At 34.5% G+C, this 72,089-nt stretch overlaps 1 protein-coding gene across 1 annotated transcript; it reads right to left on the reverse strand.

Moving 5' to 3' along the window:
• Window positions 1–5,209: 5,209 nt before the first annotated feature.
• Window positions 5,210–50,801, reverse strand: LOC143238249 (uncharacterized). The gene is made up of 13 exons (XM_076478322.1): window positions 50,681–50,801; window positions 48,701–48,803; window positions 32,656–32,684; window positions 27,675–27,720; window positions 22,438–22,527; window positions 17,687–17,913; window positions 16,329–16,451; window positions 14,363–14,506; window positions 11,719–12,079; window positions 8,994–9,095; window positions 8,362–8,527; window positions 6,333–6,409; window positions 5,210–5,697 (listed from the first exon to the last, which is right to left on the reverse strand). The coding sequence occupies exons 2-12, from the start codon at window positions 48,789–48,791 to the stop codon at window positions 6,391–6,393; spliced, it is 1,398 nt and encodes a 465-aa protein (XP_076334437.1). The 5' UTR covers window positions 48,792–48,803; window positions 50,681–50,801; the 3' UTR covers window positions 5,210–5,697; window positions 6,333–6,390.
• Between the last annotated feature and the right edge of the window lie 21,288 nt (window positions 50,802–72,089).

The following is a 72,089-nucleotide window of genomic DNA, read 5'->3' on the forward strand; positions in this document are numbered from 1 at the left end:
TTTTCCCTTCAAAGCTAAACCCTGTCTCCCACACAGCAATACAGTGTCAATAATAGGCATTAAATATTGCCGGTTGTCTTCAGTTTCTTGCTTGTAAGTTTCATCAAGTTGCAAGTGCACAGATGAACTTGTGTTTACGACCTGTAGAAAATTGTTAGCTTTTTCTTTACTGTCTTGGTGGTATTTTTTCCAATTCATGGCTTTGAAGTTTTCAACAGCCTTCTTCCAGTTTGCGTATGGAAATTTCACTAGTTGTTCCAATTTCTGGCTTCCAACACCAGCACCATCAGGAGCAAAAAAACAACACTACTTGCAGAAAGCACCCTTTGCATGTTGACTGTAGAGCAGCCATCTCTACTGTGAAAGCCAACGATGCTGAAAACGCAGCTTTCTGAGACCACACTGGGGGAAAACATGATCACTCCCTGGCTTCCAGGCATTCTCAAGGAGGCATTTTTTTGTTTTAGCGTTTATCTAAAAGAGACGGAAAGGCATAGTTCTAATTAAGTTATTTTGCACATAATAAAGTTTAGTACAGTAACCTCGAAGAGAAAGGCTGAGAGCTGTACTTCACAGAGCAGGCCTAACATTTTATGGCTGTAGGCCTACAATCATTAGCAGCAATGAATATTCAGTCTAAAACTCATAAGAGTGTTTGCATGATTTTTAACACAAAATTAATATAATGAGGAGTCGACTTGTCTGTTTACCAATGCTGACATCATCAGAAATGTAATTTCCAATGTCCCAGACTAGACCTGAGGTAGTAGTGGCAGCACGGTGATGACTCTGACAATTCAGTTGACAATTCTGATTCAACCTGATCAGCTGCAGCAGATTGATCTGGTTCAGCCTCATGAATGGGTTTAAAGAACCCATGCAGTGTCTCTTGCTTTTTCAGGCTTGACATAGTGAATGATTGTTTATCGCAACTTTTGTCTGTCAACATCACAATCATAGTACCAATGGCGCCATCTATAGTGAATAATTCACTATAGATGGCGCCAATGATACTAGGTTAGTACCGCTGTGCTGCCAGCCTGCCACTCACTGTTTATTTGTGAAGTTAATTCTTGAAATCCAGGGAATCTAAACATACACTGTTCATGATATTTAAATACAGATTATAGACACTATACATATATTTTCACTCTCCTGAGTGTTTGTTTTGTTTTGTTTTGGAATTTCGCACAAAGCTACTCGAGGGCTATCTGTGCTAGCCGTCCCTAATTTAGTAGTATAAGACTAGAGGGAAGGCAGCTAGTCATCACCACCACCCACCGCCAACTCTTGGGCTACTCTTTTACCAACGAATAGTGGGATTGACCGTGACATTATAACGCCCCCACGGCTGAAAGGGCGAGCATGTTTGGCGCGACAGGGATGCGAATCCGCGACTCTCAGATTACGAGTCGCACGCCTTAACACGCTTGGCCATGCCGGGCAACTCTCCTGAGTGACTCTATATTTTATATGTTGATGACAGGACTGCAGGCCTACTTTGCTGGGCTTGATAACTTTACGTTATATTTTATATATATATGCCTATATATTTATTTATAATTAAAAAATAAGACAAACACCTCAGTGTGCCATTCTGAAATTTGCCAAAAAGGTGGTCTCAGAATGCATAATTCAGGCTTTTCTTTTATGTTTTTATTTAAAAATTCCCGGGGGGAGCATGCCCCAGGACCCTCTAGCATAGCTTCGCACCTGCGGCGCTTGCATCAAGCACTCAAACCAAAAAAACAATGGTCATTTCTGCCTACGTCCCTGATTCAAAGCACCAGCAAGTTCGAAATGTCCTATCTATATACTTGGTTTAGGTAGGAAGTTAGCGTTGAAGAACAGAGCGAAAGCTGCAAAAGCGCTGTCAATCTACTGAAACCAAAATTATAAGTAAAAAGATTTAATAATTTGAACCTGGTGGAGCTTTGAATATTTTTACGTATTTATTACGCTCGTGAAGGTTATCCCATTATATATGTGCGTGTAGTTCGTATGCACGTTACATGAAAACATTTCAAACTGCTGACCATGGAATGTGTAAATTCTGAAGATTAAACATGCTGTTCTGTTTTTCTGTGGTCATTCGTTTTACGTCTGACGTATCTATTGGTGAGAATAATTTTTACTTAAGAATATTTCGGAAATGAGTCTTTTCGCTCATCACAAGTAATATGGAGTAAAACCGTTTAATTGTTTTTGTTGTTGTTGCTCTCTATACTGATAAACGGTAGAAAAACAAATTTTAACACTTTAATGCCAAAAGTTTAACGTTAACACTTCAAGGGTTGGCAGTAAAACTTCTTTTGGTTTCAAGCGCTTATGAAACGTCATATTAGTACGTTTAATTTTGGATGTCACACGATATTGGTTGATGACAGTCAAGCCCTATGACAGGACGTCGAGTACTAGCAACAAGCAACAGTATAAATATTGCTAGACAATTTACTAAAGTATGGGATCTATCATTGTACGAGGCCTACTTTGTTTATTAGCTTCGCTCTTCTAAGCAACAATAGTGAGCTCTGAATTCAACTAAACTAGTCTGCTACAACGGAAGTAACGATTCAATGAATGGATCATGTTACTTTTTCTTGACTAAAACTTGCCTTCTGACGATGAAAAGAAATTCACAAATAAATTCGTAGCAGTAGTTAATGTTACTGAAAAAGTAAAACCTAATTTTTCATTGCAATTTTCTCTACGCAACTGAATTCGGTTATCAAAATACACACAAATATCTCTACCTTTGATAATTGACTTTCGTAAAAATATTTTCGCGGTATACAACGGGCGCGTTAGGTTAAATTATATTACAAGTGCGTAATTGCTTTATGTTTATACTAGTTGCTATTGTTTTTTGTTTTTTTTTTTTGTAATTCTAGAGTACAAACCGAAAACCAAACAATTTGTTTCAAGATAACCAATAAGGTTTAGTAATCATCAGAACCAATTTAGCTTAGACAAGGAGAACCAATTTTTCAATATTTTATTTTCTAATTATAAGTTATTGAAAACAATGTGAGAAAATACTGAGTGTCTGTGTGTTTTTTTTTCTCATATGAAAGCCACATGGAGCTATTTTCTGAGTCCACCGACGGGAAGAGAAAATATTGAAAACTGAGAACGTATTGAAATGCTAAGGAATTTAAAACACTTTTCACAAGGTTTTTCCTTTAAATTTTTATTGTGAAATTATGTTTCGGGTTATATATTTGATTTCATAACCTAAATGTAATATTTCATCCTAAACAATTGTAAACATATTTAATGAATGTTTTAGAAATATTCAAAATTCAGCAAATCTGTGAAAATAACAAACTGAATAATTTTCGGTATAATTACTAAATTACTACGAAATGAATCAATTTATTCCTAAACTTTTGAAATTGGGTTTTGTTCACACGAAGAGCATTATGAACCTAAAATGATGTCATAAATACCTTAATATACAGTATTACTCAAATATTATAGAATTACCTGTGATAAACTGATTAGTTGCTACACAATTATCTTAAAGTTAGGAACTTCACGTAAAGAATTACAGATGCTAATTGGTGGAACGGGGTTTAGAAAAGTTGTATTACTTATATCAACGTATGTAAACAATGAAAACGAATTTAGTAAATTACAAAACTAAAATAAATGATATGTCTTACACTTAGTGTGATGTCGGTTTGTGTCCTTTTGCCGTTTTAAAGCACTGAGGTACACAGGAAACGGAAACTGAAGAAGTGAAATATTATTAGTTTCGAAGTCATTTTCGTTCTTACCTTTATGAATGATAATATTGAAAATAATGCACAAATCCTTTGATAAAACATAATAGCATATCTTACAAGAAATGAGAGTTAAACATGAAATACTTTGATTGTTTAGAACAAAGACTCAATGATTCAGATAAAACCTTTCCCTAATTTTGAATCGTGGACCAGAAAAAGAAAGCTATTTGACAGACACTGCTAACTGAAGTGTCTACTCTTAACCAGACACCAAGAATGACTGTCACTGGTATAAAACAGTTATAGTTAAAATTGCGATACATATTTGACAGCGCTATGTCTTCAACATGAGACCTTTGGATAGCTAGTCAGATAAATTAATCAATAGGACACGCTCAGACCAAGATAAAATAGAAAAAAAAATTTGTATTAGAAATACAGTTATAAAATTGAACATGAAGAAACATTGATGAATACCTTAATTTTTTAATATATTTCGCGCAAAACTACACGAGGGCTATCTGCCCTAGCCGTCCCTAACATAGGAGTAGAAAACTGGAGGGAAGACAGTTAGTCGTCACCACCCACCGGCAATTTTTAGGCTACTCTTTTACCAACAAATAGTGGCATTGACCGTTACATTATAACGCCCCCACGGCTGAATGGACGAGTACGTTTGGTGAGATAGATATTTGAACCCGCGACTCTCAGATTACGAGTGAACGCTCTACCCCACCTGGTCAGGCCCCAAATTCTTGGAAGCACAAGAAATTATTTACTAATGTTTTCAATCAAAAACATACATTTGGATTTCATTTTTGAGCAAAAAAAAACAAAAAAACACCAGACTGTTCTGACTTAAATGTGCACTCTCTTTTGTTACATTAAAATAATATTTTTTTACTTTTATTTGTTTTTAATAGTGTCAAAATAATGTATCAAATATAATTTTTTTTAAATAATGTAGTTTAAAGCTCGGTTTTCCATTAAATTAGATGTAAAGTCTTTAACGAATGTTATATATGTAAAAACGGCTCGTTTGGGTTGAGAAAATTTTTTATGTAAGTTCGCTCCTCTACATACAATTTTTACATACAGTATATATTTTCTCTACAAGTGTGTTTTCTCGTCATCACTGATTTTTAACGAACGCTTTAAAATATCAGAAACAAAATATATTTTGAAACTTCTCTTTATGAACTCCAGGAGTGTGGTGCTTAAAGAATTATATTGCTGTACATGTTAGATGACACTAACAGAGATATGAGATATGAGAAAGCTCTTTGCATCAACTGAACGTCTTGAAATGAAGAATGGCCAAGTTGTTGTTTATTTCTGATTAAAATAAGGCTACGCAATTAGCTAGATATCTGTGCTGTACCAACCATGAATGTCCAGACCGTTTTATTTTTTCACAGTTAAGTAATGTTATAATTAAATAAGCATTTGAATACAAAATATAAGTAATATCACGGAAAAAATTACTTGAGAATAAATTATAATTCTTTATTTTCTTTCTCTAGTACAATGAGGTTTTATTTTTCGTACACAGGCAAAATCTGTCGATGAATTTCACATACAGTAAAACAGGTTTAATATTTATGAGAAACTAATAGTATTGCAATGCAATTAGTATCAATTTAGTTTTTGAAATCTAACAAAATATATCTAATACTGTTGTACAAATGAGCAAAGCAGAGATATATGTATATGTGTGTGTGTATATATATATATATATATAAATGCGTGTGTGCCTTAACTGAATTATAGGTAAAGACATCACGTGGAAAGTGTCTGAGGTGGAAATGTAGTGCAGTGCTTAAACATGTAGATTATTTAGGAATTAATCTTGTCATCCAGTTTATAATTAGTATGGAAATAATACGTCAACACACCTATTGAATACGTTTGAGTATGAATTTTAATGTTTTCTTCTTTTTCTTCTGTTTCTGAGTTCAATGGGTCCATCCTGAAGAAATATTAAATGAGTTTATTAATATTTTTTATTTAGATGTGGTTGCAAAAATATATAAATTCACAATAACGTTTTTTTTTTATTATTATTTATAACTAACAATTTCTTGAGTTGAGCTGAAATACATTTACGTTTAACCAGTTATGTGTGTACATTAACATGGTATATTTGATATCATGAAAGCAAATTGTTTTTTCAATGAAAGTCTCTGTCTGGTTTTTCTTTTTTATGAACTAAATATGAGAGAAAGAGAAAAAAAGTTATAGAACCGTTTCCATGGTAACATAACTAATTTTATAAACAGTTGATCGTCTACTTTATTTCAAATTCTCTGCAGCGAAAAAAAGATTGTATATTATAACAACTTATGTGTGGTTGCACTTGAAAACATTAAAGCATATATGATTGTCTACATTATTAATGGTTGTTTAAACTTAAGAATGTTATGGAATCAAATACTAGCTTTATTATAACCTTATTTATCATGTACATAATTTACTTGCACAGACTTTATTGGCAAAAATAATTTAGATTTTCTTACATGCCTTATGAGAAGAAACACCAGTAGGTGTCTCTAACTTTCTTGTGGCTTTTCCTCAGTTAATTTCCATTAACACTTTGAAACTCACCTACTGATGATGTGCAACAGCTCTTTCCATGGAGTGGCCCTTGTTTAGGGTTGCTGCTTTACCTAATCCTGAGTTTCCTAAAATAAACGAAAGTAATAATTATTTTAATAAAAACGAAGCTAACAACCACTTTAATAAAGTGTGGATTCCAGTAGGACCATTTGTTGCTGTAAAATCCACTGAAGAATAAGATGTTTAGAAAGTTTTTGTTGGAAGTTAAGTACGAAGATGGGCTGTCTATGCTCTGCCTACAATAGGTATCAAAACCCACTTTCTAGAGATGAAAGTCTGCAGACATACTGCTGTGGCAATGAAGAGCTATTGAGAAAGAGGGCAGCATTTGGTACCTATGGTTGTCCCAGTACTACCCTATCTCTCAGAAAGTCTCTTTGTTTAGAATTTTGGCGGAAAGCTACACGATGGCTATTTGCTCTAGCCATCCCTACTTTAGCAGCGTCATACATACAAGCTGGAAGGCAGCTAATCATCACAACCCCCTGCAAACTCTTGGGCTACTCGTTTACCAACGAATAGTGGGATTGATCATCACTTATAACGCCTCCACAGCTGAAAGGGCGAGCATGTTTAGTGTGACGGGGATTCAAGCTCGCGACCCTCAGAGTATGAGTCAAGCGCCCTTAACACCTGGCAATGCCGGGCCCTCAGTAAGTCAATGTGAAGATTTACGAAATGTGTTTGTTAGTATGGGGCGACTGTCATTGGTATTGTAACAACTTCTTCTAAAACTCAGTCATTTACTCAAACACAAACTCGACTTTAATACTGAGCACAGTCACTACCACCATAATATTTGCACAATGGAACAAAGGGCACGTTGTATACAAAAATGAACATGGCGAGCATATGTGCTCAAAGCTTAAGGACAGTAAATAAGTCGTCAAACGCTGCGACTAAACTGTGTCATCTAATATTCATGCATGCTGTGGCACCACATATAATCTCTTATTCATAATATTGTGACATTCACAATCCATATTCCTTGTTTTTCAAGACTATACAACACACATGCCAGAATACGACACTCAAAGGATTTCGGGAAACCTTCTAGATTATCCACTAACGAAACAGTGTGGAGTCACTAGCAGCTATTCTCATGTCACTAATGACCTAGATACTGGTAACAGCATGACATCGACATTGTGGGTTTCAACATTTAACATTACACCCGTGCTTTATACTTGCTGCACTCGTGTTTTCTGCACAAGTTACATGATTTACAACTGTGATTTAATTTATTTTTCTTCCTCAGGTTATCTTTTAAAAATACACTATTAAAGTAAACAAAGCTGCTTTTCTAGTTGGCACATGTCAAGGTAACATGTGCGTTCTAGTAATCTATTGGGTTGAGGAATAATTCGTGAGCGTTTTTCAAAGTTAAAACAATATATTCATAAATGAAACGCTTTCGCAAAATATTTCATGTCATTTGGTAGATAATTTTTTGCTCTAATAGATGGTGTGTTTGATTTTCATATGTCTTTAATTTTTGCTTTCATTTTCAGCTCATTAAATGGAATGTCAAGTGGACAAAATCGAGCATTTTCGACACCATCTGCTTTTCGTATTTAATTTCTTGCAATTTCGTTTAAAACAATGCATACTATATACCTAGGTATTACATGAAATAAAGTATCATAATAAATGTTTTGGGTGTAATGTGTTCATGCATTGAAGTATTGTATAGTCTTGCATGTAATGCAACCGTGGGAATGTTATAATGTGACGGTTGATCCCACTATTCGTGAAAGAGTAGCCCAAGAGTTGGTAGTGTGTGGTGATGACTAGCTGCCTTCCTTCTAGTCTTACACTGCTAAATTACTAAATTAAAGTCGGCTAGTGTTGATAGTTCTAATGTAGCTTTCTGCGAAATTAAAAAACAAACAGTCTCCATATAGATATATATATTTAAATATCACACAAATCTCGAGCAGCATGAACAGAATAAAAATATTACATACACTTGATAAACTGCAATTTAGCTAAATTAATTTTTGAGGTAACCAGTTACCTGTGAACAGGGAACGATTTTTTGTTTTTTTCGATTGAGTTTTGCAGGTTTGCGGTATGTTTTGTCTCCATCTGTTGGTCATAGTTAGAGTTAGAGGATTTGTTGCTCATCCGTATCAAGTCTGGATATTCTCGCAAACTGTCGATCAGAGCAGTTGACATAATATCTGAATAAAGTGAAAAAAACAATATATATTACTTATGGTGAAAATCTGTTGTTTCACCATTCTAGATAACACAGCATTTAGAAATGCATATTTTCTAAGTGTTACTTTTGGATATATATTACTTATGGGCATGTACCACTTTGAAAACATGCATATCTCAGTGCTGTGGTAGCTCGGATGGTGAAACGACAGGTTTTCTCCATAAGTAATCAAAGAAAATGAAGGATATTACTTAAAAATTAAATACTAAGAAACGCATCTCGCTAGTAAACGGTTTACTTCTATCTACACAGTATTAGACAGTACGGGTTAATCATAGAGGTTTGAAACCTAATTCTGTGTATAATAAACTTCATAGAAAGTTTTCTGTAATTTACAATGCTAATTGCAGATCCTTACATTCCACATTACAATGTTTTGGTACTTCTATTCCTTATAAACATTACGAAATTCCATTATTCCTTACCAAGGACTGTCTGCTCCATCTCTCTGGATATCTTATTGGTTGCTACCTGAGTCTCAAGAAAGTTGCTGAACCTGGAGAGGGCATCTTCTGCTGAGGGGTTACCTAGAAACAAGATAATTAAAAAGAGAGAGACATTACTACGTTAGCAATGGGAAATGCAGAAGGTATAAATAACAAAATATTACAAGAAATTATTCATCAAAATACAGATCTATTTACCACTTGGTCATATAAACAGTGAGGTATTTGGTATCTTCAATACGAATGAAACCTCACATAGTCTAAGAGGGCAGGCGTAACAGATTTGTTGTTGTACATTTATTTAGTGCCTGCACTTGTTTCTGTGTACTTTTATATTTATGCATGTGACGTATATTGTTGATTGTGTATTGCGCAAGTCCCGCCTGTTCTCGAAATTTGTAAATTCTTGAGAGTAAGAATCAACAATACGTGATTTCCGAAAACACTAGTGTGTTTGATCATTGATGAAAGTTCTAGAAACTTGCGTTGATTGGCATATAAAAAATGACGCGCTGGAAGGGTGCTATTATAAGCCTAGGAAGTTATAATTGTGATTAACACCTACAGAATTGGACTAGGAACGTTTCTAGATTTCGAACATTAAAACCTTTCAACTTCAGTTAATTACTTTGGATTTTAGATTTTTTGTGAAAATATTAAATATCATTATCAGTAAAAGTCAGCTGTGTGAGTCCAATCAAGCTAGCTAGTTTAAACGAGATGTGATAATATCAACTCAAAATTAGTTTGCTCATCGTGGACCTGGATTGATGATAAAATTTTCAGTTCTAGACCGAGTAAAAGACTCAGTATTATCTCAGTTGTAAAACTGTTGTATATAACTCATTATTGGAAATGATGGTTATTATAAATTGTATCATTTTTTTGTTTGTATACTGAAACATATTTGTGTTAGAAAAGAAAATTGTGTGTATCAGTCTTGTTGGCAAATATCATAAATTTGATATATATTAAATTATAATATGTGACACAGGTCAGAGACCTTAAGGCTCATGCACAACTATTTGTAATTTATAAATGCTGACGAGGGTCATGGCATTGAGTAAACATCACCCATCGCTCACACAGCTGCTCTGAATCAAAGAGCAGGATTGACTGCCACCATTATAACACCCCCACAGTTAAATCTATTGGAGCTTTTAGTGTAATATAGCAGCTTGAACCTTGAACCATCCTATTCGCTAATCATTAGGCCAAGACAGGCACAAACAAACAATAAATTAGAAAGAAGAATTTTCGTTTGAAGACTGATAGGATGGCTTCAGTTTTGGGGCAGGGGAGGTTTAAAATATTGGCAAGCAGTTTTGGGATACTTTAACATTCAGAGTCATAATAAAGAGGATAAACGTTTAAAGAGATATAAACCTCCACAGGGGACAATCTTTTTAAAAGCCTTTTTTAATGAGTTAATATATATGTATATTTGTGTGTGTACGTGTGCACTAAAATCATTTGAAGACTTATAATGTTTAATTAGTACGAAATATTTATAATTTAGGTATACAAGTTAGTAATGTGACATTACGATACAAACTCGTTTGTTTAAAATTAAGTACAAAGCTACACAATAGGCTATCTGTGCTCTGCCCACTACAGTATCGAAACCCGGTTTCTAGTGGTGTGCGTCCACAGACATACCTCTGTGCCACTAGGGGTGTACAAAACAGAATTCTCTCTCAGATTTCTCTAAGGAAGTTAATTGAAATTAACAATTAATTCGCCAAAAAACTTATGTAAAATGCAAGAACAGCAACAAAATAGTAGAATATGGTAAATGACATGAGCAATAGTATTTTATTTCTGACAAGTGTGTGAGTGTTTTTCTTACACCAAAGCCACATCGGGCTATCTGCTCAGCCCACCGAGGGGAATCGAACCCCTGATCTTAGCGTTGTAATCCGGAGACATACCGCTGTATTAGCGGGGGGTTATTTCTGACAAAACTGTAGTGTAAAAAATTCGAAAGAAAGTTACTTTTGTTTTGTTGATTGCAAAGCTACACAACGAGGTATCTGCAATGTGTTAACTGTGGGTATCGAACACCCAATGGGGGACCAAGGGACAGAGTAAAAAAAATCTTTATATGTTTTATCTTCAGTTAAAGTTTTAGCCTAATTAACCAATATTTGTGTACATGAGAAAGCGGAAAATTATGTTACAAGAAGTAAGTATTTATTTATCATGGTTTCTCTCATAAAAGTTCCCCTCCTCACCTGGTAACTCAGTGGTAAGTATGAGGGCCTACAACACTAAATATTGAGTTTCGATACCTGTGATAAGTAGGACACAGATAATCAATCGTGTAGCTTTACGCTTAACAACAGACAAACTGAGCCTTTACACAAGAATGTTAAACTTCTTCAAATACGCGCAGTTACTGGAGAGCTGTCTGTAGTAACTATCCTAATTTTGAAGTGATAGACTATAGGGCAGGCAACTAGTCAACAACACCCACTGCCAACTATTGGGACACACTTTATCAATGAAAAGTGGGATTGATCAGAACATTATAATGCTCCCCACGGACGAAAAAAACTATCATGTTTAGTGGAATGGAAGGTTTGAACCTACGACCCTCATACTGCAAGACAAGTACCCTAAACACTAGGTCAAGACCGGCTACAAAGAAAAATAAGGAAAGGGAAATAGCACATAAAGAAATACTAAATCATACTTAGAATACCTCTGAGAATACTTTGCTCGAACATGTCCTTGGCTAATTGGTAGATTATTTCTTTGAGGGTATATTCTTCATAGAGGGATCCAGCAGCTCGTAACTTATCAATAATCATTGCCATGTCTACTTCTGGGTGTTGTTCCACAGGTTCATTAACTGTAAATTTCTGTCTCTCAGAAGGTGACCTAAGAACTGAAGTTTTGTAAACACCAAGAGGCTCCGAGTTGGGTTTAGCTCTGACAGCAGCTGTAGGAACGGCAATTTTTGATTCTTCTGTAGGTGTCGCTGTTGGAAACTTGTTACGAACGACTGTTTTTGGATGGTCATCTTTTTGCATGGATAAATCTTGTTGTTTAGGTTTACTGTACTGTAAGATAAGTTCAAAATATTTTTTAATGTAAAGAATATCATAATTTAACTAATTAACTATCTAAAAAGATAGCATATGTATTAGCCTTTTGAATTAAGATGTTTTCAATTTACTGGTTAGGGTAGAAACATTATGTGATAAATATAAGTTCTTCACATAAAATTTAAAAAGATAATTATACAGTGAATTCTTAATAATGCAAAAACAAAACCATTTTCACTGTACGATTAAGAAATGTCATAAATGACTAGTATTATTTGTCATTATCGAGAAAATATTATGTTTTCCAACAACCTCAGATATTTGAATTTTTCTATAAAATTGTACGTTTTCTCCAAGAGATCATTCATTTAAAAACTTATTCAAGGGTGAGAACTGCTGTATGTTAAGTGTGTTTCAGACTATAACTATAAGAAACAAGTGTATAATTAAATATAAACATATCCTATTTTAAACAGTGAAATAGAAATCGTTAAACGTGTGTAGAGTTGCATTTGTATACATTTATGTCTGTTCACAGAACATGAAGTTTATACCAGAACAGTCTTAATGAAAAAAACACAATATTCAAATTATTATTTTGATTTTTTTTCCAAATTGTTCAAAATACTAATCAGTGATGTCGAGAAAACCCACTTGTGGAGAAAAATATGTATGTAAAAACGTTGTTCGCTCCTCTACGTAAAAACATTTCTCAACCCAAACGAGCCTTTTTTACATATATATTGTTCAAAATACTATTTCACAATAAATAAGCTTTTTTATTCTTACAAAAGTTATGAGAATTATAACTTTAAAACAGTAAGTGTAAGCATACTGAATTTTGTGATGTTATTGCTAGATCAGTACACTACCTTTTAGGTTACTCGTAACTAAGGGTTGGTGATTCAATAGAATAGAAGAAAACCTTCATGTAATGAAGATTTTCAGAACTGCCAAAGGGTAACCACAAAATCTTCGAATGGTTACAATAAAAGAGTGGAATCATGTAAACCTAATTTTTCATCCAAAATAAAAATAAACAAACATGATTCGCAAAATGATCAGTCTAGAAAAAAAAATTACAAAAAATAATTTCTTTCTTAATCAAAATAAATTATTAGAAGAGTGAATGAGTAATAACATTAAAAATCTAGTTTTCACTGTAGTTAATTATTCTTAGAAAATACTTGATTTTGTTTACTAAAAAAACTATATCTGCCTGAGACATATCAGTTGTACAAAGGTTTGATTTTGAGCACGTTATATTAAAAAGATTCTGAATATGCAAATTATTAGTAAGACCCGTGCTAGGATAAAGTCAGAATGTATCATAATGAAATGCTTACAACACTAGATGTTACTCAGATAGTGTGATGTGTTGCCAAAATTTATTTGTTGTGAAAGAGTTTGTAACAGTCCTTTTTGGCACAAAATATCCATTGAATCAGTTCATAACAATATGTTCAGATTGGGGAATTCCAATTTTCAAAATGGGGATATCTTTGGTACTTTGAAAAACAAATGATCATGGATCAACTGGGGGCACCTGGACCGTCCAGAGAGAGACTGTGGTAAGCAGAGTGTAACGTGTTATAAGAGGTAAAAATGAACATAAAAGCAAGTGACTTTCGTGTCTCACTCAACATAATCCATTAATGAACACAAGTCACTTGTAAGCAAACTACTTCCATGACATCACCATTAAACCATCGCATACCTCTTGTACTAGAAAATGAAATATTTGTTTATGTTACTTCTCAGGAAGATGTATCAGTAAAGTCTATGATTTCTGTTCGCCCAAATTGTTGGAGTGGAAGATGGACTATGGAAAGCCATCAGAAGAAGCGTGAGCTTGTGACAACTGACCTTATTGTGACAGAAACTGAGACGCAGAGTTATTGTTAAGATGCATAGTCTTCAGATAAAGCATGACTGGACGTGGTTAACATAGACTGTAACGATTTGGTGAGGCTTTCAAAATCATTTTATTATGGCGTACTTAACCTCTGTCATTAAACTAACAATTGGTCTGTGTGTCTTCAGGTAAAGCATGACTGGACGTGGTTAACATGGACTGTAACGATTTGGTGAGGTTTTTAAAATCATTTTATTATGGCGTACTTAACCTCTGTCATTAAACTATCTCTATAATTTAAAAATAAAACCACTTATTTCTTTTATTTCTCATCTTATCTATTTTTCATGCTCTGTTTATTTGTATAAAATATTACAGTATATTTATGACTTAGTATATTGCATGAATATTTTATTGTATTTGAATTCACAATAAATACTTGCTTGAACAGTTTCTTCTTGTCCTTTTTTCGTTTTAACTTCTCCATTTATCTCTTCCTGGTGATGTGCTTGTTCGTATTGTTTTCTCATATAAATCAATTCTGTCTTCACGTCTTGGAGGTAAGCAATTGCTTGTTCTCTTGTCATCTACAAATTACAACAATTTAATTATTTTTGATCTCATTGCGTATTAACAAATGATGTACAAGAGTGGAGTTTTAACTTAAATTTCATAATAAATTTTAACTATTCAAAGGTGATATAGATTTGTGAAAATAACTGTTGAGAAAATAGTTATTAAAATCGTCAGATAAGTCATGCTGTTAATCAAATAGCTAGATATATGTGTTATATTAAACAAAGTCATTATTTCTATGATTTATTGTGATACTTTTATTACTGAGATTGTTCTATATTGTTAACTTACTATGTGTATTCATGATCAACCTAAAATCCCAAGATAATCAAACCTAGTGAGGAATTATTGGGTTTACGGCCAAGAATATCGTTAACAGTGAAGGTGCCCGTCTGATAAAACAATATATTCCATTTTTTAAGCGAGATTATAAGAAAAGTATATTTAATTAAATAGATTCATTACCATGTTGAATTTTCCTATCGGCCCGGCATGGCCAAGTGTGTTAAGGCATTCGACTCGTAATCCGAGGGTCGCGGATTCGAATCCCGGTCGCACCAAACATGCTCGCCCTTTCAGCCGTGGGGGCGTTATAATGTTACGGTCAATCCCACTATTCGTTGGTAAAAAGAGTAGCCCAAAAGTTGGCGGTGGGTGGTGATGACTAGCTGCCTTCCCTCTTAGTCTTGCACTGCTAAATTAGGAACGGTTAGCGCAGATAGCCCTCGAGTAGCTTTGCGCGAAATTCAAAAAAACAAACAAACATTTTCCTATCATTCTAGATAGCTAGTTTACTCCAACCGGAAGTTAACTGTTTGTGTAAAGTTAAGCACAAACCTACACAATGGGTTATCTGTGCTCTACTCACTATAGATATCAAAACCCAATTTCTAAGGTTATAGATCTGCAGACATACCGCTGTGCAACTGGGGGCGACATTAATTATTGAGAAAACAATTATTCAAATAACAATATAAATAAATTCTAATGTGACAGATATTTATTATTTATAAGCCAAATATCAATCTGCAAAATAAACAGAAAAGATGTTTTTCTTTTCCGTTAAAATCGCATACTCTAAACTCTTTTATTTGAACAACGTCAAAAATACAATTAGAGATGTCAACTGAATCTTATGATTTATCCTGTTTATCACACTGTATTTAAGAGTTCACACCTTCGAGGTACTAGCTTAACAGAAACTATGAATTTGAATGTTTTGTTTCAGAAATTTTATTAACCTCTTGAGTTTAAAAACATATCGCGTTCAAAATCTGAATAGTTAAGGCATATATTTCTAGGTAATGCTAGAAAGCAGTGATTGTTAGTGTTCACGTCATACGCTTAAAGAAACATTTCCATATAAGAAATTTTGTCATAAACAATGTTTGTTTGTTTGTTTTGTTTTTTAATTTCGCACAAAGCTACTCGATGGCTATCTGTGCTAGCCGTCCCTAATTTAGCAGTGTAAGACTAGAAGGAAGGCTGCTAGTCATCACCACCCACCACCGCCAACTCTTGTGCTACTCTTTTACCAACGAATAGTGGGATTGACCGTCACATTATAACGCCCCCACGGCTGAAAGGGGCGAGCATGTTTGGCGCGACGGGGATGCGAACCCGCGACCCTCAGATTACGAGTCGCACGCCTTAACACGCTTGGCCATGCCGGGCCCCGGTCATAAACAAACCTCGTTTTTTTAAGATTTATAGTTTAAATGTTACCACGTGTTGTTACTAGAAACATACAAAAACAAGTTGCGTTAATAATGTCTAGTTTTGTTGACTTTAATGAGGCGAAGCAAACTTCTATCGATTACACACAGTACTCACCAATCCTTCTGTTAATAATTCATCAATTGCCATGGCTACTCCTTTCTCATCGTTCGTTCTCATAATGTAGTCAGCTAAGTCTGCAGGAGAATACTGAAGACCAGAATATTTGGTGTCAAAGTCCTAGAAAATGACAAAGTAAAATATTACACATTAAGCCAGTTACACGAGACTTTGTAGTCCTAATTTTCTGGGCTCCATCGAGTAGACACTGTTGTATAATTCTATCATGTTTGTGCAATTAACATGAAGTTGAACTTAAGTGTGCTAAATGCGTAAGATTTAAGGACTAGTTGTGCTTCATAAGAATGACATTATGGGTCTGATGTGACCTTTTAAGTCACTTCCCCACATTGTCTGTCTTGCTCATTGTGTTTAGCAGGATAGCTGCGATACACACAATCGTTACTGTGACATCTCATCAGGGGACTTGACAAGTATGTGTGATTCCGGTTTCCATGACCATCTTTTTTCAAGAAAACCGTCATTGATTTAGATGTGTGTATGGATACTTGTGGACTTTTTGCTTTATTTTCAATGCTGCCTTCTTAATGATACTTTGAGATATGTCCAGTTTAACTACAATTGTTATTGGGTCGAAAGGTTCTACTTCGTAGCTATGGCCTTCGCATTACGGACAGATGCGTTTCTCCGGATTAGGGATCTGGTTAGAGAGCCCGTATCTTTCTTAAAACAACAAAATCGTTCTTATGAAGTGTGATTAACCCTCTGTATTATGGTTCTTTTTTGCATAAAAAGGTCTTGTTTCATTATTAGTTGCACCTTATTTTGACAATATTTTATGATAATAAATCTATTTTAGTATCACAAAATAGTCTTCGCTTGGATTGTCAGTAGTCTTTTGAAAATGAATAACTAAAATTATATATGACTTTGTTACAGTACTAATAATGTAATGTTTTATGCACTTCTGTAAAAATAGAAAGATTTAAATCACTGAAAGCAACACAATGAACATTTCTTCACTTGTAATCAAATACCAATTACAAAAACATCTTCCTTTCGACCTCGCCAAACAAATATTAGTAATCTATGACAATGATTTTAAACAAAAGAAGAGAATCAATTATCTGCATTTAGTAAGAACATGACGTTAGGACGGTTGAAAATTAATAATGTTATGACACTGAATGAGTCCATCTATTTACTATAGATACATATATATTCGACACCAACATAAATATATGCAGGCACGTTACAAGATAAGAGCTTAACTAATTATTTCACTCAAAATGGCCACGTTGGATTTCATTTCGAGATGACGACCTTATAAGAGACTGAAAATGATTAAAAGCCACAAAGAAAATAAATTATTAAACTGTATCATTGAAACTTACCTCTGTTTTCTGTCTAGTTTCGGGTTCTTTCCATCCTAAAGTGTCCTTCTTCTGTTCACTATTTACTTTGTCAGAATCGTCACTACTCTCCACTTTCGTTTTGTGGATCGCTAACGAGGGAATGTCCACTTCAGTTTTGGTCGAAATGTGGGGTTTTCTTTCACCGGGTTCCTTACTTAGATCTTGGGTTTGTTTCCAATGAGTCAAGACTCGGTTGTTCTCTAAAGCTTTTATCGGAATAGGAAGATACATTTTTTTTCCCATAGCACTGATATTCTGTGTTCTTAAGCAAACATAACAAATGACTTATGGCTGTACTGTTCAATCACTGAGGATTTCACAATATAACATTTACACATTGAACTATCAACGTTTTTTCAATCGTATGGGTACGTATTTTGGTGTATTATAAGTATATTTATTATAGTGTATTATAAGCATATTTATTACAGTGCATTATAATTGTATGTATTACAGATAATTATAAATATATGTATTACAGTGTACGTGTGTGTTTTCTTACATCAAAACCACATTGGGCTATCTGCTGAGTCCACCGAGGGGAATCGAAACATATTACAGATAATCATAATTAACTATATTATAGTGCATTATAAGTAGTTATATTACAGTGTATTATAAATATACGTATTACAAAGAATTATAAGTTATGTACTACAGAGTATTATAACTACCAAGACACACAGTAGCTTGTCTCAAACAACCTGCAGGACACACTGTGTGTTGTTCATCGGAGTGATGTTTGTTTGTTTGTGATTAAACACAAAGCTACACAATAGACTCTCTGTGCTTTGCCTACCATTGGTATCGAAACCCGAATTCTAGCGTTGTAAGACTGCAGACATTCCGCTGTCACTGGGGGGAGAAGTACAAAGGAGTGATCATTTGTAATTTTCTACCTTCTGTAGCTTGAACTGTGGTGATCAAAACTGATACATATTATCGGTTGATGCGCTCTACGGACTCTTACGTCACGTACCAAGTTTCAACGCTAGTTTTGCCGAGTTTCTTCCTATTTTTTATTTGCAGCAAAAGCACGAAAACTTTATTCGATAGAAAAATGATCAAATTTGTTACATTGTCAAATTTTTACAATATACAATTAGAATTTTCATTTGCTGTAAATATAAACCACATGTGCAAAGCTATTAAACAAAAACTGCTCAAATTAAATTAATTTTTTATACACGCCTACGCAAAGGTCATGTGACCTATCGGTCTGACATTTTCACTACAGCTTCATCTAAGAGCAAAAGTGGGTTGTCACTAGTTTTTGTCATTCAGAATAAAGACGTCTGACTTATAGAAGCAAAAATATATGGTAAAATAAAGTGCAGATAGATGTGTTGGTCAGGCCAAGCAAGTTAGATTAACAGTTTCTAGCTCAAGTTTTCAAAATAATAATGTGAATGGACGCGTATTATTTATTATTTACATTCATATCCAACTTTTAAGCGTAGAGCTGCTAAAGTTTACGAAATTATCCTGACTAAAGAGAGTATAGCGTTACTCTCTTGAATGAAATCAAAGCTGTCGGTCAAACTGGTAGCTATACTTATAACATAGAAAATGATTTTATAGCAAATATTAATCCATTAGTCAGCTAGTCCGTATATTTTGGTTTAGCCACCTTCATGTCCCAAGTTGAACAAAACACGTGTCCTCACTAACTACTGAGTGGACATTTGTTAAGAAACAGATATTGCACAGTGTTATATATATTATAGGATAATGTAAATATACATGTTACATAGTATTAACGGTATATGTAATACACTGTACTATCAGTATATGTATTACACTATATTATTAGTATACGTATTACATAGTATTACACAGTATTATTAGTATTATATATAGATATATATTACACTGTATTAGCGGTATGTGTATTGCACATAATTATCAGTACATCTATTACACTGTATTATCAGTATGTGTATTACATTGTATTATCAGTATGTGTATTATACTGTATTATCAGTATATATATTAGATTGTATTATCGATATGTGTATTACACAATATTATCTGTAGATCTATTACACTGTATTATAAATTTATGTATTATGCAGTATTATTGATATACGTATTACACAGTATTATCGGTATATGTATTACACTATATTATCAGTATATGTATTACACTGTATTATTAGTATATATATCACACGGTATTGTCAGTGTATGTATTACACAGTATTGTCAGTGTATGTATTACATAGTATTATGAGTGTATCTATTACATTGTATTATCAGTATATGTATTACACTGCATTATCAAAATATGCATTACATTGTATTATCAGTACATGTATTAAATTGTATTATTAGTATATGTATTACACTGTATTATCAGTATATGTATTACGCTGTATTACCGGTATATGTAATACACAGTATTACCGGTATACGTATTACACAGTATTATCGGCATGTGTATTACACAGTACTAATATTACACTGTATTATCAGTATATATATTATACTGTATTTTACTGGACAATTCAGCTGATAAAAGTAGTAGTTACTGTTATTCAACCCGTGTTGTTCAGTTAAGTTTGACTGATTCAATTATAAGGGTTTGTCCAGTCAGATTCATTTCATATATAATTAGCTACAGAAGGTTTAAAAAACACAAACATTTTAATGAAAACATGTCTAGAAAATTGGAATATATTCAACGGAAAATGTGGGGGAGTGTGTTTTTCTTATCGCAAAGCCACAACGGGCCATAAGCTGTGTCCAACGAGGGGAATAGAGCCCCTGATCTTAGCGTTGTAAATCCGAAGACTTAGCGCTGCCCCAACGGGGGATAAGTGAGAAAGAATCTTTCCAGAAATCATATTAAAATGTTAATTAGAAACTTGACGACTTGGGTGTGAAATATATTACTTTTAACACCTAACACTGAACACATTTACTCTTTACATATTCATTATGAACACGTTATTTATTCGTGAGAAATATGCCGAACATACTTTGCGTAATTTATTCCCCAACATGCACTATATTACTAAACCTACTGAAACAGCAAAACATATAGAAGTGTATTGTGTTTCTTTTGCTACCCGGTCCCATTTTAATAATTAATGGATCAACCGTTAATCTTAATGAGGCAACCCCCCCAAAAAAAAAACACACACACACACACACAGACGAAAGAAACAGGAGCAGCTCCGAATTTAATAATATTTTAGTTTCAAAGCTTTCAGCAGCGACTCAAATTAATTCTGGTCAGGGCTTACAGTCTAGTGTAAGTCCTGGATGTTACACATGACGTGCAGAATGACATGATGCTAAAAGAGGAATGTTTCTTTCTTCTAGAATTCTATTAATTCAATTATTCCAAGCAGCGCATGAGATCCTAGAATGTCGCAGAAAAAGAAGGAAGCACTCGAGATGTCATTAACCATCACCAGAGGGTTAACTTCAAAGAAAAGCAAGCTCTCATGGTAATAATATCACCATCACCCTTCACTCTCCAGGTCGCTGTCAAGCCCAGATCTGCCCATTCAAAGTAAACAATGAGTGGCAGAATACACCGCTTCACACAATGGTTTTTCTTGGCTCTTAATCGCGACTGCAACGCTCAAGGCCACGTGAATGCTGACGTTTTTCATTCGCGGACATGACGAATGGCTTATGTGTTCCAGTCGGTTCGAGAAATTCAACTGAGCTTTATGTAAGATGCCTAATTTCGTTTTAGAACATATTTCAAAATCCTAAAACACGAGGAGCGTTAGGTTTGTTGCGGTAGAGCCGATGTTCCGTATTGGGTCGCCCGCTAGTTTTTCAATTTTACACCTCGTTGGCCAAGCTAGATTTATGGAATGAGTAGACACATTGAGATATCACAGATTTTCGTTTTTTTAACGAATATAATAATTACTCTTGCCTAAATGTTTATATTCAACGGCTTCTCTTCTTTTCTCTCTTGCCACAAACTATTCAAATGGAAATCAAATAGGTAGAGACCAACCAAAGTATATATTTTATTTTAGTTTGAACGCCTTTTTATAAGTCAGTGACGCATAATTGTAAATAATTCTACTTGTCACAAGAGATTACATTACTATCAACCCTATTATATAGTTAACGCAACATTTTGTATTCAGTCCCTCAAGATGTAGTGTGTAAAATAAAATATGTCAAACTACGCCATGTCTGTTCACTGCAGACGACGCGTTTTGTTTAACACAGAGTTCATCAGGCTGGTTGAGATAATAGAAATGCGGTAATGTTCAGAAATATTTAAAAACAAAGCTTTATTTAATTAAAATATATTAATTCAGTGTATATCTTGGAAATGTTTTATCAGCTCTACTCAGAGCTTCAAACAAGCTAATAAAAGTGAGAAAATGTTTTGTTATAAGTTGATTTTTGTTATTGTACCTAAACTACCACGATTTATGGAAGTATTCAGTGCTAGACAACTAGCTCGGCATGATCAGGTGGTTAGGGCGCTCGATTCGCAATCTGAGGATCGCAGGTTCGAATCCCCATTAAACCAAACATGCTCGCCTTTTCAGCGGTGGAGGTGTTATAAAGATAAGGTGAATCCCACTATTTTTTGGTAAGAGAGTAGCCCAAGAGTTGGCGGTGGGTGGTCTCACACTGCTAAGTTAGGGATGACCAGCACAGACAGATCTCGTGTAGCTTTGCGTGAAAATTCAAAAACAAACAAACAAAAAAATTAGACAAACCAAAAGATTGCTGGTTTAACTTACCCATGCTTTCCTTGGTCTTAGCAGCCTGTTGACGACCATTGATGTCTTTAGTATGATAATGTTCTGTCTCCACAAAGGCAACTTCTTCACCTGAAACGTAACATACGTTTTAATGTACTTCGTAAATTGTATTTAAAACATATTTCATAGACTAGCGAAATTCTAGTCACCTACTGACGTAATCTTTGTTTCAACCAATGTTTTTAGAGAGTCGTGTTTGGCTTTGCTGTCGTCTTTGAAACGCAAGCCTAACACCACTCAGCAAAATATACACAATAATCAGAAGAAATGCACACACGCGTTTAGTTATTAACGCCATTTCATCATGAAGCGTTTAGAGTATTCGACTCACACTATGCAAGTCGCGGGTCCAAATCCCCGCATCATCAAATATGCTTGCTCTTTCAGCTGCGGGTATGTTATAAAGTGATAGCCAATCCAACTATTCGTTGCCAACTAGTTGCCTTCCTTCTAGTCTTGCACTGCTAAATTAGGGACGGCTTGGCAGATAGCCCTCATGTAACTTTTTCCGAAATTCAAAACAAACCAAAAAGAAACCAATCTTCTGCAAATACTTCCTTCCCACTGATTATATGGATCTTTCAACAGTTCGTGGTTTGTTTGCGTTTTATAAGTTTGTGCGAAGCTGCACCAGGGCTATCTGTGCTAGCAGTAAAAGACTAGTAGGAATTCAGTAAGTTATCAACACCCACCGCCAACTCTTGGGTTACTCTTTTACCAACGAATAGTGGGATTGACCGTAACATTATAACACTGAAAGGGCGAGCACGTTTGGTGTGACGGAGATTCGAACCCGCGACCCTCAGATTACGAGTCGAGTGCCTTAATTATCTGGCCATGCTGGGCCCGTAATAGAGGAACCATTGTAGTTGGCTTTTTTTTTACTCATATCTCTTCACCTGTATATACATTTATCTAGCTATCTGACAAGCAATCTATCTATACCTATTTACAAATAATCGTAAATTTTATTATGCATTATTTCTTTCAATAAAACGGCCACATTGATTCGAAAAAGTACTAACAGAAGCTGTAACTTCTCTTGGATTTCATATTTACATATTAAGCGTTGAACATATGTTATAAGTAGCCAATCAGATTAGAACCAAGTAATTTTAAATTACAAATAACCAATCAGTTTAATGCCAAGTTCCTTTAAAAAAATCAGACCTTTTGCTCATTTGCTAATGATATTGTGTATCAATTTTTCCTTTGTTGTTTGATGTTAAATGATGTGTGTTTTGAATTTCGCGTAATACTACAAGAAAGTAAACCGTCCATAATATAACAATGAAAGACTAGCAGAAAGGTGACTGGTCAATACCACCCACTGCCAACTTTTGGGCTACTCTTTTACCAACAAATAGTGGATTTGACCGTACACTATAACTCAGATTTAACCCTCATATTGCGAGTCGAGCGCCCACGCCGCCTGGCCATGCTGAGCAGTAATATTAAAGAACTGATGTTTTATATCACGATCAATTTGACCTGTGGGTCTGATATACAATATATCCTTTTATGTCATACAATTTTAATTCAACTTAGAACTTTAACCCGAGGACTAAGTCCTTTTAATGAAACCATTTGGGAAAAATATTATCCCTTTATTGGGAAATTTAAGAAAATTCTGCTTAACTTAATCGAATGCTACAAAAATCTCGAACTTTTATGTCCAAACCGTCCTCTTATGCCCCATAAACCGAAATTTCTTTTGAACACAAAGTAATACATGATGGAAAGAAAAACACATTACGAACATATGTAATTTTACAAGACATGCAGTAAGTTGGTAAACGTTCACCTTTTCGTTCTAAATGCTGATATAATATCATAAAGTGTACAGTCGCCAACACTCGTTTCTAAGGTGACCGACAAATGGAATACTAGCCTAAGAATTCACGACTTTATATTTAAAGATATCAGTACACAGTAGCTGGAGTCTAGAATTATCTATTGTGCCCCATACGAGTCCTCTCATCTGTGAATTTAATACTGAGACATCAAAATGCTCGTGAATCCATCACCTAATAGCTTTAAGTTTTCTTATAACACGTGGGTCGTGTAAAGAATGTAAACAATAGTACCCTCAGTATTACAAATACCCTATCAGTAACCCGGAATTCTTCCGTATTTTACATAAAAAATAGTGATTTCAACTTAATTAAAACAACAGCAGTGGTATACACAAAATGCGAAGTCACGTTCCTTGAATGAAAGTGAGGCTGCGACCTGTTTATTGTAGACTTTTTGCACCATGTTAGGTCATAGCTGGCAGATAGTTGTTAACTGGAAAATTATCATGAAAAAGAAGAAATTCAAAAACTGGGGATTAAATATTAATGACAAATGCACTGAAGATGCTTCAGGAGTTACAGAGACAAAATGAACGTAGAAACTATTGTGTTGTTTTTTTGTTTAATTTCGCCAAAGCTACTCGAGGGTTATTTGTGCTAGCCGTCCCTAATTTAGCAGTGTAAGACTAGAGGAAAGGCAGCTAGCCATCACCACCAACTGCCAACTCTTGGGCTACTCTTTTACCAACGAATAGTGGGATTGACCGCACATTATAACGCCCCCACGGCTGAAAGGCCTAGCATGTTTGGTGCGATCGGGATTCGAACCCGCGACCCTCGGATTACGAGTCGAACGCCTCAACACACTTGGTCATGCCGGGCCCGCAGTAACTATACTTCTAGTAACGTAATATTTAAGGAAGTGCCAGAAAGATAATTTTGTAAAACTCTTTATGCTATATTTATTAGAATAAGAACAAAAATAAACATTCAGAATATACATAAGTCCACAAAATCTTAATGAAAATTTGAAAAAAGTGTCCAATTTCAATTGTTTCGTTTTTTTAATGGTTGAAAGAGAACGCCAATTTTACGGCCTTTTCATGAAGTTCATTTTCCCACTTCATAAAGCATACAATTTGACAGAATTAATATAACTTAACACTTGCGATGAAGGAGGAATTTCTATTTCCTCACTATCTTTCCCATTTTGTTCATTTTTTGAATCTCTCACACTGTTACCATCTTACGATTCTATTATAGATTTTAAATCAGTTTCATCAGTTTCTGTTAAAATATTCTAGTCAACGTTCACAAAACTTTCTGCGTTCACAGAATCATCTGCATCAGTCTTTTCAATCAGAGGTTGAATTTCACTAGAATCTTCATAACAAACAACTTCTCCACAACCTCAGCCATTATCAAGAATAAATCCACATTTTCGATTGCACTTTATTATGCATTCATCTTTTACACATTTGATTGAATGACATAAAAATGTAATTGCATCTAACATGTCAATTTTCATGGTCATTTCAGGTGCTCTCTTACAGTGGTCCATGTTTGTAATAATATGCTGAAGCATCAGTTTTCTGTATTTCAATTTTATACACTGTATAATTCCATTATCTAGTGGCTGTAGAACTGATGTTGTACATGGAGGTAGAAAGACTAAATCAACATTTGAAAGTTTAACTTTTGGGTGAACAATTGTATTATTTAGGTAAAGTAGAATATTCATATTTTCTTATTTCATTCTTCTGTTTATTTTAACTGCAAAAATAATGACGGCAGAAAAAAAGAACAGAATATATAATAACCAATACTTACTGTAACAAATCGTCCGAGTATTTATTAATATTTAAAGAAATTATTAATTAAACAAGAATTTATCAATACTTAAAGAAATTATTAATTAAATAAAAAAATAATATTTAATTTAAAACATTTCTTCTGCCTCACTCAGGTTGTAATCCGACTTGTTGATAGTTGAGGTCGGTGAAAGATCGTTTTCTGTCTGTGTGACTCAGGTTCCGCCATATAGAGGGCGTTTTATAAGAGGAATATTAAGATAATGCTGCAAAATGTTGATATTTCCAGTTTGTACAGGTTTCTGCCCTATAGCAGTTTCATTGAATTATCGTAGAATGTATGTGTGTGGTATTATTGCCCATTGCTGGTTTTTTTCACTTTTATTTCGACTCATAAAAATTTCGCAAATAATCCAAGAAGTAATTTTTTGTATTAATAGAATCAATATAACTGTGACAAAGATTCTTCAGCAATACATATTATTTGGGAAGGCACCTTTGTGAATGTAAACTGTATCTAGCACTATTTTCTTTGAACAGGTTTCCTTACATTTTATTTCATTATGTATAACGTTCAGTTTTGAAATTCTTTCAGGAACACTGACCGGTTATGTTAAGATCCTTTAGTATGTAGTGTTTGTTTGTTTGTTTTGGAATTTCGCACAAAGCTACTCGAGGGCTATCTGTGCTAGCCGTCCCTAATTTAGCAGTGTAAGACTAGAGGGAAGGCAGCTAGTCATCACCACCCACCGCCAACTCTTGGGCTACTCTTTTACCAACGAAAAGTGGGATTAACCGTCACATTATGACGCCCCCACGGCTGGGAGGGCGAGCATGTTTGGCGCGACTCGGGCGCGAACCCGCGACCCTCAGATTACGAAGCGCACGCCTTAACGCGCTAGGCCATGCCAGGCCCTAGTATGTAGTGAACTGACTATTATGCACAATGAGGTCCTTAGCATACAGTACACTGACCAACATGCATATTAAAGTCCATTAATACACAGCGCACCGACTATCATGCATAATAAGGTCTTTTAATACACAGTACACTGACTACCATTCATATTAAGACCCTTTACTACATGACACACTAAACATAATGCATAATAAGGCTCTATAATACACAGTACACTGACTGTCATACATGATAAAGTCTTTTAATACATAGTACAATGAATATTATATATGATAAGTCACCTTAACATACGATGTACTTTAATCGCATTAATACTCTTCACTTCAGTAACTTTTGTAAAACCAAGGACAATAAAAATACTGCGTATACAATTTTCTTTTCATTCGCTTTCTTTTTACGCAACCAAAGAAACATATTCAAATATAAAAAACAAACAACATATAGATCAACCACATAGAAATAATATCGAAGTAAAATATTAGTAAACTGCGCCGCAAAATGAAGTTTCGAATTTTTTGGTCACAACAGATAATTTTAAGTTAGATTAGTTTTTTTGGGTTTTTTTTACTTCTTCATCAACAGACGTTTTACCTCATTAGCTCTTCCTGTCTCTTATAATAAGTTATTTGCTGAAAGTATTTCTGGTGTTTTTGTTTCTACCTATTTTTCTATGCAGCATTGTTCACCTACCATGTGGACTCCGTAACTGTGCAAGTTGCTCCAACTCATTTGCCATCTGAAATATTAACAAAAAAACAAATCTTATATACATAACCGTACGTTTTAACATTATCGAAGAGTTTATAACAAAAAATCACTGATTTTGTAAATTTAACTTAGAAAAAGTTTGGTTTTTTTTTCGGACTCAAGAATCCAAGTCATATGTTACATTCTGAGGAATACATTATAGAGGAAATAAAAAACTAAATCTTTTGGTTTGATTTGAATTTCGCGCAAAGCTAATCGAGGGCCATCTGCGCTAGCCATCCCTAATTTACTAGTGTAAGACTAGAGGGAAGGCAGGTAGTCAACACCACGCACCGCCAACTTTCGGGCTACTCTTTTACCAATTGATCGTTACATTAAGACGCCCTCTCGGCTGAAAGGGGTGAGCATGTTTCGTGTGACGGGGATTCGAACCCGCGACCCCTGGATTACGAGTCGAGTGCCTTAACCACCTGGCCATGCCGGGCGAAAACCTAAGTGAAAAGCTGATTCAAATAAAGCGTTTATAGTCAAACTAATAGCTCTATATTGCGCCATAACTAAATATTATAATAAAAATTATTTTTGTATTATCATATTTGGCATGGTCTATGCTGTTATAAATTGAGGCAATTTATTTTATTTGCTTTAACTGAGTTAACCATTATAATTTCTTATTGCTATTTTTGGTTTTCGTCCAATAGGGTCATCTATGTTTAAAAGTTTCTTAGTGGATTTTGCTTCACCAACTAATTACAGATGTTGGATTCTGTTCCATTGTTAACCATTTGAGTTTAATGAATCTTTCTCCGTCATTATTCATGTTACATTTTATATTCACTTAGTTTTGCCCTTTCTTGTTGTAGTATTGTTACGACTCACGACAATGGCACGTTTGTCTCGGGTTTCTTCGGTTTGTCCTATTTTTGGCTGCGTTGATATCGATTGTCTCACCACAGATGGACATTTGTTGTATTTATGACTGGTATCTGGAAAAAAGTGTTACCTTTTGTACTTAGTTACCATTCCACATACGTGTAATAGCTGCAGCCATAAGTTGCACTCAAAACACATCTAAGTTATCAAACTCCGTTTGCATTTCTCTCAGATAACACTAATGGAACGATAAAGGATCGAATGGCGTTAGAATACGTACTGTGTTTGCGTAACTTCTACTCTCCTTACACAGTGTGGGCCGTATGTTATTTTATTCTATCCAGTACCAATTACACACACTTGAGGAAAGTCAACACGTGGCCTCAGTGTAATTCAAGTACCGTCTCTATGGCCAGGACTTAAAAGAAATGGTAAAGAGCACCCTTTGTATTATTTCGATGACCAGTGCAACGATATGTGCTTTATTACTCTTAAAGAAGAGCCAGTTCTGACGTTCTGGTTCAAAATTATATTAACTGTGTTTTCATTTTTTGCGCTCCGGCGTTTCCAGGTGGTTAAGGCACTCGACTCGTAATATGAGGGTCACGAGTTCGAATCTCCATTACACCAAACATGCTCGTTCTTTCAACGTGGGGGCGTTATAATGTGACGGTCAATCCCACTATTCGTTGGTGAAAGAGTAGCCTGCTAGTCTTACACTGCTAAATTAGAGAAAGCTAGCGCAGATAGCCCTCGTGTAGCTTTGCGCGAAATTCAAAAATAAAACAAACAGAAGTCGCTTGGAAATAAGTCTAATCTTTAATTTTCATTATAATAATCGAACAAACCAAAATATTCGAATTAAGTATTACAGAAATGAAAATATCCTCAGACTATTCGTTTTTATGGCACAAAAATGTTGATTTTTAACATTACCAAATATACGCGATTTTTTTGTTTCTTGTTCTACAAACCATAAAAAAAGTTTTATGGCCAGTTACCTAAATATTCGAGAAAAAAATACCCATTATGGAAACAAACAGAAAAATTAAGAACTTTCTACTATTAAGAGACGTTTGCAAATTAAAATACTTGTTGCAGTTTCAACACTACATATATTAACCCTTTTTTGTTCTCTCTTTAATCATAGCAATGAGACATTTTCAGCAAAACTGACTCATAGTTGCCGCTTAAAAATCTGTAGTCCTTACCTATTACTTTTCAAACTCGTTAGTTAGCGACTGTTTTTATTTCAAAGTTAAAATCAGTGATTTATTACATTTTCAGAAGATTTTTAAAATTAAATTTAAGATATACTTGTATGTGAAAATACTGATTTCACTAAATTACACTTCACACCGCTTTGCCCCTAGTGGCTCAGCGGTATATCTGCGGACTTACGACGCTAAAATCCGGGTTTCGATACCCGTTGTGGGCAGAGCACAGATAGCATATTGTGTAGCTTTGTGCTTAATTCAAAAACACCAACAATACACCGCTTTTTGAAATCCTATTCACATTTACACTTTCAACTAGCCAGTCAAATCAAGAAATACCGTCATGACAGATCTGTCTCATGAACACGACGCAGCTTAGGCTGTCATAGTACAAAGTTATCATAATGAGACAAATATGATCGTTTATGCCTATAGGCCAGAGGTGCAAATTTCATATTGTAAAGCGTTGTTGCATACAAATAATAACGTTTGGCTTCAAAGTTAAGTCTAAAATTTATATTTTTAACAGAAAAGTAAAAACTACAGTTCAGATAATTAGGTACTTTTGTAAATTTTATGATCTAATATCTATATGGATAAGAGTTAATTGTAGATCTGTAGGATTTTAATTTAAATACAAAAAATGTATCCAATATTTTTCTGCCTATAAATATTCGTAATGTTATGTTAGCGACAGTTTAATATGTACATGTTTCTATATACTTGTGTGAATCAAAAACTAATTGAAGCTAGATTTGGGAAGATGCGCCATGTTCGTCTTAATTGTATCATTAAACTAATCTCCAATAACAAGCCTGATGCAATCAAGCTAGCCTCGTTACCAGTATTTGTATAGCACTAAGGTTTAACCAGCAAAGTAATTAGGAAAGTTAGGTACTAATTGGATAGCTACTAACACGTGACAAAGTAGTGTAACAGGTTTGATGCACTGATGAGCTTGCTTGTCTTATTACATCTTTCTTGTGCTTTTACACGTCTCTGTCACATGGAAGTCTGTTCAAAATTTTTTGTCATCCAGGAAATTTGAGAAGAATTAGTAACTTAGAAAAAAACTCATATTGTAACGTGTTTTTGTTCATTAGTTAAGTGTAAGAAGTAACGAAACGTCTTTGATATTAAAATCAAAGCTGAGTTTGTCTCATAAAGGTACCATTTCACTGTCTCTCTCTTGCCAAGGGGTTAGTTTATTACTGGCCCTAGCCAGAGACTCTAAGTGGACAACATTACGTTACACTACAGAATAATTTACAACAGTTCTAGCATGCTTCAAATTTCTCTTGCCTTCATGCACATAGTGTGATGGAAGCGATATGATTTAGTAAACAACAAGGATACACTGGTATATCAGAGGTATTTGTTGTTATAAGTAATACCAAATCTGATTTGAATATCAGGGTAGCACTCTGAATATGGTATTAGATAAATAAATCGTTCAGTGTCGTCATTAAGAGTGTTGATTACTTTAGCTATGACAACTATCATAAATATTCCGTATAAATTTAGGGTTAATAACATATTGAAGTCATGATACATTAGCTGCATTAGTTCAGCTATTACAAAATCAAATACTTACGCAAGCAACAAATTAAACAATAACAACATATCTCTCATCTCTCTGGTGGCTTAGCGGTAAGCTTGAGAACCTATAAAACTTAATTTCGAAATTCGGTACATACAGTGGGCACAGCATGGAAAGTCCATTCTGCAGCTTAGCGCGTTAACAAACTCTTGTGCTCCATTAAAGAATAAATTTAGGAGTTCGAAAACAGGACTATAGTTAATTTAATGGAGGACTTTCTTTATACACATATACTGTAACAGATTTACTGTTATATATTTATTTTAATACCTACGATTGTTTCACTTAATTGCATGTAACGTAGATTGTTAAATGTTTATTTCGCAAGTTCCGCCTGTTCTCTAAATTTGTAAAAGATACTCGCGTATAAGGATTAACAATATATGTTTTACAAAAACACTAGCGTATCTTCGAATATTGTTGAACTTTCGAGATTCCCGCCTAATGCGCATAAAAGCAAGCCATCGCAAGACGCTAGGAGACAGTAATAGAATATTGTTCTGTTGCTACAGTCGGTATATTATAAGCCTCGAGAGCTATAATTGTGACAAACGGAAAACTACATATATCTGACCCACAGGAACGTTTATAAATTTTGAACATCACATACGTCAGTGAATTAACTTCAGATGTTAGTAGTTCTACGAGGACAGATATTTTCGCTGGGGAAAAAAATTCACGTGTGAAGAACAGGGCTAGCTAGCTAGCATTCCAATCAAGCACACCTGTGTATGAAAATAAAATTAATTCGCTCGTCGTGGACCTGGACCGTCGATAAAATATTCAGTTCCATACGAGAAAGAAAAATGAATATTGTTTGTGACTTTGTAAATGTTTTGTATATAAATAACCATTTGTAATAACCGTTATTATATATTTTTTGTATATTAAAACATATTTGTGTTAAGAAAGAAAATTATTTGTATCAATCCTATTGGCAAATACCACAAATTTAATACATATCGAAATTTAATTAGCTTTTAAATTCAAATGAAAATTTTCTGACTATTTGAAAACGTAATATGTACCGTAATAAATTATAATACGAACAATATATTATTATGAACGCATTACTTTTTTATCTTTGTCACAAGAATAGTGAAGAGGGTAGTAAACGTCTAGTTTGTTTCTTACTTAACTTCAAAGAATGGACGTTGAGCTCGTATTATCTTTATGTGATGTCGTTGACAACATAACACTTTATCCATTTAACTTTATTTGTACAAACATTATTTATATTTACGTTCATAAACTGCTCTTGATTATAACTTACTTGCTGGTCTTCTTGCCTGCCTTCTGAGCCTGAAAGTAAATACAGAACGTAACATTACAATGTGCTAAAACTTTAATAAAACAGTAGCATAACGTAACATTACAATGTGCTAAAACTTTAATAAAACAGTAGCATAACTTAACATTACAATGTGCTAAAACTTTAATAAAACAGTAGCATAACGTAACATTACAATGTGACAAAAGTTTAATAAAACAATAGCATAACGTGACATCACAATGTACCATAAATTTAATAAAACAATAGCATAACGTGACATTACAATGTACCATAAATTTAATAAAATACTAACACAGCGTTACTGTACATCGTTTCTGTCCCCGCCATAGCGCAGCGACGTGTCTACGTACTTACAATGCTAGAAACTGGGTTTTGATACTCATGGTAGGCAGGGCACAGACAGTTCTTTGTGTGGCTTTATGCTTTATATAAAAACTAAATATCATTTATTTTTGTACGATATTCTTCTTGAAAAAATCAAACTCAGGAAACATCTCGTGTCATTAATAGTTAGGCCTCACATTTTCTGGATCGCAGGTTCGAATTCCTAACCAACAGTGCACTTCTTTTGGATGCGTTATCACGTGACAATCCACCTCACTATACATTGACGAAAAAGTAACGAAAGATTGAGCTGTGAGTGATGTCGATTAGCTGCTTTAGCCTATAGTCTATCACTGCTAAATTAGGGACAGTTATCTAAAGTAGTCGTGGCCCTCTCTGGTGTAACAAGTCTATGAGTTTATAACACTAAAATTAGGGATTTGATTACGCTCGGTTGACACAGCAGTTAACCCGATGTGGATTTACAATAAGAAAAACACACACACATAGATAGTCCTCATGAAGCTTTGGATGGGTAAAAAGAGTAGCTCAAAATTTGACAGTAGGTGGCTTTGAATAGTTGCTTTACCTCTAGTCTATCAGTACAAAGTTAAGGACGTCATCTCACATAGCACTAATGTAGTTTTGCGCGAAATTCAAACCAAATTGTTAAATAACTAACAAAACCACACTACTGAATTCCTAGGCAAAAAAAAACCGACCATTCAAAGAACTAGTTACGATATATTAATAATAAGTTGAAAAGGTCGTTGATATTTCCAGTATAACAATTCAACAATTTCTAAAACGGCAACTTTTTCGTCTACAATTTACATACTTACCTGATCATGTCAGCGGGGTTAGCCCCCAGATGACTCGAACTATCGCTACAAAATTTATCCAGGTTATTTAGCTGGTCTGTAGATATCCGTTTTTGATATTCCGATAAAAGTCCATATACATACAGAAATAATATATATAATAAACATATCATGCGCGTATTTAATATATTTAAACCAACAGATGGCGCTACATTTACTGAAGTTTCTGAAGGCAAAGTATATACTTTATACAAGCATAAGATAAAACGTAAGTAAACAAAACTATTAAAAGTTACGAACTTAGGGATTGTGCTGTAAAGAGTAATGAAACAAGAATTCATTCTTCACAAATATATAAAATTTAAATTCTTACTTTGATAGTTTTATACACTTATATATAAACCAAAGTAAGGATTCCTTTTTATAAACTTGCGACTGTGGTTTTAATTCTTGCAAAAGCTATAGCTGTCAGGGATATGACTATACTAAAAGTTTATAGATGCTCTTTCCATTTCATGAACATATGTAAACTGAACAAATAATTAGAGAAAACTGACTGCGTCACTTATCTGTACCAAAGAAAGCAGCGATTGGAAATCGTTTTAAAATTTATCCAATTAGTATGTTTTACTTGTTTGCGCACTTCATACCAATTAGTATGTTTTACTTGTTTGTGCACTTCATATTGCAGCATCTACGAATAATGAACAACATCACCTTTCAAATAAAATTTAAATTTTGTCTAATGTATAAGATTAAAACTAATTTAACAGTACTATTTTAAATAAATTAAATTTTCTTCAGGCAAACCTAACCAGAACGTTGGTAAACACAACACACAAAACTTAACGTTTGATTAAACGAAAACCACCATTAGATATCATGCTCTTATTATGGATCTGTTCTCCACTTCGAAAATATGGTCATTTTCTGAGCATTTCATTTTAATGTTGTGGTGTCGTTGCGATTGTTTCATCGAGTTTAAGAAGCATTTATAGAAATCGTTTTTAGTTATTCAAAATAAAATGAAAGTTTAGGTTACAACTGCGATAATTGTGACAACGTAAATGAATTATACGTGGATACTCTTACAATAAAAATATAAAAAATAGTTTGACTTGTCTTTTTGAACTTCATAAAGACCTTACATATTTTTATATTAACAGAATAATACGTAAGAAAAACATATGAGATTCAAGTACTGATTACAATTTTGTTGTGACCAATGTTACAATTCACCCAAATAACCAACTTTACTTGATGGTTAACATGCCAAGCTACGAATCAAGACGTTCAAGTACGAGCCGTTATAAGTGTGTTGTAAGAGTGACAGTCAATTTTTATTAGGTTGAGAGCCGTACAAATAGGTGCTACTAACTAGCTTCCGCTTGCCCTATGGCCATTAATGTTAACCTAGATGCAGCTGTACTTGAAACTGTAATGGTTTCTGATCAAGCCATTTAGTGCATTTGATGCATAAGGCGCTGTTCAAGTTAAACATTATAAGACCGATTATATAAGTAGTGGAATGGAATAAGAACAAAAAAAATAAAAATGTTTTCTGCTAATAACACAGTTAGTTAACCTAGCAAATAACGATTCGGTTAGTCAAAACAAGTCCTAGTGTGACGATTTCTAACAAAGGACAGTAGCAGATTAACAACCCAATTCCTAATCATACTTGTTAAAAATACATAAACACATGTTCACTTCTATTTTTTCAAACAACTAAAATTATAGGTTAACAATAAAGATGACTTTCAGAAGGATTCCAAGTTTAGTTTATAATTTAGTCACAAGAGACCAAAGTGAGTTGAATTTTGCGCAGAACTTTTTTGTTGCTATTAAGTTGTAGTGTGTTGATTTACAATTACAGACAGCATTTTGAATTAGCCCTTGTCAGATAAAAAAGACTGTTTATCGTAAACAGTATTATTAATTTGTTAATTTTGTGTTTGTAATTAATTAATTGATGTCGAGACTATTGAACATTGCGTTTGCAATACACTGATGTAGACATTATGGAACTTTTTAGAAGGTCTAAGTAATAAACATATAAACAGTTGCGACCAGATGAGTGGAAGCAGAGTAAAAGTAAAGTCATGTAAAAGAGAAGTTCGGTCAGGGAAAATTTAGTCATCGTGGGTGTGAATGTCCTAATGGTTGACATGTTGAAGTGAGATTAACAGTTTGTAAAAGATAAGAAGAATTTGTCTCGTGAAAGTGTGTTTTAAACTAATTGAACCTACCTGTGTGGACTTCAATAAAAGACGATACTGAAAGTTTAGGTTACAACTGCGATAATTGTGACAACGTAAATGAATTATACGTGGATACTCTTACAATAAAAATATAAAAAATAGTTTGACTTGTCTGCTGAACCCTAAATTAATTGAATTGGCCTAAGCAGATTTTTAACAAAAAGAAAACAACTCTATAATGATTAACATACAATTATGATCTTCATAGCGTAAATAATTTTTGTACATATTTCACCTTGTTTCAAATATATATATTATTTAAAACATCAAAGTAGAGTGCATGCCGTTTGTTTATTTTTGAATTTTTCGCTCAGCAAATCACAGGCACTTACTCTAGAAGAATCCTTAGCTCAATTACAATACACACTGCTAAAAAAGTAATTTCTGACAATCTTCTTGATTAATCTATTTAATGACGATTAACAGAATTTTAATTCATTTCAATTGAACTATTTACGGTATTCATGTTTAGTTGCATATACGACCACAAAGTCTAATTATCAAAATGTTATTTTATGTTATTATTATTATTATATAATAATTACTAAGTGGTTTATATAATACGTTTTCGCTGCTAAAACGTATTTCACAAAATATAAAAATCTGCCACACAAACTAAAATTATTTAAGTTTCAAAGTATTTACACTTATGGACGGATAAGAGCTAACAAAGCGTAAGATAGATATATACTTGCGTAAATCCATTTCTAACTAAAGATAACTAAAGGTATTCAATTTGTTTACTTTTTTAACTGTATGGAGTTAAATCATTGTCCTACTTATAACATACTAAATACAATTGGAATATAATATTCATGATAGAACAGTTTATAAACTTGGTGTTGCTCTAATCCTATTATTTGACTCTTTTCAATTATTCGTTTCTTTTATGTATAAAGAAGTATGACATGTCTGACTGACACTACAAATATTGAAACATGTTGATCTTACTACGGAAAATTAATAATGTCACACTTTTTAATACATTTGAATTTCCAAACTTTTGATTTCTTTTAGTGGCCCGGCATGGGCAGGTGGTTAAGGCATTCGACTGGTAATCTGAGAGTCGAGGGTTCGAATCCCCGTCAAACTAAACATGCTGGCTCTTTAAGCCGTAGGGGCGTTATAATGTGACGGTTAATCCCACTATTCTTTGATAAAAGAGTAGCCCAAGAGTTGGCGATGGGTGGCGATGACTTGCTGCCTTCCTTCTAGTCCTTTCAGCCATGGTAGCGTTATAAGGTGACGTTCAATCCCACTATTCGTTGGTAAATAAGTAACCCAAAAGTTGGCGGTGGGTGGCGATGACTAACTGCCTTCCTTCTAGTCTTACACACTGCTAAATTAGGGACGGCTAGCGCAGATGGCCCTCGTGTAGCTTTGCGCGAAATACGAACCAAACCAATTTCTTTTAGTTTGACACAATCAGTAAGATATCAAGTATCGCTTTTAGTTGTAATCGAGATGGTCAATTAACCCGCATATCATTACAGAACAGGCTTAAAGAACCTACTCTATGTCATTATAAAGGAAACTTTTGTTTCATCTCCCGCAGTCTTGTTTGCAAACTGCAGACGAACAACGTCCAAGAGTAATGTTGCCTCACCATATTAGGTTTAACAAAATTGATGGGTTGTTTATCTATCCTAATCAAGTATGGAAATATAATTAAAAATGGAAAACATGGAGGATTCTAACCGCATATTTTATTACATAATGCAATATCGAGTGATAATATTAGGCTTAACAAAAGTTGATGGGTTGGTTTGTTTATGTCATTAAAGTATGGAAGTGTAACTACAAATGGAGGATCATAATTTTATATTTGAATACAAATATCTCATTTAGATGGGAGGTTTACACTGCAAATGTAAGGATAAAACCTATCAATTATATATTATGGCGGCCTTAGCAATTTTGTGCAAACTCTGCTTAAGAATACGAAACTTATTCATTTTTAAATTAAGTTTACTTCAGGGAATTCCTTAATGCAAAACACTGGTGAAATTTTAATTTAAGCTCACTCAGATTAATATTAAACATTTAACTCCAATTACAGACAGTGGGCAGCTTTAATTCATTCTTTTTCATGTTGTTTCGTAAGATTCAAAATAAATTATACTGAAATACGCATTGATTATTTTGCTGTTTATTTGAAAGACGAGGAACATTTTCACCCACACACTTTATTTTTATCTGTGATTACGAAAGTCCTAAGAACAAAATCCCCTATCAACTTATGGATTATTTCACTTACGGTTTTTTTGACATCTTTGGCAGTTCTTACGCGCGTGAGTTGCTGTGTTACTAAGCACCTAGCAACGAAAGAGAAAAGAATTGCGAAAGAACAAAACTTAAGCCCCAGTCTCTAAAAGCATCCACCTAAGATGGAAGAAGAGAATTACAGTATCGTTTAACAAGCTTTAGAAAAACAGGCCAGTGTACATCAGAGCACCAGATTACACGCAGTGCACATCAGAGCACCAGATTACACACTCTTTCATCTGTCATCTGGCGATCAAGAAAGGTTACCTGAAATGATGGCGCACTAGTCGGTAGTTTCTTTTATACAGAGTCGTACTTTAACTAAAAACAAAGTTTATTTGAGTTTCAGGTATGGTTCAAAGTATTAAAATTAAAAGTATATTAAATATTTGTATTGAAGACGAAACTTATTACTATTTTGAAATCGGTTAACTTGAAAATGAAATATTTGTGAATACTGCCATATTAATTTATTTCTGATTTCCGTAGCGCCATCAGAACTTTATTTGTACATGATAACGTTGGGAAGTACACATATATTCGTTATTCATAGAGGTCACTGATTTATGACGTTTAGCCCGTTTTCGATGGAATGGATAAACTGAATTTCCTTAATATTTTGAGTAGGGAGAGTAAAGTGTTTTACGACTTATTTCAGGTTGTTGTGGCATAGCGGTATGTCTGCGGACTTACAAAGCTAGAAACAGGGTTTCGATCCCCATAGCGAGCATAGCATAAATATCCAACTGTGTAGCTTTGTGCTTAACTTCAAACAAACAAACATTCAGGTGGGTTTTAATGAGCTATACGCGCTTTGCCCACAGCAGGTATCGAAATCCGGTCTTTAGCGGTCTGAGTTCACAGACATGCCGTTGTGCCACTGGGGGGGGCTTTTCATTTATGAAAACTAATAAAATAGCAAGAAAAATGTTTCTAAATTTCATAAAACATTAGTTACACTAACTGTCCATTAAGTCTATAAAGCATTATATTTGTATCATAACCTATTTGATGTTGTTAACTTGACACTATTCATCTAAATAATTTTTACTTCTACTTATAAGTTGTATTTGATGTAATGAAATCAACATATTTTTGTCAACCCTCTCTAGCACAGAGGTACAACGCTAGAAACCGGGTTTCGATACCCGTGGTGGACAGAGTACAAATAACTCATTGTGTAGCTTTTTGCTTAATAACAAAATATTATTGTATTTTTTTGTGTTACGCTACATTTCATGACTACCTTATACTACAGTATGATACACAACTGATTCTAAGTTGTAGCAGGGTCGAAAGTAATACTGAATATGAGGTCTCTCGGTGGAATTCGAATTTTCAATAATTCAAGAATCATCTGCTTAAATTTTTCTTCCTTAACGAGATACTTTAAAAGGTTGCAGTTACATATTATGATGCCTCCTCTTCCTTTGGATACCAACACTGGCCTGCATTTAAACACCTAATAGAGTTTAATTAGTAGTTTAAGCAAAACTCAGAGCTGCGTCATTTCTCGGACTGGACCTTCCACCTTCCTCCCGTCCCGATGATTTGGTCCTGGTTCATAATTGACGAACAGTTCACATGTACAGAGGGCAATTTTAAAAAATGAGTTGCATATCCTACAATGAAGTGGCGTTTCGTTGCATATCAAATACGTGGCATCCCAAGCAATTTGTAATGACTTACGACGAATTTTCAACCTTTTAGGATTGAAATACAAGTGTGGTAGACTTATATGTGATTTTGGAAGAAATGGTATTTCTGGAGCATACCAAGACAATGAAAAGCAACGCCCTTATCCCATATTGGAGGCAATACCTATTAATGCGACTATCCAACCAAAATTACCATTGTGACGAAGATAACAACATCCTCTGGTGCCGTCAACAAGGTAGTAAATAAAGATTTTGAAGCTGACAAAGGTTTACAACCTGGATAGTCTTAAACTTCTAAACACGCCTCAGAACCAATGTTTGTTTTATCCCGAAAAAACTGGAATCATGGAAGTTTCATTTGATTGTGAACTTGTTAAGTATTCTAATCAAATTCCAATTTAATCTCGTGACTTTGGTCTGTTTATACTTGGTTTTAAACCGATTACTTGCAGTGGTCAGAGGAAAGATGTGTGGTGGTTTAAGAGAGTTCTTGCCGTCACTCGAAAAACTTGTTACAAGAGAAGTTTTGATATTTTGTAAAAAAATGTGTGCTATGGCCATCAGCCTCAGTCAGATTAGTACGAAAAATAAAAGAGTTCAAAGGAGAGAATGGAACCTGGAACAAAGTTCTCTTAAAGTCAGATTAACTCACAGTACATTTCCATAAAAGGATAACAAGAGAAAATTTGATACATCTAAGTTGTTTTAGCCACTAAAAGAATACCTCAAAACCTGGTTTTATCATTCAAGCATTGTTCAAGTTTTCTCATAAAATACTTTAAAATAAGCACACCAATCACATTAGCGTGTGTGTGTTTTCTTATAGCAAAGTCACATCGGGCTATCTGTTAAGTCCACCGAGGGGAATCGAACCCCTGATTTTAGCGTTGTAAATCTGTAGACCTACCGCTGTATCAGGGGGGGACCCACCACATCAGAAGGCAACTCATTCCACAGGACCAACACACTGTTAGAAAAATAAAGCTGTCTTAGCTAAAGATGACATCTTCCCTGTCAAAATTTGTATTTGTGTCCCCTAATCTAGGCCTTGAGGGTTGCGGGTTTGAACTCCCGTCCCACCAAACATGCTCAACTTTTCGGTCATGGGGGCGTTATAACGTTATTGTCAATCCCACTATCCATTGGTAAAAGCGAAGTCCAAAAGATGGCGGTGATGATTAGTTGCCCTCCTTCTAGTCATTTACTGATAAATTATGGACGGCTGACATAGATAGCACTCGTGTAATTTTGCGCGAAATTCATAACATAACAAAACCCCTAGTCTAACCACACTAATTCTCTCTGTCGTATGGTAGAGGTTTATACCCAAGTCAGCTGATACAGTTATTTATATACAGTTAATATAGTTTTTAATAATACATCTGATATTACAAACGTGTATTTAAAGTGCTGGCGATATCGAAGGTCTTCTTCTTTTATCAGTATTGTGATACACAGGCTTTTTACAAGCAGGTGGTTTTATTAAAAATATTAAATAGTCAAGCAAACTTCTCAGGTTATGTATACTTTGTTTGAAAACTTCGAACCATAGATGATATGGTAAAAGTAAATGCTCACGCCCACATGGTTGTTAGCTACGATAAGAAAGCGCCACTGTTTACTGCGGGCTAAATCGATTAAATACATCTCGCTTATGACGTCAATGGGAATTGTGAAAACTGCCTGTAGAATATTTTGTTTCTTCACGAAAAGAAAATGAATGAAACACTTATTTGGAAAATGTTTCTCGAACCATGCGGATCTACTTGAAGAGCTTGGGAATAGTTGAGCTATATCTCAAGGCCCTGTAAAACAATTAGACACATCAGTACTAATCTCAAGAAATGTCTTTAAAAAAACCTGTATGATATTAACATTCCCTCTCCAAAAAGGTATGGCGTGGCCAGGTGGTTAAGGCACTCGGGTCGTAATCTGAGGATTGTGGATTCGAATCCCCGTTACATAAAACATGCTCGCCCTTTCAGCCGTGGGGGCGTTATAATGTGATGGTGAATCCCACTATTCGTTCGTAAAAAGAGTAGCCCAAGAGTTGGCGGTGGGTGATGATCATTAGCTACCTTCCCTCTAGTTTTACAATGCTAAATTAGGGACGACTAGTACAGATAACCCTCGTGTAGCTTTGCGCGGAATTCAAACGGAACCGAACCAAACTTTCTCAAAAGAAATCAATTAATAGGCTTAAGTTTTTATTTAACACGTTGAGGCTCAAGGTATATAGAATTTAAATATTTGTATTATTTGGCCGTTTTTGTGTTGTGCCCATTGTAGGTATCGAACTGCAATTTGTAGCGTTATAAGCCATCAAAATTATCTTGAAATATTTAGAGAGTGGCTTAAAGATTCGTAAAATACGACAAGAAAAATACTATTACTATGATTCTAATACATAATTTAATGCAAAAAAAACAGATATTTTACTGAAACGAAGTTATATTATATAACCCTCAGGCCTGGGAACAGAAAAGCGATTCTCGGTAGATGAAACCTAGTGCGCTCGACTCGTAATCTGAGGGTCATACCAATCATGCTCGCCCTTTGAGCAGTGAGGGCGTTATATTTGACGATCAATCCCACTATTCGTGGTAAACCCCATGAGTTGGCGATGAGTGGTGACGACTAGCTTCCTTCCCTCTAGCATTAAACTGCTAAATAAAGCATGGCTATCATAGATAGTCCTCGTGTAGCTTTGCGCGAAATAAAAAACAAAAAAATAATTAAATAGCTATTTCGGCCTGTATTATGACCTACTAGAATTAATTAATGGTGAAAGAAGACGTAAGTATTTCCCACTTGCCCTTTATAATGTTATCATATTGTTTCTTTTGTTTGTTTGTTTTCTGAATTTCGCACAAAGCTACTCGAGGGCTATATTGCGCTAGCCGTCCCTAATTTAGTAGTGTAAGACTAGAGGGGAGGCAGCTAGTCATCATCACCCACCGCCAACTCTTTGGCTACTCTTTTACCAACGAATAGAAGGATTAACCGTCACATTATAACGCCCCCACAGCTGAAAGGGCGAGCATGTTTGGCGCGACGAGAATGCGAACCCACGACTCTCAGATTACGAGTCCCACGCCATAACACGCTTGGCTCGTTATCATATTAAAATAATGTTTAACGTAATGTTCTGCGTGTTGATCGATTACATTTTAACAAGCTGGAAAAATGAACGTCTATTTATTTATTTTTTTTTGTAAAAGATTAATATGTTCAGTTTTAACGAAATAAATGTTACGTTAATTATAAACAACAGAGACAAAACGGGAAAATTAGAAGAATCGCAAAACATTGCGTAACAAATTACTATTTCTATTTTGTTAGGAAGATATTACCCGTAGTTAAATATTATGGTTTTTGAATATTATATATGTTGAACTCGTTGCTGATGCCTAAATTACACAAAAATGTGCCTGCTGGTGGCTAAGCAGTAAGTTTGGAGCCTTGTACTGCCTGAATTTGGGTTCTAACCGTGATGTGGGTAGGACAAAGTTAGACCATTTTGTAACTTTGCGATTAAAAACAAACAGTAGGAATCATTTTTTAAAGCCATATTTAACTAAAGAGTTACCTAAAATAATGGTTTCACGATGACACTTCAGGAACAATAGAACAGAGTTTACCAGGTAAATATTTCTTGAACAATATTTGCATAAACTGAAAAGAAACAAACGAAAGGAAGCAAAGATGAAAAAATAACCCATAAGAGTGGTAAGTTTCTTGTGAAGACCCGTATCTTTACAGAAATGTGCATGCAGTACAGGCTAATAACAGAAACGTAATGATATAATGAAATATAAAAGCCACCAACGTACAGAAATATCTAACCAGATGTTTATTTCGTACGGAGAGGTCAGTTACAAACACTGAAGAGAGAGACATTAAACCACTTCTTCCACAATGCTCCCCGCTAGTACAGCGGTATATCTATGGATTTACAACGCTAAAATCAGGGGTTCGATTCCTCTCGGTGGGCTAAGCAGATATCCCGATGGCTATAAGAAAAAACACTCTTCTACAAATTACATTCATCAACGAACTCTTGCACGATTACTTTTATCGTACAAAATAAAAGTAATAGAGTCCGTACTCACATGAACATTAGACCCAGAAGAGGCACGAACACGGAAAAAAAGAATTTGATTTCCTGCATATAAGATTGGCACAATGAATTTCACTTTATATGGACGACAGTATTTCGAAATTTTAAGGAACGTTCAGAACTTGGAATATGCGTTTCTAATAAAACAAAAGAGAGAAAGAAATATACACTGAACGTTATAAATTAATCAGGTAGCTCAAGGGTCCTGCAAAATCTTACTCTTAACAATTATGAACTGAGAGATACAGTATTTAACACAAGGAAGTTTATCTTGGTAATGCAGTGGCCAGGGTTCGATTCCTACCCTTTCTTAAGTTTCTCTTTGGAAAAAAAATCCACAGAATGGTGAACAACCTTTATATACATATAAATATATATAAGTAAAAAAAAATAAATAGTACCCAGTACTAAGAATAGGTTAGACAGCGTCGAGGGGGGGATAGGGTCGTCGTTTCGCTTTCTCACTCCAGAAACAACATCAAAAATTTATATGATTTCAATATTTTTCTACTTGAGTTCTTATTTTTCCACTCATTCAAAGACTGGGTTGTTGAGCATTAACAACTGTCCCTTATCTTTATGTATTGTGTTGTAAAATGTAAAGAACTGTCTAATTTTTGAGTACTGTGCTGTTCAGTATTAAAAACTGTGCCTCATTTTTGTGTACTGCGTTGTTGAATATTAAGAACTCTGCCTAATCTTTGTGTACTGCGTTGTGGAGTATTACGAACTGTGCCTTATCTTTGTGTACTGTGTTGTTGAGTACTGAGAACTGTGTCTAATTTTTTGTACTACAATGTTGAGTATTAAGAACTGTGCCTTATGTTTGTGTACTGTGTTGTTCAGTACTGAGAACTGTGTCTAATTTTTTGTACTACAATGTTGAGTATTAAGAACTGTACCTTATCTTTGTGTACTGTGTTGTTGAGGAAAAAGACCTGTGTCATGTCTTTGTGTATTGTGTTGTGGGGTATTAAGAACTGTGTCTTATCTTTGTATTCTGTGTTGTTAAGTATGAAGAACTGTGCTTTATCTATGTATACTGTGTTGTTGAGTGTTAAGAACTGTGTCTTGTCTTTGTGTACTGTGTGTTGAGTATTAAGAAATGTACGTTATCCTTTTGTACTCTGTTGTTGAATATTAAGAACTGTGCCATATCTTAGTGTACTATGTTGTGTAGTAATAAGAAATGTGTCTCATCTTTGTATACTGTGTTGTTGAGTATTGAGAACTGTGCCATATCTTTGTGTACTGTGTTATGAAGTATTAAAAACTGTGTTGTGTACTATTAAGAAGTGTGTCTTATTTTTGTGTACTCTGTTCTTGATTGTTAATAACTTTGTCTTATCTTTATCTTTGTGTACTGTGTTGTTAAGTATTAAGAAGTATTTCTTATCTTTTGTACTGTGTTGCTGAGTTTTAAGAACTGTGCCTTTTTTTTGTACTGTGTTGTTTAGTATTATGATCTTTTCTTTATATTTGGTACTGTGCTATTGAGTATTAAGAACTGTGCCTTATCTTTGTGTATTATGTTGTTGAGTATTACGAACTGTGCCTTATGTTTGTGTACTGTGTTGTTGATTATTAATTACTGTGTTTCATGTTTATGTACTGTGTTCTTGAGTATTAAGAACTGCACCTTATCTTTGTGTACTGTGTTGTTGAATATTAAGAACTGTTCCTTATCTTTGTGTAGTGTGTTGTTGTGTATTATGAACTATGTCTTATCTTTGTGTACTGTATTGTTGAGTATTAAGAACTGTTCATTATCTTTGTGTAGTGTGTTTTTGAGTATTGAGAACTTTGTATAATTTTTGTGTACTGTGTTCTTGAGTGTTAATAACTTTGTCTTATCTTAATGTTTGTGTACTGTGTTGTTGAGTATTAAGAACTGAGCCTTATCTGTATGTACGGTTTTGTTGAGTATTGAGAACTGTGTTTTAACTTTGTGTTTGTCTTCTTGTCTGAATAATAACTACATTTAACTGAATGAAATTTCTCTGAACCTCAACGCAAGTTGAGATGTGAAGTGGAATATGTTTGTGTAATTTTTTTTCTCTCTTTGTTGCAAGCTGTGACCTTTATTAAAGCCATACAGATAGGATCGATAATTGGGTTCTATCCTTGAATAACATAAAACTCACATGCACGTGCTTTTTCGTGCTTAGAGATTTATTAGGAGAAAAGTACAGTCACGAAAGCTATTTATGTCGCATTATAAGAAACAACGTATCATTTCTGATTGAGAAATATTGCAGTGTCACAACCACGTGTGAATATTGTGTTCGTGAAATGTCCTCCGGTGGTTTAGCGGTAAAAGTAAGGACTTATGACGCTACAAATCGGGTTTCAACATCTGCGGTTGGCAGAGCACAAAAGCTAACTGTGTATTTCGCGCTTAACTTATAGTTAACTTGTACACTTTCAGAGAACCGTAGCATGATTTTGAGTAACTGTGGGAAAGACAGTTTAATGTAAACATTAGTGAAGCCAGAAACCTGCAGTGACGAAAAGAGCTAAAGCCTCAAATTGTATACGAACACAGTTACGTTCTATACCCGAGTCAATAACTAACTTAATCTTTTTCGGCGAGGTATATGTAAACAAAGAAACGGAGAATTAGTTATGAACTCTGCGGTTTAAAACTGTGGATGTGTTTTTTTTTCTTTACATCGAACCGGCTTTTCCATATCTTTCTGGTCGTTATTATATACGCCCAGTAGCGTATTATAATTATTACTACTGTAATAGTTGATGACACGAATTATTAATAAGTAATTTCTATTTTCTCCTGTATGGATTACACAGCATTCTTTCTGATGTATTGTTTTGTTTTGTAGGCAAGCACAAAGCTATACAAAGATCTAACTGTGCTCTGACAGCCACAAGTATTGATACCATATTTACAACATTGTTATTCTGCAAACATACCATTGTGCCAATGGGGTTCCTTCTCTATTGAAAGGACAGCGAGTTATATTAAACAAAGCCATTACACGCATGTCATAAACTTATGTTAAATCGTGTGTATCATTTCATGGGGTCTTTGTGACAGAGTTTTTTGGGTTTTTTTCTGAACGACATTTAAAAAAAAAATGAAAAACTGAAGGAATCGTATCAGTTGTGAATAGACTCAGTTTGACGTGGCTGTCATCCCACACAATTTCATCAATTAATTTTTATTATCATAAAAAATACGTAAAATTATGCACCACAACGAATTAGGGGACAATAACCAATCGGAGAGCAGAAATTCGAGTGAACCATGTTTCGGTACTATATCATGAAAGAAATGCTTGAATTTTAATTTCACAAAAGAAATCTGTTTTATACATTGAACAAATGTGGAAATTTGATTTGGAATTTTAAGGAGCCTCATAAAAATTCACATTTAATCTTTATCTTTTGTTTTTCTGAGATGCAAGATTCACCGACTGCATACAGTAATCAGAAATCAGATGAGCGCTACATTTCAGTGTTGTAACAATAACTTTAAGTAATATTTCATAGCAAACTGTTGTTTTCGTACTTAGTTATAGTTCTAAGATATTTTCTAAACTTTGACTTGAGTTGTTTTCTTTGCACATAATTTCAATTTTACTTGATTTCAAGGAAACAAAACCACAGTTCGCAACTTCACATATATATACATACGTCCAAACTAAACGAACCTCGCCAGGGGGCTTCTCGTTTTTATTTTTAACGAGCCAACTGGGCTCCAAATGCTAACATAAGTCCCCAAAATCAATATATCAGCAAAGTTCGTCTTGTTGCTGGTGGTTTAATTAGTATTCGCGATTTATATGTAAATATACGATCTACTATTAAGATCTGTAGACCAGTTAGTTTGCTCAGTTCTTATTGTTTCTTGAAATAACCGTATTAGGCTTTCTTTGCTTTATTACACTGCCACAAGAAACTGACAACCAGGGTTAAAACAATCATAAAAGTTCGTACTTGGTTATAACATCATAACCACTTCATTAGGATAGTACATATACTGCGTATTTTAAATATTAATAGCACAACGACGTGAAGAATGACCTTTATAAAATGCCACGGAATGATTTCTAATAAATGAAATATGATGAATATTTAGAGATTAGCGTGTCTGAGCAGTTACATGTGTGTTTTTCGCACAGTTGCTGTCTGTTTTGGTTTACATGGATTAAGCAAATAATACAATATATTGATAAGCACCAAAACAAAGGCCTACTGCAGTACCTTTTTTAGTTCAAAAATTGCATAGGGTTGTCGTCGACGGCAACTAATACAGCAGTAAGTTTCAAGGCTTATAACGCTAAAAATAGGGTTTCGATACCCGTGGTGGCCACATCCCAAATAGCCCACTGTGTGACTTTGTTCTTGACAATAAACAAACTCAAAAATTAGAAATCCATGAAGGTACTTCTTTGTGCACTAGAATGACGTACGTCCCTCGATATACAGGCTTCACATGGTCCAGATTGTTAATAAGTGAAACAATAAAGTCCAGTTTTTACACAATATTATTGTTACATCCTCTGTTATATACACTAATGACAGGTAGCAGAAAGAAACAAAAACAAAACTCACCCTGCTCACGAGAAACAGGAACTGTTAAGCACGACACTGCTAAACCAGTGAGAAGTAAACCTGCTGTCAACATTGTATTTGTAGCCTTCATAACGGCACGATCCTGTAGGAAATAAGTATGAACTAAATCTCGGCAACATTTTGAGAGATTATACACATATAATACCAAACGTTCTTACAACTCACATCCAACTTAATCACAATATACATCTGTATTTATAAAACCCTAATCATTAATTTATTTGAACAAGTATTTTTTGTTTATAATAATTATCGAAAGATTGAGTTAAGTTAGTCTTAAAAGTGATCAATATTTATTTGCCTTGACGGTGGTAAGTCAATATTAGGCTAACATTTACCTATGTTTCTTTGTTTATGTCTAATTTGTTTGTTTTGGAATTTCGCACAAAGCTACTCGAGGGCTATCTGTGCTAGCCGTCCCTAATTTAGCAGTGTAAGACTAGAGGGAAGGCAGCTAGTCATCACCACCCACCGCCAACTCTTGGGCTACTCTTTTACCACAGAATAGTGGGATTGGCCGTCACATTATACCGCCCCCACGGCTGAAAGGGCGAGCATGTTTGGCGCGACCGGGATGCGAACCCACGACCCTCAGATTACGAGTCGAACGCCTTAACACGCTTGGCCATGCCGGTGTTTATATCTAAACATATAATAATACCTCATTTTTTTATCCTGTGTTTGAGAGTAAAAAAACCTTATATGCACCATTGTCGATGTAGATTTTTTCCTGCATGTTATTTAGTACAAATATTAATGTCTTTGAAAATTTCGTTCTATTTTTATATCAACATTTCAGTGAAACTTCTAATCAGAAAGTCATTATTGGTGTTTTGTTGAGAAATGGATGTTTTAAGTTTTGTTTCGACCCTTTATTTTTAATGTCAAAATACTGATCGCACTTTCTGGTTTATCACTTTTTTCAGTTAAGATTCCTTAAAATAATACAGACATTCTAAAACTGAACAGGAATCTGTCTCAAGTTTCTGATTTGACCAAAAATGTTTGACTTTATTCAAGACTCATTATTTTTAATATAAATAGTTAGATTTTTTATACGATTAATAGGCTGATATTAAGTATGTTCAGACAGATAACCAATAAGAAGAATTTGTTTGTTTTGAATTTCGCTCAAAGCTTCTCGAGGGCTATCTGCGCTAACCGTCCCTAATTTAGCAGTGTAAGACTAGGGGGAAGGCAGCTAGTCATCACCACCCACCGCCAACTCTTGGGCTACTCTTTTACCAACGAATAGTGGGATTGACTGTAATATTATAACGCCCCCACGCATGAGAGGGCGAGCATGTTTGGTGCGACCGGGATTCAAACCCGAGACCCTCGGATTACGAGTCGAACGCTTTAACACGCTTGGCCATACCGGGCCCAATAAGAAGAAAATACCCCTATTTTTAATAATGTTTACAGAATAATTTAACGTTGTTCTGTCACAGATAGGTCAGTGAAGGTTCATGTAGCGCTTTAAACTTCGTTCAGACATCTGAACAAACAGATGAGAATTACGAAGATGAAAGGAAAGAAAACATTAAAAAGCGAAGAACTGCTAATCAATTTCGTCGTAAAAAGTAACAATAGTTAACGCTGGCTGTGTTAAGTTTAAGGAAAAACATTCACTTTTCCTAAACGAAATGTGCGCAATAATGATAGTATGTTGTAAAGTACACTGATGTTCCATTATTATTCAAGGGATGTGTAGTTTATTTATACCTATCTCAGTATCTGTAGAGACATTTTATAAACAAAGACCCACTGTGGGGAAGAAAGGGCAACTTACTTAAACACCAAACATTATATTTTACGCATATGGCTATCTTGTTTAATAATTCTATCGGATATTTCAAACAGTTAAATGGGATTTTATGAACTAAACAAAGTGAAGGTAGTTTAGCAGTACTCGTATAAAGTGAATGTCCAATGCATTTATTAAGCAAAGATACTTACCAAACAATTAGTTTCTGTAAATTAAACTTCTCCGGCGAACGAACCTCTTCCGCAGTGAAGAACAATCTATACTGACCTACGCACATCTCGGAAACGAACGTCGTAACGTCGAATGATGACGCAAATGGTGAGCAGGTTCATTTTGCGGCAAAGGTAGAGAAAGTTTAAGGATGGATATGTTGGAGAGAAGTAAATAATCGATTGACAAATAATCGAAACGAATTGACGTCATAATATACCACGTTGGCTTCACGCATCTCTATTTCTGAGGTTACAGAAAACTTTGTTGAGATTATTTCGTTTCATAATCTTATAACGTTGTAATGTGACGGTCAATACCAGTATTTGCTGGTAAAAGAGTAGACCAAGTGTTGAAGGTGGGTGTTGATGATTTGAAATCTATCACACAATTTGATGGGAAAAAAATACTCTTATTTCCACAACTTTTAAAATATCGGGACAACGCCTTTTACAAAATGGCGTATACTGTAAAAGTTCATAATATATTTTTCCTGTTTCAATCGTTACCGTATTGACATAATATTAAGTAGTTCATCTCCCCCGTGGCTTAACGTAAGTCTGAGGGCTTATAACGCTAAAATTCGAGGTTTGGTTATCGCGTTTGTTACCGCACAGATAGTTTATTGTTCGTGTTTTTACGCTAAAAAAACAAAAAAGTATTCATTATTATATCTTGTGTGGTATTAATGTTACATAATCCGAAAAACAATGTTATAATCCAAGGCTGTAATAAATGTATGGGACGCGTTTTGGGGCAATGGGCCACGAACCATTAATTTTGGGATCCACAGTATGAGTGTACCAACTCATAGGCCATCCCCAACCCATGTGAATGTGGAGTGTAAGGTAAAGCCATAAGCATTTTATGTTGGTTTTCTGTAAAGCAGTGGTCACATTAATGAATTATCTACTTTTTTTAATATTTAAATTTAAAACTAGTACAATACATAACAGCTTGAACCTTCAGGCTTACGTTTACAAAAACAGGAATAGTTATTTTCGGGGTAAAATCGCGTGGAGCATTAAATTCTCGAATCTTTATAATATCTGAATACGTTATAAGAGTGACAGTCAAATCCTGTTATTCGTCGAGGCAGGAGCATTCCAAGACTTAGCACTGGTTGCTGGTGACAAGCTGCCTTCCGTCTATTCTATCATTACAAAACTATGGACAGCTCGCATCCGGACAACGTTGGGCAACTATTGGTAAAATAATACAATTAGTCCCACTGAAGCACTTAGATGGTTTAGAAAAAAATCCAACAGCAATCTAACAGTCGAAATGTTATCCTAATGGCTGTTTATAAATGAAGCAGACGAAGTTGTGATTATGGTGAGTGCAAACAAAATAAAAGTATCAGAAAGGCTGGTTTGTTTTTTGTTTGTTTGTTTTTCAATTTTGCACAAAGCTACACGAGGGCTATCTGTGCTAGCCGTCCATAATTTAGCAGTGTGAGACTAGAGGGAAGGCAGCTAGTCATCACCACCCACCGCCAACTCTTGGGCTCTTCTTTTACCAACAAATAGTGGGATTGACCGTAACATTATAACGCCCCTCGGCTGAAAGGGCGAGCATGTTTAGCGCGACGGGGATGCGAACCCGCGACCTTCAGATTACGAGTCGTACGCCTTAACACGCTTGGCCATGCCGGGCCCAGAAAGGCTGGCCATGTTACATTTTAAATCTAAGGGTCGTTTCTTTTATCGACACCCCCTGAACTTCGTGAAATTCAGATTAACGTTTTCATTTTGCGATTAAACTTTATGTGTAATGATACACAGAATGTGAAAAGTATATCACAGGCTATTAATAAACCATTGATTTATTGCTGTCTTTCATAATGGTCTACACATTATGAAAGAGACCTTTCTCACCCACGCCTTATTCACCTACTTCAGTTGGCAAAAGGTTGAAATTGTCATTGTATTTCTAACTAATAATGTTGATTATTGGTAATTTTTAGTAAATCAGACGAAAAACACCACGAAACGAAAACGCCCTAAACAAAAACAAAAGAATATATTTCATATATCACATCAACTACGTATGAACATAGTCGCTACCTTAGCTGTTGACACTAGTTCTCTTAGATTTATTAACAGCTGCTACGAACGCTATTGCGTGACATTCACACATACCAGAGTGTATGAGAGAATTCGATAATTTTGTTGATACAAAGATATATATCACCACTAGGTGGTAAACTGTTCGTCAGTTTGTTTTATTGTTAAGCATGTAGTTTTAAAATGGGCTATGTGATATGTACCCACTCTGGGTATCGATACCTGATTTTTAATATTATAGGTCTTCTGTCTTACCGTCGAGCCACTGAGAGACATAGTGACATCATAAGTTCTCCATGTCCTTTCACGTACGATTAGCTTTCATTTTATAACTGCTGTCTGGTACCTAAAAATAAAGCTTTATCACTTTGAAATTTGTTATAAAGGAATCATTTAATAATATTTTCTGAGCTAATTACAATTAAACTTATAAACAAATTAAATTTGGTCCAGCAAAATTATTTATACTTATTCAACCCTTCGTGTTTTAACACTGGTCTTTATTTTCGCGAGAGAGAACATATCTTGTTTAAAAAATACAGATATTCGAAACTGAATATAGGATGAAGTAACATTATTTTAACACCCATAAGTGTTTAGTTGAAATAGTGCATTTTGTATAATAAACCTTAGTTTACACATGTGCTTATTTCATGTTAAAACAAATGTTCTAGGTTGTAGCAGTCCAGCTAGATTTTGATATGTAATGAGTCGATTGCATTGAATGACGAGATAAATAAATATTTCTCTGTATTAAGTAGTCAGTCCCTTAGTGTGGATTGTGGGTGGTATGATGCCACTCACTGGCAGCCTCCCCTCTGGTGAATAGTAAAAAAAATAGGACAAATATATTTAGTTGTTTTACTATAATTAGGCCTGGCATGGCCAAGCACGTAAGGCGTGCGACTCGTAATCTGCGGGTTCGCGCCCGCGTCGCTCCAAACATGCTCGTCCTCCCAGCCGTGGAGGCGTTATAATGTGATGGTCAATCCCACTATTCGTTGGTAAAAGAGTAGCCCAAGAGTTGGCGGTGGGTAGTGATGACTAGCTGCCTTCCCTCTAGTCTTACACTGCTAAATTAGGGACGGCTCGGTGCAGTGGGCTGACAACCTACTCACTTAAATACTTGTTGAAGAATCCGCAAGCGATTGCGGCCCTATGTTCCTAGATGGAATGTAATGGTGATAACTAACTAACTTTACTATAATTACGAAATACTAATAAAAGAAAGAACCGAATAAATTATGTATTTGCGAATCTAAACGTTTTCAAAAGTAATTTAAGTTTTAACTACGAATTAGTATTCTAATCCCATGGTACTCTAAAACGATTTTCTTCTCAATTTGGTCTTACGTCACATTATTTTTGTTTTCAATGGATAATTCGTAGAAATAATTTTCTTGGTTAGAACACCTAGGGAAAAACTTAATCTTGTAAGCCAGGTGTAAAAGTACACTTATGCAGAAACTACACAACCAACAGTTTCAAATTCTAAATCAAATTTATTTCTATATATTTAATATTATTTATTCTTATACCCAAGGAAAGCATTTCACGTTATTTATAAATAGTACTTGTATATCTGTCTATTAAGAGTTACACTAATGAATTAATGTATTTTTCCGAAAATATTTCTTTATTTCTAAACCAAAAACAGCTACGTGTTAAGTCTGTTCAGTGTCTTTCAGTTTCGCTTTCGAGAAACTTCTCAACCTAGTGAAGAAACTCCGAACAAAAAGATGTTTTAAACTCCATTGGGAGTTTGTTAAGGACGTTAGTGACTTCTAACAAACAATACTTTCTCCAAGAAGAGTTCGTGTAAATGTACAGAAAGATTATACAGTGTCAGTATCCATTATGGGTATTTGGAACACTGTGTAGGGAGACTGTGTAATACGTGGTAAAAATATATTGCATTTATCCAGAAGGAATTACTGGGAAATGACAGCTAAAAGCCTGTTCTTCTCCACCTCCGTCACGCCAGTGCATTACGTTTTTTACGACTTTCACTCACCCTGCTGATTTCTGGCTGAAAAGCTTTCTGAAAACGTGGGTTTGGCGAGGTAACCTAGCAACCACTCATCAACTAAAGAATGCCATTAGAACAGCGTTCGGTAGGTTTATGACGAACCATTATGTGCAGCAGTATCCAATATAATTAATTCAATGAATACTGCAATAAAAATGGTGGTGATAACATTAAATAGTTACTATAGTGGCGCTCCTAGTGTAACTGTGAGAAACCAGAAGAGAGCAATCCTCATGAGCTGAAATGCTTCATAAAAATATATATGTGTCTCCTGCATGTTACACAGTCAGTCCTCTACATTATTTCACAAACAAGTATCACTTTATAACCATCCTGTACTTTAAACGTAGGCTAACTGAATGAAAGTTGGTTCTAATGAAGTAAAATTTGTCATTGAAGTAAAAAAAAATATTGCTATTTGGTGGACCTGAGTACTTAGCACATGTATACGAAGGACAGTATATACGTAGAAATTTATTTTTTACCATGAACTTGTAGAAAAGTAAAACATAAATTAAATTTGTACTATGACAACTGTAAGTTACGTATCTGTAAACATAACGTCTTCACACACAAATGAACAAACACGAACACGATTCATTTCAATCAAATCAAAGAGAGGACGTACAACTCTTATAGATGTATCTCTAATTCTTCCTCTTTTATTGTTTAAGAAACCTGTACCATGTTGATAGCGGTTATTGAGATTTGTACAGAAATACAAGCCACATTATTGTTCTTAGTATCACATAATTTTTTTTCTTTCCTTTCTTTCACAATTTCTGTATAAATATGACTAGAGAAATTTCCAGCGTTTACTTAACATATTCGATAATTCACTCCGAACGACAGCTTGCTTTTGTTTGTTTTGGAATTTCGCACAAAGCTACTCGAGGGCTATCTGTGCTAGCCGTCCCTAATTTAGCAGTGTAAGACTAGAGGGAAGGCTGCTAGTCATCACCACCCACCGCCAACTCTTGGGCTACTCTTTTACCAACGAAAAGTGGGATTGACCGTCACATTATAACGCCCCCACGGCTGGGAGGGCGAGCATGTTTGGCGCGACGCGGGCGCGAACCCGCGACCCTCGGATTACGACAGCTTGCAATGGATATAGGTGAAGATGTTTTATTACATCGGTTTAAATGTAGGTAAAATGCTTGGATCGCTGGATCTATCTTAGTTGAGATCGATTTCTCGGTACTCGCCAATAAGTACCATTGGAAACTCGAGGATCTATATTATTTTTGTAATAACGACTTAACTTCTATTACTTAACTGAAAAAAAATATCTCTCTATTATAGATTTTATTTTACATGTATAATTATTATTCCATTTTTTTTTTTTTAATTTTCCTGTTTATATTTCACTCTTCCAGTTCATGTATCAATAAGTTCTTTATTGATAAATCTCGAATTTTTTAGGACATTACATACTGTATAACTATAAGTTATGCCATTACATACTGTATAACTACAAGTTATGACATTACATACTGTATAACTACAAGTTATGACATTACATACTGTATAACTACAAGTTATGACATTACATACTGTGTAACTACAAGTTATGACATTACATACTGTATAACTGCAAGTTATGACATTACATACTGTATAACTACAAGTTCTGACATTACATACTGTGTAACTACAAGTTATGACATTACATACTGTATAACTGCAAGTTATGACATTACATACTGTATAACTACAAGTTATGACATTACATACTGTGTAACTACAAGTTATGACATTACATACTGTATAACTGCAAGTTATGACATTACATACTGTATAACTACAAGTTATGACATTACATACTGTATAACTACAAGTTATGACATTACATACTGTATAACTACAAGTTATGACATTACATACTGTGTAACTACAAGTTATGACATTACATACTGTGTAACTACAAGTTATGACATTACATACTGTATAACTACAAGTTATGACATTACATACTGTATAACTACAAGTTATGACATTACACACTGTATAACTACAAGTTATGACATTACATACTGTATAACTACAAGTTATGCTTTCGTATGAAAATATCTCTTGAGAAAAAAAATGTGTGTATAAATATTTTGGCTAATATCGTAAATTTGACATTTAATTAACTTCTGAATTAAAATTACCATTAATTCAGTTTCAGGTTATTTGAAATTGTAATACATAATACTCTCCATTCCAAATTAGGGACAGCTATGCATGTATAGCCATTGTGTAGATTTGCTCGAAAATCTGAAAAACAAACAGACATATTCACAAAATAATGTATTCTATAGGTTTGTGGTTATTTGTTGTTTTGTTGCACGCTTACAGACATTCCGTACACGTGCAGCCATATAACTGGGGGTGATTTTTTTTCTCTTGAGCATTGGCCACTGATTCTATTTGACCACGTTGAGACACTCCAACACAAGGGTAGGTTGTCTAGAGCAGGGGTTCCCAAACGGTGGGTCGCGACCTCCTGAGGGTCGCGAAGCCTTGGCAGGGGGTCGCGTAGCCTTGTTAGAAGTAGCTTGGGATAACATTAATTATATTTCATCAATTACATTTTTATGTCGCGAGTGCCAAAAGGTTTATTTAGAGATAAAAAGTGATTAGGATTCAAACATTTTGTTCAGACCTGAAAAATTACACAAACATATATGTCTTTAAGATACAGTAAAACCTGTTTAAGTTGGAAACTGCTATAGGGCAGAAACCTCTACGAGCCGGAAATATCAAAATTTTGTAGCATCATCTTAATATTTCTCTTATAAAACGCCCAATATACGGCGGAACCTGAGTAACGCGGACGGAAAACAATTTATCACCTACCTCATCTATCAACAAGAAGAATTAGAACCTAAGTAAGGCAGAAAAAATGTTTTGATTAAATATTAATTTCTTATTTAATTAATAATTTCTTTAAATATCAATAAATTCATGGTTAATTAATAATTTCTTTAAATATCAATAAATTCATGGTTAATTAATAATTTCTTTAAATACTGATAAATTCTCGGACATTTTGTTACAGTAAGTATTGATTAAACATATTCTGTTCTTTTTTCTGCCGTTATTATTTTTTGAAGTTAAATTAAACAAAAGAATAGAACAAGAAAATATGAATATTCTACTTTTCATAAATAATACAACTTGTTACCCAAAAGTTCAACTTTCAAATGTTCGTTTAGTCTTTCTACCTCCATGTACAACATTAGTTCTACAGCCACTAGATAATGGAATTATACAGTGTATAAAATTGAAATACAGAAAACTGATGCTTCAGCATATTATTACAAACATGGACGACTGTAAGAGAGCATCTGAATAGACCATGAAAATTGACATGTTAGATGCAATTACATTTTTATGTCATTCAATCAAATGTGCAAACGATGAATGCGTAATAAAGTGCATTTGTAACTGTGGATTTATTATTCATAATGGGGGAGATTGTGGAGAAGTTGTTTGTTATGAAGATTCTGTGAAATTCAAACTCTGATTGAAAAGACTGATGCAGATGATTCTGTGAACGCAAAAAGTTTTGTGAACGTTGACTAGAATATTTTAACAGAAACTGATGAAATTAATTTGAAATCTATAATAGAATCACAAGATGGTAACAGTGTGAGAGATTCAGAAGATGAACAAAATGGAAAAGATAGTGAGGAAATAGAAATTCCTCCTTCAATGCAAGCTGCAACACTTTAGTAAAAAGGATTCTAAAAACAGTTGAGACGTAAACCACAGAATCTTGGTAGTGAGGGTGTGAAAACAGCTGAGACGTAAGCTACAGAATCTTGGTAGTGAGGGTGTGAAAACAGTTGAGACGTAAACTACAGAATTCTGGTTAGTGAGAGTGTGAAAACAGTTGAAACGTAAACTAGAGAATCCTGGTAGTGAGGGTGTGAAAACAGTTGAAACGTAAATTACAGAACCTTGGTACTGAGGGTGTGAAAACAGTTGAGACGTAAACTACAGAATCCTGGTAGTGAGAGTGTGAAAACAGTTCAGACGTAAGCTACAGAATCCTGGTAGTGAGAGTGTGAAAACAGTTCAGACGTAAGCTACAGAATCCTGGTAGTGAGGGTGTGAAAACAGTTGAGACGTAAACTGCAGTATCCTGGTAGTGAGGGTGTGAAAACAGTTGAGACGTAATATATATATGCAAAAACGGGACGTTTGAGTTGAGAAAATATTTTACGTAGAAGAGCGAGCAACGTTTCGACCTTCTTCTGTCATCGTCAGGTTCACAAAGAAAGAACGAGGTAACTGACCGGAAGCTGACCACATGTTTGGAAGGGGTTGTGTAACTGAGTGTCGGAATGTAGAGGGCGGTGTTAGATGTTTGAATATATAATTTTATATTATTTATATTATATTAATATAGGTATAAAGGTTTATACCTTTATATTGGTTTATTTTGGGTTTAAGTTGTTGTATAAGTAAGGCTTCTTTAATTTTGCATTTGTTTATGTTTGTTTCTTTATTTAGTATTTGAGTGTTTTCTATGGTTATGTTGTGTTTATTTGACTTGCAGTGTTCGAAAACGTGTGAAGGTGACTTTTTATGTTCTTTGAATCTGGTTTCCATTTTCTACTTGTTTCTCAATGTAGAAGTCGTGGCAGTTATCACATTGTATTTTATAAATAATGTTGGTGTGGTGTTTGTCAGTCTAGTTTTTACATAGTATAGACCTCAGTTTTGTGCCTGGTTTTTGAATAAATTTGGTATTAACTGGAATGTCATATTTTGTTACTAGTTTTTGCCAAATGTTGGTCATTTGTCTGCTGATGTCGAGAATATATGGTTTGCAGCAGTATATGGTTTCGTGATTTTTTGATTCGTGAGATATATTTACTTTTGTTGGTTGATTTTGCTTTCTGTCTAGGTGTGTGCGTATAATGTTTTCTACGGTTTGTGGAGGAAACTTATTGATGTTGATGAAGTATTGTTTTATTTTGTCTAATTCATCGTTAATTTTATCTGGTGAGCATAGTTTTATGGCTGTGTTTATTTGGTTTCTTAGTATGTTGAGTTTTTGTTTTGTTTCATGTGCTGAGTCCCAAGGAATGTATAGTCCAGTATGGGTGATTTTTCGGTGGATTTCTGTTTTGAATTGTGTGTCAGTTCTTGTAATTTTGAGGTTAAGAATTGATATTTGATTGCTTTCTTCCTGTTCACATGTGAAGTTAATGTTGGGATGTATAGCGTTAATGTGATTGAAAAAATTAAGTATGTGTTCTGTAGATCTGAATCCCAAACGTGTCATCTACATATCTATACCAATATAGTGGTGGATCTAATGCTGTGTTAATTGCTTGTGTTTCAACTTGTGTCATAAAAATATTGGATAGAACTGGTGATAGTGGGTTGCCCATGCTTAGGCCATTTGTTTGTATATAGTTTTGGTTGTTGAACATGAAGTTTGTCTTCATCGTGGTGAATTCTATGAAGGTTGCTAATTGGTTGCTGGGAATGTATATAGTTGGGTTAGGGTCTCGGATATAGAGTTCTAAGGCTATCTTGCAGGCTTCAGTGGTTGGAACTTCTGTAAAGAGGGATATAACATTGAAACTGGCCATTAAAGCTTTATGATTAAATTGATTTAGATTAGACTTGAAATTAAAAGAGTCTTTGATGAATGAGCTGGCTGATGTTACATATTTGGAGAATGCCCATGCTATGTATTTACCAAGATTGTAATTAAACGATTCATATGTGGACATTATTGGTCGTAATGGACAATCTGGTTTATGAGGTTTGGGGATGCCGTATATTTGTGGTGTGCGTGAGTCGGTTTTACGTAAGTAGGAATAAATTGTTTGTGAAATTGTGTTGGCTTTTTTCATTTTTAGTAGTAATTTGATCAGTTGCGTCTCGTGTGTCTTTGTTGGATTTGTGTGTATTGGTTTAAATTTGTTCGTGTCTGATAGGATGTTCTTCATTTTTTGGATGTACAAGAATCTTGGTAGTGAGGGTGTGAAAAATTAGCTGAGACGTAAACTACAGAAATTTAGTTGAGAGGGTACCAATCGGTCTTAACATGTCGAGAAAGTGTTCAACCCACCCTTACGTTTGTAGAAGAACCGATGAAAATAAGTAACGAAGGTATAATCTGGAAAGAGTGTGAGAGGAAACGAAAAATTTCTGACAAACCAAATCAAGAGAGATTGGCTGGAGGTTTATTTATAAACCAGGTAATAGGCTAATAGGAAAGTCAGGATTCCATACGAAGCTGACTGATTTCATTTAGAAGAATTTTCATGTGCAAACTAATGACAAAGCTAGCGTATGTGAAAACTAACCCGAGCGTATGATGGCTATAGTGTGTGCTGTGTTTCCCTCCTGGCGACGAATCTTGTATTCATTCTCCTACTAGATATGGTAGTTGTCTTCAATGATCAGTGGGTATATTTGATATTGAGAATGAATGAGTGAATTTAAATGAACTGAAGTAGGCTTACATAGATCGGTCTTTTTCCCAATTAGTAATTATTTTAGAAGGAGAAAACCTGTTGCGTCTGGAGGTCTTGATCTAATTGTGTACACAAGTTTCTTCACTTATAATAATGTAATACATCGCAATTCCTGTCGAATTCTGCGTTTGCATTCTAAACAAACTCTTGATAAAATGTAAAAACATTTATAATTCAGTATGCATTGTAATTTAAAATGATTGTTTGCTTTGTTTTGTTGAAATGTATTCTAAACACAGCTGATATGCGTATTAAAACTTTAATTAAAATAAGGTACAGAACAATGTTTCGACCTTCTTAAGGCCATCTTCAGGTAAAAAGCGTTTTTGTCTTTTTCATAAAGACAGTGTCACAGCGGTGTGTCTGCGGACTTACAACACTAGAAAACGGTTTTCGAAACCCGTGGTCGGTAGAGAAGAAATAGATCATTATGTTGCTCTCTGCTTAAGTTCGAACAAACAAACGAAAACTTAGATATACAATCTAGTAAGTGGTGGCTAGAATTTTGTAGTTACAAGTATCTTATAGGCTAGTAAGTTAAGTTGCCCCTTAATGGTTCAACGGTAACTCTGATGGCTTGTAACTCTAAAAACCAAGGTTTCGATAACCATGGTTGGCGCAACACATTGCGTAGCTTTGTGCTTAACAACAAACAAAGCTATTTAAGTCATCACGAAATATAAAAATAATTAATAAAAAATTACTCATTATTACTTATCCATATATGTTAAATGCAAAATCAAAACAACAACAACAATAAAAAAAAGTCTAAATTGTAAGTCTGTAAACTTACCGTTAACCCACTGGAGCACCTTTTATTTCATTTACAACAGTTTCAATGTTTTTCTTTATTTTTGAAATAAACAGCAACTTTTCATTAAAAATATCATTTTTTTACATTAACACCAGAAGTGTTTTAACATTCACCTGGACTACCAGCACTAAAAGTGCTTGAACATTTACCTGAACCAGCAAGACCATAAGTCTTTTAATATTCGTCAAAACCAGTAATACCAAAAGTGTTCCTAAATTAACCTGAACCAATAATACCAGAAGTGCTTTAACATTCACCTGAAAGCAGTTTTTTACAGAAAAATTTTAAAACAATCATATTTTTTATCTCGAAATCTCCCAAAGATTCTTCATTATAGATTACCATTTTCCTCTTCACAACTCTTTCATTTATTATCAGTAGCAAGTGGTCCGAAATACATTACAAACAATATAATATATTTTTCTTTGAAGTATTACGCTGGAATCGTTAAGCCTTGTTTGTTGTGTAACTTAAAACTGGGTGTTAATAAAGGTTAAGCCCAATTCTTAGAATTTTCATATAAGCTAAACAAAAAACATCTACCTTAAGTTTCATAATGGTTTTTTATTACTTTTTTACTGGCATGGGCTGGTGGTTGGAGCACACAACTCGCAATCTGCGAGTTTGGTGATTTAATTTTTTTATCGAAAATACTTGTCCTTTTAGCCGTGTGGGCGTTGTAACGTCACGGTCAATACCAATGTTCGTTGGTAAGAAAGTAGCCTTAGAGCCGGATGTGAAGTCTGTGTTGACTAGTTGTCTTCTTTATAGTTTGTTTTTCTAAATGAGAAACGACTAGCGCTGATAGCCCTAGATTAGTTTTGTGAGAAATTAATTAAATAAACAAACAAGTTAATTGTGTATTTAGTCCTCACCACCCAGAATAGTGTTCCTGAATGTTGTTTTGTATGTAACTAAAAGGTAACTGTTATTCAGTCACGCAATATGAGATTTACATTTGTGTAAGAATATTGTGAGTGAAAGCTGTTATAAGTACAAAAAATATATATCACTAAGACATAACAGCTACAACGAACACCATCAAGTGTGTGTGTGTATTACTTTACTGTTCTCTTACCAATGCAGGAATCACTGTAAAATTTAGAATATGGCTTAAAGCGTCAAAATGTTTGGTACAGATGCTTAACTGAAATATTAATTTTATACGAAGTTTCTTGTAAATCGTTGTTTTCAAACCTATATGTCTGAATAGCGTTAAGTTCAGAACTGTTAAAAGTACTTTGGAATACTCACACAGTACATATGAAAGATTAAACACAATAAGGGAAAAAAGCGACTTCAAACTAAAGAGGTTACGAACTTTGACAAGGGGTGTCGCTACAGTCGTCCTCTACCAGTTTTGAAAAGGTTATGAAACACGAGTGAGGATAGACCATTTAACTTATTGAGATCCTTTTAGAGCCCCAGTCAACAAATTTTGAATTCCATCCTACATACCGGTCAAATCATAAACACATTGAATGTTCCCAACTTTACGAAACCACTATTTTATTAGCTTTAGAGCTCAAATTTATTATAAACAGTTCCTGATTAGATGTTTGAAGATGATAAGAATTTAAATATTATGTATTATTTTAGGATCATAACGTGGATGAGAAACATTCAACAACTACACAATAAGGAGTTTTTTACTTCCAGTTGAAATATGTTCAGAAAAGTGTTGTATTGTGACAACAACAGAGTTTATATGTCGTTGTCCAATAAATTAGGTTACAAACTGAAATTTGAGAGTCGTAAATTAATCATAGAGAGGATAACACTACCTAATTAAATATTGAATATGAAAAACTGTTACGTACTTAATACCATAAATAAGTGAGAATTATTCACGAGTTTGTAGTACATGAAATGCCCGAGAAATATCGTACATAAATAACAGATACATATAAATACAGAGGCAGGCATATATAGACATATTCACGGACAATGATAGTGGAATGGTACAAAACTCTAATAGAACGCTCAGGCGTAAAAGTTCCTTCAACAGTAGAGATTCAGCTCAAACAACACATTAAACCCTTTAACATTGACAACTAAGGCAAATAAAAAAGTACAAAATCACGCACGTTAGACTTATAAGGGAAAGTAGATCCACACAAAACAACCCGATTGTAATTCCGATTATTATTATCATGCTAGCCTAAAACAAAAACGACTTAATATATTGCTCCAAAACCTTTTGTAAAAACTAAATAAGCTACTGAGAAGGTTGTAGGGGTATTGAAAAATCGATTTGTTTTTTTCTGTATTTAACCTAAGTTAATAACCACTTAATTTTAGTGAAAACAAAGTTATCATTGTTACTTAAAGTTAGTATTTTACAAGTACCTATGTTTTTCAAAGCTTAAATATAGGGTGAAACATAAATTACCACCCAATAATAAATTAACGTTACATGACTGTGTAATATGCTTTGTACACTATATATATATACAATCGGGTTTTAAGGGGGTCAGCCCCTCCCTACATTATGTAGGAAGTGAAAGAATAAAAATTAGTATACGTATTACCAAATTTTATTATACACGTTCGTAGAATAATCAATTAAAAAGACGCGAAGATTTACTCAAAGCAATATTTTTAGTTGAAAAGCTGCTTTTCTACTGGTAAAATTTTATTCGCACTTAGAAGCGGCTGTGTCTTTAGTATTGGCGTTTATTTTCTCATTGCAAAACATTATATATAGCGAATTTAATTAAATAGAAACTATAAATGCTCCTTATATTCTCAAACAATACTTCATCTGCAGCTTAAAATTTGATAACTCGAACTAATGCGATCAAATAGTCAATAGCTACAGTAAATCATCATGAGCATATCAGCTAGCTAATGGCTATATTTATTATCACTATAAAGTTAGTTACCATTTCAAGTGAATCTTTGCTCGTAGTTGAGCATCAAGTATGCCAGCAAACGAGATAAAAATTGGGAATTTTAAAATCTGCAAATAGGGGTGGTAAAAAATTAAAGAAACAAAGCTGGGGCACTGTAAGCATTATCTACTTAAACTACAAATACCTATTTTGACTCCAACAAATGTAACTCTACGTAACAGCATGAAGCCTAAAAAGGAGTTTGTAATTTGAAAGGAATATATATTAGACTGAGCTTTGATCGACCAAAGCAAAATAATAACTCTGAATTCAATCGATATATTAAAATACCAGCATTTAATGAAAATAAACGCCCAAACCATGGAAAGGCCCACAGAAAAATGGTCGTTATTATTACAAAGTGTTTTGACTGGTACAGCCCACTAAACTTATGCTGCTCTGTCTCTATAAGAACGCACCAATTATAATATGGTTAAAGCAGCTATTCTCAAAACATAAGAGTTAGTACTAGAAGCTTATCTCCAAAGGTTTCGAGGTTATCGCAAACAAGATAGTCAAACTTTATATAAAATTCGCCCACGAAAAGAGAGGTTCATTTTGATCGACGCTGTAATTCTATGCATATTGGCAACGGTTTCGACAAATTAAGGTAATTATGTCTGATTGAGGAATTCAAATGCTGCTCAAGTAACGACCTCTGAACCTATTGGGATGAAAAGAATGTTGAAATACCACAGGAAATTGTTGTTCTTTCCAGCAATTACACTTTAACACATAAAACCACGTTTCATAAAAAGAAAAATTCCTGCAGTCTCAGCAAAATATTGCATCGATTCAATCCACTAAAATTGAGGATTCTTATAAAAATCTAGTTTCAAATCTAGTTTCTCTAGTTCAAAATCTTTAGACAGTCAGGATAAAGCTTCATCAAAATCATCAAGGCCTGTTTGCCATATATGTAAAAAAACTTCGTCATGTTTTGTCCGAATGTTTGTGTTTGGATAAGAGAAAAGGGGACAATACCCAACAAGTTGATCTTTCCATATGGACAATACCCAGCGAATTGGTCTCCTCATATGGAGAATACCCAGCGAGTTGGTCTCCTCATATGGACAATACCCAGCGGGTTGGTCTCCTCATATGGAATTACCCAGCGAGTTGGTCTCCTCATATGGACATACTCAGCGAGTTGGTCTCCTCATACGGGCATACCCAGCGAGATAGTCTTCTCATATGGACATACCCAGCGAGTTGGTCTCCTCATATGGACATAATTTCATCAAAGTATCCTATGTTTATGTTATTGATTTGGCCACTGATAAAAAGGTTGATGTAGTTAGGGAGGAATTTGGACTTTTTGTGTCTGTTGCTTCTGTGTCTTTGATTTGATCATTTTATTACAAATTAACAAAATACACTTAGATTTAACGGTATCCAATGCTGATGTTTTATGGTAGTTTACTTATGTTTTACTGTTACAAGATGGATAGACACGTTATACTTTCCATGACCAGCAAAGTAACACAACTAAAATACACTGCTTGTCAGGAGTTTCTCGTTTACTACCATTAACAAAATATCATTAATTTATTAACAAAAACATTTAGCAGAAAAATTTGTTGCAACTTTTCGAAAATATCAATGCAGTACAGAGTCACAAAGGTTACGTGGATAAGCTTCTACGGCAGACATATTATGCAGCCATATACACGGACATATTATGAAGCAATTTTGCACGTTGTGATAAAAAACATGGTATTTAGCATGATGACAGATGAAGAACATTTTCAGTGGGAAAATTGAGCTAATACAATGCTATTGTGGAAGCTATATTGAATTTTTCACGAACACCGTCAGTAACCAATAGACCTAATATATTCAATTCTAAGCTACTAACGAATTTGGTTTTAATGGTCATTCTTGTATATTTGGAGCCAAGTGAGCGTGATTATGACACTTATTGAATCAGACTAGTTATGTTTCAAAATGATGGTGATTTATTTTTGATGGCTATCAACTGTAACCATTATTGACCATATCCAACTTTATGGAAGGTAATAAAATGCATATATATATATTTTATTAGATAATTCTCTGCAAACCTGATGAAGCTTAAGAAGACACGTTTGTAAAAGTGTTTTGAGAACGTAGTGGCTAAAAAATAGACAATTTGAAGTGCATCAAATATGAAGGTTATGTTCTGCCTCCTCCATGATCTATTGATCGAAGCAAGTGTTTAATTTACCATGTTGATAAGACATTTAATCCACTACAATACTTTGCTTGGAATGTGCAGAACAATAGCCTTGGCTCTGAAACGTCAGCTGAAAGACTTATTAACTTGAGTTACTTATATTGTTTGATTCTTAATATCCGGCAGGTGGTGGTATTGCTTAAGTAAAGATGGCTCGAATTGTTCATCGGTTATTTCTTTGTTTTGAATTTCGCGCCAAGCTACACGAGGGCTATCTATGATAGCCGTCCCTAATTTAACAGTGTAAGACTAGATGGGAGGCAGCCAGTCATCACCGCTCACTGCCAACTCTTAGGCTACTCTTTTACCAACGAATAGTAGGATTGACCGTCACGGGCTGGAAGGACAAGCATGTTTGGTATGACGGAGATGATTGCTCATCGAAATGATACACTAAATAGTTCCTCAATAGCTCATCAGAACAGTACAATACTGTAGAGTGTTTGTTTTCATAACAATATTCATTTATTGAGTGAGTCATAAGTTCTGAGTATCGTTTTTCTTTCTTCTATTTCTTTTCATTACATGATATCTCAAAAACCAAACCAATGGTGTCAACCAGTTTCACTGAGATGACATAGTTTCAAACTAAGTATTCGTTCTTATAACTATTATGAATACTATTAGCACTTTTAAAAAAATCGTAATTGTAATTAATATAAACGATGCTATCGTTACCGCATTAAGTTAGTTTTTTTATTAAACTGTGATAATTTTTTATATAACTTAACTACAGGGTGAAACAAGAATTACCAGCAAATATTACAGTTGGAACCACAACGTATTATAATTTGATTATAAATTCAATCTTTTTATGTCTACTGAAACACTACATTAAAAAAACAACAGCAAGAAAACAAGTATAGAAAACACTTTTGAAAAATGAAGTAAATTTAAGGATTGTTTGTGACTAAGCACAAAATTACACAACATAGCTACGGGTATCGAAACCTGGTTCGTAGTGGTGTGAGTGCACGGATATACCACCGTGCCACTTGGGAGCGTTTAACAATTGATATTAGCCATTCCTACACTTACTTCCTTTTTGAAAATATGTTTTCTTTACTAGTTACCATATTGGAAGAAGGGGATAATGTTCAGTCATAGACTTGTAGAAAGAACTGCTAAAGTACACAAGCTGTGCAGGTTTATATAAAGTAACTATTGAATCGACGGAGCATTAAAGCGTAAATCTACCAAGAAAGACGCTGCCATCTTGAAGAAGAGTAAAAAATATAACTATGAGAGTTGCTTCATGAATTTCACTGGTGGATACGTATGTTTTGAAATCTTATTTCCACTTAGAAATCATTCCATTAGTAAAGACAGGTGGTTTAATGAAATTCCTCCAAAACAAGAAACATTAGTCCATTAGTAAAGGAAAGAGATTCAATGGAATTCCTCTGGTTCAGGAAGTGCGTATTAGTCCATTAATAACAGAAAATGATTTGGTGAAATTCCTCCAATTCAGAAAGAGTTAATCCATTAGTAAAGGAAGGTAGTTTGAGGGACTTTCTCCAATCCAGGAAGCATTAGTTCATTAGTAAAATGATATGGTTTCTTGAAATTCCTTCTATCTTGAAACCATTACTGCAACACATAAAGGAAACTACCAATCACATCCAGTGTCGGTCAACTATTCGTGTTCTCAAGAAAACATTTCCCATTGAGAAGCGATAGGAAATCAAAACCAAAGATAAATTTTTGACGTTATAATAACTGTCACCAGAAGCCGGAAGATACCATCAGGAGCTGTGAAAAGATGTGTCAGCAGAACTGTAGATAAAGAAAGACTAGTCTGAAATGTGTGGAACTCTTTTAATTGTCACAACGAGTGCTCGTAAGAGAAACTTCATATGTGAATATCGTACATTACTAACATCAGTGGAAAGGAACTACAGTTATTTAGTTACAGTATTGTGTACGCTTTAAGAATATCTGTCATTTGACAGATTTATAATAATGTTTTAACTGCATATTTAACGTATGAAAAACTTCGGATGCTGTCAGATGCGGCTGGAGTGAACCAAATATGCTTAGAGGTAATGTTGATTGAAATGTTTTCACACTGGTTCCACAAACAGGGGTCAGAGTTCCTTTGGTTAAATTATTGAAAGTGATATGGTTTAGCTAAACGTTGGGGCTGCCTTGAAATACAAAATGTTAACTACATTATGAGATCCACATTTACATTAGCTGGCTACTAAAAAAATGTGGATAGCTCCATTTAAATCAACATTATACGTGCCTTAGAAGTGAAGGTTTTACATAAATTGGTTGCCAATGGAAGATTTTTGAAATCCGAGATGGCGGCCATAATATAAAATAGATTTATTTTAGACTTTAATATTTTCTGAAAATGTACAGTACGTATGTATTTAACATTCTGTCAGCTTAAAACAAAGCAGAAATTTGAATGGAAATCAACAACCTGATGATGCCCGTAAAAGGATTTCGTTACCAACTACTAAAGAATAAATTATTTGGGTGTATGTTATTATACTCCTGCAAATGCTTGTTTCAAATCAAGTGAACTGAGGTTTAACACTTGTGGTTCTCAGTTATTCTTACCGCAGTCGTGTTGTGTTTAATGTAAATAACGTTAACGAAACATTACATTTCACCAACTTAATCCAGTTCACGCTGTTCTCAAGCAATTTGCTAATATGCAATACTGTGCAAACGTGTTAAGACAAAGTCAAAATTAAATTTAAGGCTCTTTTCAAAAAACAACGTAAGGTAAGTCACAGGTTAAACATCAGAATGTTATTAATCTTCATACTTAGTACAACAGAAACTCAGTAGAAGTGTTTGTGTCTCCTTTTAGTTTAATAACTGCAGACAGGCTTCCAGGCAGTGTTGTATCATATTTAATCAAAATATATTTTGGAATTTTACTCCAAATGTCTCTAATAGACTCCCATAAAATGTCTTTAGAAGTAACTTTTGATTTGTCAAGTTTTTGATCTGTCCTATCCCAGACCAGCTCAAATGAGTTGAGATCGGGGCTCTGTGGGGGCCATTGCATAATTTGAATGACTTCACCAGTTTCTTCCTTGACTAAGTAATTTCTGCATAGGTTGAATGAATGTTGATTTTCTTTTTGGTAGTAAAGCTTTCCCCAATAATACGCAAACCTGTGGGTGTACCATGATGGGTCAATATCTGATGGTACTTGCGCTACTCCATTATTTCATCGATTTTGCAAAAATCTCCCATCCCCTCAGCAGAAAAAAAGCCTCCAAACGCGCTACCTCCCGGTGCTCTCATGGTAGGTGTTGTGCATTGAGATAAGTATCTTTCAACTTTCCTCCCTCTCTTCGGGACGTTTAGAGATCGAAGTAGAGGTGTTTTTTAAGTGCTACGTAACCAAATATTCCATTCTCATTAAGTCTTCTTGATACTGTAGATCTGGATACTTTACTGTCAGTTAGTACCTGGTTATTTATCTCATGCTTGAAATCAGTAGCAATCTACTTTCTGTCCCAAAGGCTGCATGAGCGAAAAATGTTAATATAATTGTGTTTAGGTGTTTTTCTTCTTTCTTTCCTATTTTTAGATTGACCTGTCCTGGTCTCATGATCTAGGGTGTAGTTGGCAGTGTTTGGGGAGCATTGTGAGTATCCAGCACTTTGTTTGAGAGTCTACCCAGCATCATATAAAGCTTGTATGTGAAATCTCTGGTCTGATGATAATATCTACGTAGTGTTAAACAGTGATTTTATCAAGGTTTATTTGTGGAGTGCTATTATATCAAATTGATTTTTTTTTCTAGTGTATGCCGGTACCGTACATTAACTTCTTTTAATATAGTTAAAACATTGCACGGAGAACCAGGAGAGTTATTTTAGAACTTTCATTTTATCAGTATGTTCATTCAAACAGAACCTATATGATGGTCCCTTGATACAAGTATATGGTAATTCTAAAGAATGACAAGTATTCTTACCCTGACTCATTCAGGGATCAGTGAAGTATTACCATAGTGTTGAAATTTACATTATGTGATGGAATGTAAGAATTACCCTCTTAAGAAGGAAAGAATGACAAAATATAATATGTTGTCCAAACACAATTGCACAGTACTGTAAATATATTCTTAGCTACTACTGTGTTTTTTATAGCCACAGTCAGTCTGAAAAATTCCTGGTAGGCCGTTAAGCCTCATTTACACTGGATATAGCAGATATATTACTAATCATACTATGGTGAAACTCTTGCTTACATGATACTGAAAAAGCTTGTTATTACACAATGTGCAACTCCAACTTCGCGAAATTTGTATTCTCTGTACATGTAGATTTGCAAGAGTGTTCACGATTTTCCCGTTTCGCCCCGTTTTCCATTACAGAAAACTTTATTTTTCTTCATTTTTACGATAGAGTTATGACGGGCTTGGCATGACCAGGTCGTTAAGGATCGACTCGTAATCTGAGGGTTCCAGGTTCGAATCCCTATCGCACCAAACATACTTACCCTTTCAATCGTGGGGGCATTATAATGTTACGGTCAATCCAACTTTTTCCTTTGATAAAAGAGTAGCCCAACAGTTGGCGGTGGGTGGTGATGACTAGTTGCCTTACCTCTAGTCTTACGTTGCTCAATTAGGGACAGCTAGCGCAGGTAGCCCTCGTGTAGCTTTGCGCGAAATTCAAAACAAACAAAACACATCGATAACGTAACTATTTACATGGAATGAACTTAGAAAAGTGCAACTACAACGTAACTTTTATTTATTTCTTTTAGAGCAAAGCCACAATATGCCATCTTCTGTGTCCACTTCGGAGAATCAAACCTCGGATTTTAGCATCGTAAATCCGAAGACTTATCACTCACTGTGCAATCGGTGAACAGCTGAGAATAAACTAAGTGGAACCAGTT

This window comes from Tachypleus tridentatus, chromosome 13 (assembly GCF_004210375.1).
Source record: "Tachypleus tridentatus isolate NWPU-2018 chromosome 13, ASM421037v1, whole genome shotgun sequence".
In the NCBI taxonomy this organism is placed as follows: domain Eukaryota; kingdom Metazoa; phylum Arthropoda; class Merostomata; order Xiphosura; family Limulidae; genus Tachypleus; species Tachypleus tridentatus.

Bases quoted from the DNA above. Each gene is read 5' to 3' on its own strand.
- LOC143238249 (XM_076478322.1), bottom strand. From the start codon at position 48,791: ATGAAGGCTACAAATACAATGTTGACAGCAGGTTTACTTCTCACTGGT. The intron at 32,685-48,700 runs GTGAGTTTTGTT...ATTTACTTTCAG, and splicing joins TCCTGTTTCTCGTGAGCAGG to GCTCAGAAGGCAGGCAAGAA. The intron at 14,507-16,328 runs GTGAGTACTGTG...TGTAATTTGTAG, and splicing joins AATTATTAACAGAAGGATTG to ATGACAAGAGAACAAGCAAT.